The sequence below is a fragment of the Nicotiana tabacum genome, chromosome 17 (assembly GCF_000715075.1).
Source record: "Nicotiana tabacum cultivar K326 chromosome 17, ASM71507v2, whole genome shotgun sequence".
In the NCBI taxonomy this organism is placed as follows: domain Eukaryota; kingdom Viridiplantae; phylum Streptophyta; class Magnoliopsida; order Solanales; family Solanaceae; genus Nicotiana; species Nicotiana tabacum.
Window position 1 is genome coordinate 65,230,350 of NC_134096.1, and position 72,089 is coordinate 65,302,438.

At 37.6% G+C, this 72,089-nt stretch overlaps 2 protein-coding genes and 4 non-coding genes across 6 annotated transcripts; 1 reads left to right on the forward strand and 5 right to left on the reverse strand.

Moving 5' to 3' along the window:
- Positions 1-14,055: 14,055 nt before the first annotated feature.
- On the reverse strand, positions 14,056-16,798 carry LOC107776928 (uncharacterized). Its single transcript, XM_016596883.2, has 4 exons — positions 16,645-16,798; positions 16,006-16,560; positions 14,964-15,231; positions 14,056-14,364 (listed from the first exon to the last, which is right to left on the reverse strand). The coding sequence occupies exons 2-4, from the start codon at positions 16,549-16,551 to the stop codon at positions 14,300-14,302; spliced, it is 879 nt and encodes a 292-aa protein (XP_016452369.1). The 5' UTR covers positions 16,552-16,560; positions 16,645-16,798; the 3' UTR covers positions 14,056-14,299.
- Positions 16,799-18,725: 1,927 nt separating this feature from the next.
- Positions 18,726-19,816, forward strand: LOC107776935 (uncharacterized). Its single transcript, XM_016596889.1, has 2 exons — positions 18,726-19,189; positions 19,304-19,816. Exons 1-2 carry the CDS (start codon positions 18,968-18,970, stop codon positions 19,613-19,615), a joined length of 534 nt encoding a protein of 177 aa, XP_016452375.1. The 5' UTR covers positions 18,726-18,967; the 3' UTR covers positions 19,616-19,816.
- A 13,350-nt stretch (positions 19,817-33,166) lies between these two features.
- LOC142172288 (small nucleolar RNA R64/Z200 family) lies at positions 33,167-33,254 on the reverse strand. Its single transcript, XR_012701660.1, has one exon. It is a non-coding gene; the product is annotated as a small nucleolar RNA R64/Z200 family (small nucleolar RNA).
- Positions 33,255-33,298: 44 nt separating this feature from the next.
- On the reverse strand, positions 33,299-33,383 carry LOC142172287 (small nucleolar RNA U54). The gene has a single exon (XR_012701659.1). It is a non-coding gene; the product is annotated as a small nucleolar RNA U54 (small nucleolar RNA).
- Positions 33,384-33,461: 78 nt separating this feature from the next.
- On the reverse strand, positions 33,462-33,540 carry LOC142172333 (small nucleolar RNA SNORD18). Its single transcript, XR_012701694.1, has one exon. It is a non-coding gene; the product is annotated as a small nucleolar RNA SNORD18 (small nucleolar RNA).
- An 82-nt stretch (positions 33,541-33,622) lies between these two features.
- LOC142172286 (small nucleolar RNA Z199) lies at positions 33,623-33,700 on the reverse strand. The gene has a single exon (XR_012701658.1). It is a non-coding gene; the product is annotated as a small nucleolar RNA Z199 (small nucleolar RNA).
- Between the last annotated feature and the right edge of the window lie 38,389 nt (positions 33,701-72,089).

The following is a 72,089-nucleotide window of genomic DNA, read 5'->3' on the forward strand; positions in this document are numbered from 1 at the left end:
ACCCACAATTTCAAAAGGACCACTCCATTTCGACTTTAACTTCCCGGGAAACATTCTCAACCTTGAGTTAAACAACAACACAAGATCGCTCACCTTGAAATCTTTGTTCCAAATGTATTTGTCATAAAGATATTTCATCTTTTCTTTGTACACGTACGAACTTGCATAAGCATGGTACCGGAACTAATCCAATGCATATAAATGTGCAACCCTCAAGTTAGCGGCTACATCCCAATCAAGATTCAACTTCTTTAGAGCCCACGTGGCCTTGTGCTCTAGTTCCACCGGAAGATGACAAGATTTTTCGAACACCAACCGGTTTGGCGACATTTCGGTAGATGTTTTGTAAGCCGTCTGATAAGACCATAATGCATCATCAAGCTTCTTGGACCAATCCGTCCGATTAGCATTCACTATTTTGGACAAAATATTCTTTTATCTCCCGGTTAGAGACTTCCACTTGACCTCTAGCTTGTGGATGATAGGGAATCGTAACTTTATGATTAACACCATACTTGCTAAGTAAAGTGTCAAAATCCTTGTTGCAAAAATGCGACCCCTCATCGCTTATAATCGCCCACGGAGTATCAAACCTTGTGAAAATATTCTTCTTCAAGAACACCACCACACTTCTCACCTCATTGTTGGGTAGAGCAACGGCCTCAACCCATTTAGACACATAGTCAACTGTGACCAAGATGTAGGTATTTCCACAAGAACTCACAAAAGGACCCATGAAGTCAATACCCCACACATCGAAAATATCAATCTCCAAAATGGTGGTAAGGGCCATTTCATTTTTTCTTTGAGATTTCACCGGCCCTTTGACATTCATCACATCTTTTCACTAAATCACTTGCATCCTTGTAAAGAGTGGGCCAATAGAAATCGCAACTTAGCACTTTGGTCGCCGTTCTTGCTCCACCATGGTGGCCACGATATGGCGAAAAATGACAAGCCCTAAGAATTTCACCTTGCTATTCTTCCGGTACACATCTTCTAATCACCCCATCTGTACAAATCCAGAAAAGGTATGATTCATCGCAATAATAATCTTGACAAACACGTTTGATCTTCTTCGTTTGGTTTGAAGAGAACTCATCCGGGATGATTCCATACACAAGGAAATTTGCTAGATCCGCGAACTGTGGAACCTCCTTCATTGAAATAGCCAAGAGTTGCTCATTGAGGAAGGAGTCATTGATTTCAAGGCCATCACTCGGCCTCCCCTCCTCCTCCAAGCGAGACAAGCGGTCCGCCACTTGATTTCCACTCTCTTTTCTATCTTAGATGTCTATATCACATTCTTGCACAAAAGCACACATCTCATAAACCGAGCTTTGGAATATTTTTTGCTCATAAGATAACGAAGTGTCGCATGATGCGTGTGGACAATAATTTTCGCACCCATCAAGCACATGCGGAATTTCTCAATTGCAAACACAATGGCAAGGAGCTCTTTCTCCATAACAGTAAAGTTGACTTGGGCACCATTCATGGTCTTACTAGCATAGTAGACCAGATGAAAAATCTTGTTGATATATTGCCCCAAACCAACCCCAATCGCTACGGCACTAGCATCACATATGAGTTCAAAAGGGACACTCCAATTTGGAGTGGTTGTCAACTTGAACTTTAACAATTCAAAGGCTCTCATGCAATCATCATTGAAGTTAAAGTTAGCATCTTTCTCAAGAAGCTTGCACAACGGGTTCACCACCTTAGAGAAATCTTTGATGAAACACTGGTAAAACCCTGTGTGGCCTAAGAAACTCCGCACATCTTTCACCGAAGTTGAAGGTGGAAGTTTAGAAATTACCTCAATCTTTTCCTTGTCAATTTCAATTCTATTCTTTGAGATTTTGTGGACAGGGACAATGCCTTCCTCGACCATGAAATGACACTTCTCCCAATTGAGCACCAAATTAGTTTCTTCACATCTTGCCAACACTTTATCTAAATTTGCAAGATAATCATCAAATGAATCCCCAACCACCGAGAAGTCAACCATGAAAACTTCAAGATAGTCCTCCACCATGTCCATGAACATAGCCATCATACATCTTTGAAAAGTCGCTGGTGCATTACACAACCCAAATGGTATCCGCTTGAAGGCGAAAGTACCATAGGGACATGTAAAGGTCATTTTCTCTTGATCCTCCAGAGCGATAAGGATTTGGTTGTAGCCTGAATACCCATCAAGAAAGCAATAGAAATAACGGCCGGCCAACCTATCAAGCATTTGGTCTAATAAAGGAAGTGGAAAATGATCCTTCCTTATGACTTTGTTGAGCTTGCGATAGTCCATACACACTCTCCAACCGGTTACCGTTCTTGTAGGAATCAACTCATTCTTTTCATTGGTGACCACCGTCATGCCCCCCTTCTTTGGGACACATTGAACCGGAGAAGTCCATAAACTATCAGAAAAGGGGTAGACAACCCCGACATCCAACCACTTGATAATCTCCTTTTTCACAACTTCTTGCATAGCCTCATTGAGTCTCCTTTGATGTTCAATAGATGGTTTGGCGCCTTCCAACAAGTTGATCTTATGCATGCAAAATCTTGGGCTTATCCCCCGAATATCCACCAATGTCCACCCAATAGCCTTCTTTATCTTTGTAGCACCGCCAATGTAGAATCTACCTGCATGTTAGTCAAACAAGAGGAAAGAATAACCGGTAAAGTATAAAAAGGGCCAAGAAATTCATAATGAAGATGTTGAGGAAATGGCTTCAACTCCAAGGAAGGAGGCTCTTAAATGGAAGGCTTTGTAGGAGGAGTTGTCCTATTTTCAAGATCCAAAGATAGTTTCCAGTGTGCATAATTGTACGACCCCATTCCTTGCAAAGAGTACACACATTCCATGAAGCCATCCATCTCGCCATCATCAAAGCTGAGCAAGACGACCTCCAACATATCACCAACATTGATTGTGGCAATTGTATCATCAACAATAACATCGGTCACCAAGTCCATAAAAGAACACACCTCGTTGCTATTTGGTTTCTGCATGGACTTGCACACATGGAATACCACTTTTTCATCACCCACCCGGAAAGTGAGTTCTCCGGCTTCAACATCACAAAGATCCTTCTCCATAGCAAGGAAAGGTCTTTCAAGAATAATAGGCACCTCATAATCAACTTCACAATCTAGAATGACAAAATCCGCCGGAATAATGAATTTATCAACACGAACCAAGACATATTCAATCACTCCCAAAGGTCTCTTCATGGTACGATCGGCCATTTTCAATGTCATAGAGGTGGGTCTTGGTTGTCCAATTCCCAAAATCTTAAAAACTAAATAGGGCATCAAATTGATACTTGCCCCAAGATCACAAAGAGCTTTAGCAAACTCAGAACTTCCAATTCTACAAGGAATCATGAAAGCACCGGGATCTTCCAACTTAAGAGCCATTGAATGCAAAATTACACTCACTTGATGAGTGACTTTGATAGTTTCATAACCGGGAATTTGTTCCAAAGCTTAAACTAATGGCACATTGATTAAGAGACTCTTCATCATTTGAATGAACCTTTTGAATTAATTCTCGCCATTTTGTTTGGCAAGCTTTTGAGGGTATTGAGGTGGAGGCTTAGGCAAAGTTGCCTTAGCCTTTTACACTACCGACTCTGGTATGTCAATAATGTGATCCCTAAATAGGTTCACCTCCTCTTGAGTCTCTTCCACACTATCGGCAATATCAGTCCGAACTTAATCATTTTCTTGCACCACATTGTTCGGGACCTCTTCTTCTTGTTCCACTTGCTCATCATCCACAATTTCCTTTTGACTTGAGGTGGATGCATTTCCACCTCTTTCACTTCTTGTAGTAATGGCCATGGTGCCCCGTGTTATTTCCATCCTTTGGGTTAACCACCATTTCACTTGGTAGTGCTCCATTAGGATGAGAATTTAGAGCTTGAGAGATTTTCCCCCATTTGAAACACATTGTTTCGGATCAATGTGTTGTGTGATGCAAGTTGGGCGTCCGAATCGGCACTCTTTTTCATCATTTTCTTGAACATGTTCTCAATATGCCCCATCTAATTGGTTGAATAACTAGGACCATGGGAAGGATAAGGATGCGGGTTGTTCGGTTGTTCATACATCAGGGGCCTTTGAAAATCCGACCCCCGATTGCCTTGATTATGGTTCCATCCGCCTTGATTATTACCCCCTTCCACTCAAATTTCCTTGATTGTTGTTGTTATGCCAATTCCCTTGATTGTTTCCTCCACTCCAATTTCTTGGTTGTTAGAATTCTAATTGCCTTGATTGTTTTGAGGTCGCCATTGTTGTTGGTTTGGGCCTTGGAAGTTGTTTTGTTGCCCTTGAAAGTTGTTCACATATTGCATCTCCTCTTCTTGGTCATTGTAAGAATCATCTTGATCAAAACCACTATCCTCTTGCACAAAATTGTAAACTCGATGTTGCACTTGTGGACCCTTGGTTCTCCTCTTGTTCACCATCATGTTCGCCCCTTCCATGGCATTGACTTGCTTAGGATTTTGAACTTGTTGAAGTTGAGCCTTCGCTAATTGATTCATAGTGGTAGTCAATTCGGTAATGCCTTGTCCATGGTCATGAAAACCCTTTGTGAAGGTGGGTCACATTGGGATCACCTTGTGGAACATTAGCCCGGAATTTCCACGTCGATGATGTTTCCGCCATTTCATCTAAAATCTCACACGCCTCCGCATAAGGCGTAGTCATGAAGTTCCCACCGAAAAGTTGATTCACTACACATTGGTTGGTTGTGTTAATCCCACGATAGAAAGTTTGTTGAACTATATTCTCTGCCATATCGTTGTTGGGACATTATGTAACCATTATTCTATAGCGTTCCCATATCTCGTGCAGTGGTTTATTTTGATCTTTCTTGAATGCTAAAATCTCATCCTGAAGTGTAGCCATGTGCCCCAGATAGAAGAACTTAGAAATAAACTTTTCCACCAACTCATCCTAAGTGTGAATGGAATGGTTCGGCAAACATTCCAACCAATCTAAAACTTTCCCCCATAGAGAGAAGGGAAAAAGTCTTAGCCTCAATGCATCCTCGGAGACATTTGTTTGTTTGCTCCCGCCAAGAAGTGTCCACAAACCCCTTCAAATATTTGTATGCATTTTGCCTTAGAGCACCGGTGAAGAAACCTCGTTGCTCTAGCAAAGTGAGTATCACATTGGTGATTTGAAAGTTGTCTGTCCTAATACAGGGAGGGTCTATTACACTTGCATATACTTCATTGGGGGTGGAACGGGGACATTTTCATGAGGCACTCGGCTTCTTCTATTGGCTTGAGGTTCAAGAGGAACCTTATCAACTTGCTTATCCTCAACGTCCACATCCCCCAAAGCAATATTTCCGAGCTCATTGTTTGCCATGGTTGTACGTATGATTTCTAAAACAAGTTAGTAACACAGAAGGAAAAGAAGGTACTCCAAAAACACACCCAAATATATAGCTAACACCGTTTTTAACTCCCCGGTAATAGTGCCAAAAATTGATCACATCCAACGCACACCTCTAAAAATGTATGAAATGGTCTCTTGCAATAATAAAAACCCAACTAAGAGTTGGGGTCGAATCCACAGGGAGCTAAGATAGGAGTTAGGGGTATATATTTCAATGTGAGTGATTGCATTATCTAGATTTCACTTCCATAATAAGATTTGTTTTCTATTTTTAATTTTACTCTATTGATTGCAAAATAAAGGAAAAAGACTAGAGAAAATTATTTTTAAGGTTTTTCCAAAGAGATAAAAAGCCTAGGGTTGTGACCATTACCTAGGTTTTTTCCTAATGGGTTAAAGACTTTAATGCTTGTTTCATTGATTAGGGTGTATTATAGCTATCAACTCTAATTTACTCACTTAGTACCTCTCGGTCAGAGAGTGGTTATGCCCAATTTGGCTTTCTCAAGACCAAATAGGTATCACCCAAAACAGTTGATAAGAGCTCAAGTCGGGTTATTACTATCTCTAGGTTGAACCCTTTAGTTGGGTTAATCAATCTCTCAATTGACCCAATTCCTTTTTAGCTAAGTTATCCTAGACAATCTCTCTTTCTTAAATAGAGACTACGTCAAATAGGCATGAACTAATATTTTCAACCATTAATTCCATAATTAAAGCATGAACTAAGCTAAATAATAAATATTTAATCATAAACAAGCACTAAATTAGATACCCATAAGGTTTACACATAAGGGTTGGGTCACAACCCTAGTAGAAACCTGGCTACTCATAATTGGGTTTGAAGAAAATAGAGAAGAAAGACTAAATAAACTCATAATGAAAGCTTCAAATGATTAAATCTATTGTAAATACACCAAAACAAAGTAAAACTTCCTAAAATAGCAAAGAAAAATGGCTACAGTAATTTCAGAGGTTCAAACTTGACCTAATTATGTGAAACTCATCTATTTATACAAGGCTGACAATCTCGGACAAAAATACCCCTCGGGAGGTTCTGCGAATTCCATGTGCGGTCCGCAGACTTCTTCATATGGCAAGAGATGGAGTTCTACAGCCACACATTTCTGAACTGCGGTCGCACGACAACCTTTCTGGGCTCCGCAGATTTAGCACTGCAGCCGCAAGGCACTCTTCTGCGGTCCGCAATGTCAGGGTTGTGGCTGCAAGGCAATCTTATGCGGTCCGCAATTCACTGAGGTCCTGGACTTGGTCCTTTTGCACACTCTCTGATCTTCGACCCTTAGCCCAGCTTTGCGGCTGCACAATTCATGTATGGTCCGCAATTTGCATAATTGTCTGCTGATTTTTTCTTCTTTGTCTGCAGCTGCAATTGGAATTCTGCGGTCTGCAATTTCTACTACGGCAGCAGAATTCCTTCTGCGGATTGCACATTGTGTGCTTCTGTGCCCTTTATTGCCTTGTCCTTGGACTGCTTCTTTTTTAGTCGGATTTCATCTCGGGAGCCCAACTTCCAGCATTCCTGCAATTTTGCACAATTTCATTAGTTTCGGGGATACAATTCAATGCTTTTGAACTAAAACAAAAGCTAAAAAGCGCTAATAAGTAGTCAAAATCTCCACTTATCAGGCGCATGATGCCCTACAACCAATATTTGTAGATACTGACCAGCTTGTGGAGCAAAAAGAGGAATTCCAACTATTTGACCAAAATATTATTAATGATGCCAAGGTTAAGGAAGTGTGCAAAAGTGAGGATGTTAAAAGTAAAGCGCTTTCAGAGTTTGAGCATATTGGACCTCATTCTAAACACTTTTCAACATTGTGCTTGGTTGGTGACATAAGAATTGATCCATTCGAGCCTATGGAGGAGTCAATGGATGGGGAACAAAGTGCATATATTCTGAAATTTGCGATGCCAAGAAGACAAAACGACATCCCTCACTTAAAGGCCAAGAAGTGCAAGATGCGACATTGTTTACTTGGTTCTTTTGTATTTGTACCACCGCCCCAAGAACATGAAAGAAAAATTGATGCAAAATTGGGGGCGCAATTAATATCCTCAAAATGGAAGAAAAAGTGGTGAAAGCGGAGCAAGTCGTGCCACGACTATAAATAAGGCGCTTGTTGGGACGCAACCCAATTCTATTTTTTTCTTTTTATTTTTGTTTAATTTTTTTATTGTGTTATCGTTGTAGTATTGTTTTGTGTTTTATAGGACTGGGAGCATGGAATCAAAGCCAATAGGCCTGTGAAAAATTGAGCACGTGGTTGAAACTAAGTGTGGGGTGCCCGCACAAAGGATCATACTTGGGAGAAGTCTGGATATCCCGTGAGCTGATAATTCTTCGGCCTTTGGCATACCACGGAGTCTCTTTTACCCTCTTGTTATTTACATGTGCATTGAGGACATTGTACAATTTTAAGTGTGGGGTGAGGAGATTGTTCGGGTAATTTTCGGTGCTATCCTACCTTAATTGTAGTATTCTTTTTTAGTGTACCTATTGCCTTGTGGTGAAACACTTGTGCGTTTTAAACCACGATTGTGAGTATAGTACATTGAGCCTTCGATTTTAAGTGTGGGGTCATCTTTGACTCTCACGATAACCTTAGGCGATATTCTTCATTCATTCGTACTTTCATGCTTATTTGTGTTGTAGGTTGATATGGCTCGTGATGGTGCAAACAGGGGCAAGGGATTAGGTAAGTCCTCAACCAATGCTCCCACACCTAAAGAGCGCAAGAAAGGGGAAGGATCATCTAGGCAAGAAAAAGGGAAACAAGTTGCCAACGGATCACAGCAGGCACCTTTGCAACCGAGGCCTCGTTTGAAACTAGTTAGTAATACTGCCATGGCATGGCATAGAAACTTTATGCCATAGGGGCGCTACATCTCCGAGATGGGCATTAATGTGAAAGCTTTAGAAAAGAACTTTCCGGACGTTCTTGGTCGGTTGCGAGAACTGAATATGGAAAAATTCCTAGAATGCCCCTGCCATGTAAATTTGAGCATGGTGCGAGAACTGTATGCTAATTGGAATGCGGACTTGTTCAGGTCATATGTCCGTGGAAAGGACGAGCCACTAGATAGGCGGTCCTTATGTGAATTTTTAGGGGTTGAGAACTCTAACCCGCGGAGGCAACAAAAATTTGTCAAAAGCCCAAGCTACACAGCGATACGTCACACTCTTTGTGGCATCGATTCGAATGCCAAGTGGACCAGAACTAATGGTGATGCGCATCTTGAGATGATCCGCTTTGATTTCAAAAAGACCGCCAAAGTGTGGCAAAATTTTGTACAGGCCCGCCTCATGCCAGTTGAACACAACAATGAATGCACTCAAGCCCAAGTATGTGTGATATTCTTTTTTATGAGTGGGTGACCCATTAATGTGGATGAGATCATGCTGGGGGAGATGACCCATACATGATTTGGGCGGCAGATCAAGCGATTCTTTTTTGGCAACTTGCTCACGCAGTATATGCTTTCCCGGGAGGTGCTTGAATATCCCGAGTATGACGAGGTTGTGGAGGCTCCTAAGGGGTTGATGGACATCACATCTTTGTTGGAGACGACGTCTAAGCTTACCCAAGCAGCACAGAATGAAAGAGGTGAGAACTTCAACAGATATCTCTATAACTCCTTAAATGTGATCATGAGCAAGATGGGTGTATCAGACGAGGAGTATATGCATTTACGCAATGATTTGTCTAATTCTTCCAAAGAGATATAGGGGATTGCATCTGGCATTCCCGGTCACCCATCAGAGGATGAGAACACTTACAAAGGCTCTGACACTAAGGATGAGATTGGTGATGAAGTCACGGGGACCATGGCTTTGGTGCCCCTAGGACTTGATGATGATGATGAGCCCGGAGATGCGGTTGGTGGGCATGCTGAGGAGGAGGACTCCGACTAGCAGAGAGTTTTCTTTTCACCCTACTTTGCTTTACATTTATATATGCATAGGGGACTATGCATATACTAAGTGTAGGGTGGGAGAACTACTTCATGTGATGTACATTGTATAAATTGCATAAATTTGTTTCTTTTTAGTAGTTTTTACTTAGTCTAGTTTTAGAGAAAAAGATAAAAAAAACCAGAAAAAGCTCGAACTTTTTCCGACGATGGATCTTTTGGATAATTTTCTTGAGGGATTAAAGTTTGATTAAAAAAAACACCAAAAAGATTATTTTTTTTAGGATAGTTAGGTAGGATCCCTTGATTTTTTTGGGCGTCGGTTCTTTTCCAAAGGTGTAGCTCAAACCGGATACTTTTCTTTTTAGGAGTGGGTTAGGAAGAAACTGAGTTGCTCTGAGGTACCTATTGACGTGTTTGGTGCTGGCACATTAGGCTATGGCATGCGCTCTGTCTTCCTGTATATTTGATTTGAATTGTGATACCTAAGTAAAATAAATAGCTATTGTGACGCCTTTCTATCAGTTGTTTGACTTGTATTCCAGTGCAATATTGCTTAAAACTTCTCAATTATATGTGCTTGCTTGACTTGAGAGTTGAACAGAACCATCTTGATTGAGTCATGTGCAATGTGTGTGTGAGGAATTGTGATCTTCTGTGCTATCCTGGAACTTGTCTCGTGTGTTAATCGAAGCGAAATCATTAAGTTGTGCTAGTCTAGGAGATAGCCTCATAAATCAGATTGCCTTTATTGATACTGTGTATTACCTCTGTTGAGTTTATATTGACCTCCAAAGGCATGAAGTTGTTTGATACTGTCATTTTTAGTCCCTGCATTAGAGATGTTAGTTTAGAGTGAAGAGTATTGGTATAATTTATTTTTTCCATGAATCCCAACACCTAATACCCATTGTTGTTTCGGATTACTCCTCTTACTCCCCCTATTAGGCCATTTTGAAAGGTTGCCCCGTCTGTATTGAGTTTATAGTGGCCTCTCCTTCGAGGATGCCACTTGACATATAGGACATTTGTAGTGATGTCATTGCTTTCCCCAGCCACATGGATGAACTCAACAGGTTTAGCTATGGCATTTTTACATGATACATGCTCTCTCTTTCCATTGAAGCAATTATTGTTTCTGGTTAGCCAAATCTCCCATAGGCAGAAAGGGATCAATTCTCCCCATTGAGGAGTGAGTTGAATTTTTTGTTGTGGAAGTATTATTGGTATTGATTCTAAGGTTATTTAAGCTCATGTGGGATAGGTTATCCCAATATAGTTTGGCATTCTCATAGCTGACTCTGGCATTCTCAATTGATTCATCTTCTTTGTCATTAAAGAAGCACCTGAGATTCAAATTGATCCCTCTGTTTTGCAGGTGCTTTGTAGTGGGGAGTCTGTCATGAGTCAGCAGCCACAGGAAGTATTTTATCTTGTTAGGCACCTTGCTTTACCAAATTCGAGTGAAATTCAGACCTGGACTTTGGTGTAGATTCTCAGATTGGCCAAGGATCATGGCATAGACAGATTTGGTGGACAATAGACCATTATGGGTCCTGTTCCACACAATTTTGTCTATACTAAGTGGGTTAGCATTACAAATGGTGGAGTTTATACTTGCAAGGACACTATCAGGGAGGTTGAAGGGAAGCATGTTGGGGATGAACTGGCCATTTAGAAGACATGTGGCCAGAGTTCTGTTCTCCTCTCCCCTGTTAAGGGGGCCACTAATTAAAGCTCTAAGGGGTTTTTAAGTTTTAGATCCATCTTTCATTATAGAGGTTGATTATATCACCTTTTATGCACTATCCACCTATTAGCATCTCTCCACACGTTCCACCTATTTTTGATGCTAGTCCAGGTTCTGGAGGCAATGTGCCTACCATGGTGATTGCTATTGCAGTATTTGTGGAACAACACTCTGGCCCACAGGGCCTGAGGGTTGTTATACATCCTTCAAGCCAAACTAGCATGGCTAGCAGTATTCCTAAGGTCAACTTTATGCACATTAAAACCCCATGTTTCTCTAGGCTTAGTAATGATACCCCACTTAATCAGATGCATTTTCTTCTTCTCAATAGTGGTTCCCCATATGAAATTCCTATGAATCCTATCTATTTGGTTGCACACCTGGGCAGGTAACCTAATGTACTACATGACATGGCTAGGAATACACCCAGTGATGACTTAGCTAATGTAGTTCTCCCAGCCATGTTCATTCTATCTTAGTTTGCATGTTATCTATGATGAACTGGAAATCTCTATTGGTTGGCCTCTTGTGGAAAATTGGGAAGCCTAAGTATTTCCCAAAGGAAGAGCTAGGCTTGATATTCAGAGTACTTGCTAAGATATCTATGGTATCCTAGTGGCAGTTATTGGAGAAGACAGCTTTGGACTTTATGGTATTGACCTTTTGACCAGATATGCTACTGAAATGGTATAGAGTATCCATGATTGTGACACAATTCTTGGTGTTTGCCCTAGCAAACAGAGTTAGGTCGTCGACAAAGAATAGATGTGAGATTTTTGGCCTAAAGTGGCTGATTTTGATGGGAAACCAACCCCTTTGATGCACTTGAGTCTCAATGCTCCTTGATAACCTTTCCATATACATTATGAAAATGTAAGGTGATATAGGGTCTCCCTGTCTGATACCCCTACTAGGATGGAAAAAATCAGTCTTACCCCTATTTACCAGGACAGAAATAAAGCTTGAAGAAATGCATGGCATGATTAATTTGGTCATATTGTGGGGAGAGCCAAAGGACATCAAGGTGTCTCTGATAAAGGACCATTCTAGTCTGTCAAATGCCTTTTCTAAGTCAATTTTGAGGACCATATTAGCATTTTTCCCTTTTATCTTGGTAAAGTGGTTGATGTATTCCTCAACTATGATGACATTATAACTGGCCCTTCTGTTGGACAGGAAACTGGCCTGACTTGTGCCAATGATGGAAGGAAGGACTGGCTTGATTCTATTGACAATTATTTTGGTAATCAGCTTGTACATAGTGTTGCATAGCCCAATAAGTCTGAAATTCTTAAGGATTGTGGCATTGGCACACTTAGGAATCAAGCATATGTAGGTTGTATTAACTTGAGACTTCATTTCTAGGGTGTTAAAGATCTGGTTACAGAACTGAGTCACTTTGCTCTACAGGATATTCCAGTATCTTTGGTAATAGAAGGGGTGCAGACCATTAGGTCCAGGGGCCTTAGTAGGTTTGAAAGAAAACATGGCCATCTTTATTTCACTACTTCTTAGGGGAGCACTCAGAGTAGTTTGCTCCATATTGCACATAGTATGGGCATCATAGACTATGTTTTTCTAGAGAGTGGGGAGTCTAGGTGTTCTGTGGTGAACATCTTGGAGTAGTAGTGGTAAATGGTGTTCTGGATTTCCTATTGCCCCTCAATCCAATTTCCTACTTCATCCTGCACGGCCATGATTTTGTTCCTTTTCCTCCTATTGAGGGTTGAAGTAAATGACGAACTCAGTGTCAAGAGACAACAAATTGAGCAGAATGTGTATGTCAGCTAGCTCTAAGATAAATCCCAAGGATATTTGTGGAGAATCTAACACGAGTGAGGCAACGTTTTTGAAACATTCGAGTAACATAGTTTGTCAGTCAAAAGGACATCACAAAAAACTCCTAAAATCTGTCCTGAAAACTATCTTAAGTATATCTTCTTCCCTAATTCTAAGATGTTGATGAGCAGACCGAAGATCAATCTCCGAAAGGTGGATAGCTCCATACAGGTCATCTATATATGCAATCACCTCATCAATCTCAAATTGAGCTGCAACAAGGGTGTCTTCTTTCCCTCTCTCACCAATCATCCTTCTGAATCTACGTGCATCTTCGCCTTGTCATGCGGCCAAATATATACATAGGAAAACTGAAGAGAAGCAAAATCTTCTACAGCTACATTGCCATCTTCTACCAACAAGCTCTCTTTAACAGCAAGCTCTGCAAGAGCAACACTACGTAGCCACTCAACAACCCGCCCCATACTGAGGCATGTGGTTTATATATGGGATCTTTCTAATAGCCGAGTGACAACACCAATACTCTGCTTAAACATCATATATCAGCAAGTACAATGCCAATAATCACATCTGAGTCCAATCAATTAGTCGCCATAATATAATCACAAATCAACTTCCCTTGATCAAGAGCCCCAAAATGAACACAGGCTGCAAGTGCAATGGTCAAATAGTACTCATCAGGACTAACTCCACACCCTTGCAGATTTTGAAAAATAACTAGTGCCTGCCTCCAGGGTCAAAGACTAGACCATGTTGAAGTTACTCATCTATAGCAACATCACAGTGATGAAGTTGAATCCATGATTTTAGTCGCTCTGACACCACTTATTCGGTTATAGCTGTTTTCTATTTACTTACTTATCCATCAATATAATTTACATGTCAACAATAGAATTTGATTTGACATTTAAAATATGTGCAATTCCTTAAACTTCACCTAGTTCAGCTGCTTTTCAACTTCAAATTCATTTCCTGTCATATGTTCAGTTGAACCATATAGAATCAATTACAGTTATTGGAGTTCAAGGATATCTTGTTGTAAAATGTTATATGACTCTGCATTGGCTTTTTATATCTCAGTTCTCTTAGAAGTTACAGGTTCAAAAAGAAGGAACAGAAAGTAATAAAGACAATTACTGCAAGTGAAAAGACTGGATATTTCAACTCGACTCCAAAAGATGAGTAACCAAAATATACAAGCAAGGAGAGTTGCATTTGTCAACTCTCAACAAATAAATAACGCTCTCAATTGGAAGCGGCAAACATACTATCTCTTGGTTGCATCACCATTGCTAAAACCTAAATACAGCCAAAAAAAGAAAGAAATGCTAGGCACAATCCTGGAAATGATTTTGAATTTACTTTCTAGTTGGCAAGCATAACGTTTCACGATAGAGTCTTCACCACCGACCATTTGGAAGTGGGAACATCTGCCATCAGTTCTTTTGCCACTGTCCACCAGCAAAATGCCATTGTCGTCAACAAGTCATGAAACAAGATGCAGGATCAAAATACAACTTTAGAAAACACCAACAAACAGAGGTCAAAGCAATGCTGAAATAGAATATTGCACAGTCGAACAGGATTAATTTGAGGACTAATGTTCTTGATCAAACAAAAGCCAAACCTTTAGACAAGAAAGCAACCAACTCTAAAGATCTTTGTTTTAATCTTTCATTCCTCAATTTATAGCATTCTGTACTCTCCATCATAACTATTGCACACTTTTTATTCAAATAGATTAAAGGCCTAATGACTGTCCCTTATCACAGAGTGTTAGTGTCTTGGGCATGAAAACATATAATCTGGCAATACTCAAGGATAGATGAACGATATGAACTTAGTAATTTCACTTTTAGATGAAAAGACTAGTGTTTTCATAGACTTGTTATCATACACGAAAAGACCAAGTAACAAATTTACAACACATTGTAGAATCACATTGCGGTTAAAAATAATGTGTCTCATGCAACTTGCAGAAGTTTATCCAGCTGGTTAATGAAAAGAAAAGGAAGAGTACATTATCCAAAAGAGGATCAAGTATGCTGACCTTTAGACGATGCAGGTATTACAACAACATGCATAGTTGCATTGTTTGGAGGTAATGCTAAACGAAGAGGATATAAATTTCCATTAAATTTGTTCCGCGAACAAACAATAATATTCTCCAGACCTGTTTCTTCCTCCAACTTTTGAGTCAGTTCCTCTAATCCATGACCTTTGAACTGAAAAGAAGGCCCTTCCACTGAATCATTCGCATTTCCATTTTCATCCGCCACATGATAATAGATTAGCCGACCTTCAGACTTCACTGTGGACTGCATGTTTAATAGAAATCCATGAGTTTAGGTTTATACACCCCAGTGTGAATAATCTTTTCATTATGAAACACTTAAAAGTCAATCACAGATAACTTTCTAAAATCAAGCGTAGATCGATAACCTACAAAAGATGGTAAGTAACCTGTTGCAGTGTCTATAAGTTAAATAGATTATGGAAATAATGAAATTCGGAATTATTTTATATACTTTTTTGGTATAAGTAATACTACTAACTATGTTGGAATGCTGATATAATTTTATGGCACAACCAATGTGGGATAACAAACCAAGGATTAGTCACACCTGGATTAAACAAGGAAATTGTTGCCCTTCCACCAAAACCCTTTTCTTAAGAAGGTCAAGGTAAAAATTGAAAACAAAAGTTTATCAAGATTTATCCAGTTTAAAACCAAATACCAGTTTCAGATTATACACGGAATACCTCATTTTTAATATAATGAACCAAATAAATCACAAGTCAGTGGCGAAGCCAGGAAATTCAATAAGGGTGTTCAAATTTTGAACACCTTTTGCCAGTGAGCTATGCAAGGGTGTTCAAAGTCTATTTTAAATCAATAATGAGTAGTGGTCAGTTGACCACCCTTGGGCCAACATAGCTTCGCCCCCGTCACAAGTACTATATAATTCAGGGATTATTAATCCGAGCATAATTTTGTCCACGAACCAAACGAATCCTAAATCTATTACCATAAGGAAGATTTCATTTGGCATAAAAATGTACAATAAACAGAGCCAATATAAAAGACAAACCTTAGTCCTGGAAAATTTAGCAGTGGTAAGATGAAAAGATGAGCTCAAATCATCACCCACTGATTCTGATCTCGAAATGCTTTCAGGCGATTCAGCTGGCAATAACTCAACAGTATCAACTTCCCATAAGATCCAATCTTGATGCCTATGAGGTATATCATGTGTAACTGAATTTCTCCAAGGTGGTAATCCACTATTTGCCCTTAAATAATTCCCATATCTAGTTTTCAGCTTTACAAGGGAACCTTCTTCTTTCATTGGTTCCCACTCAACTGATGAATCCAATTTATTAGGCAAACTTTGTACAACTTTTTGACCCGTTACACCAAAGAGAAATTGTTCATCTGAGGCTGTTAAGTATTTGCCATAACAACTCTTTAATCGGACAACATTGTCGAATCCTTCAGGGAATTCAACAGTCCATTTAGCACTCCTTGAAGATCCAGTGCGATCTTGGTATACGGTTTCTTGATCAGGATCAGCTAATAAGAATTTCTCGTGGTGGCTCCTTAACCTGACGGATTTGGCTTTCTGGAAATATTCCATCTCAGAATTCTGCAATGGATAAACAAAAATGGGGAAATTTTTTAAGAATCAGATATCCAAAAAAGAAATTATCTTTTTGATCTAGATTTCCACCTGTTGAGTATTTAGTGAAGAGGAGGATCCAGGTGGATAAATCAGTTTCCTGAGATGTGACAAGATCAGCAAATTGAGGAAGAAAGTATAGATGTTAAGGAAGGGTAAGGTGTGAAACAAATGTTATTAATGCACGGAAGATGTTAATTGCGTAACGGGCAGATACGAGGGTAGGTAATTAATATGTTGACTCTGTGAAATGAAATCTATGACTTTAGCATTAACTTTTTCCTTTTTGTAATAGTACTTACTTCCTATGTTTTATATTATGTGTGTTATTTTTTTTTTTTACACGTCCCTTAAGAAATATTAATTAGGAAAGAAATTAAACCATTCTATCATTATTTATGTCTTAAGATATAATCTCTTTTTATTGAATATTTATTCTATTTATGTGTTATTTTATCTTCAAGAACAATTATTACTAAGGGTAAAAAAGGAAAAAAAACAACCAATTTTGTCTTGAACTTCTAAAATGACAAATAATTTGAGACAATTATTTTTAGTAATCACGACTGTTAATATGAGACGGACGGAGTATATCTTTTCATCTTACATCAAAGTCGCATCCCGTAATTTGGGCTCCATTTGATTTATGATACATCAAAATTTTCAAATTGATTAGAATCATATTCACTAAACTAAAAAGCACAATTACATTATCACTATAATTTTTAAGTGGGGTAATATATGGAGTACTTTCTTTTTCGAATTATGGATCGTTATTATATACAAATGCATGTAGTTGCTTCTAAGTAACTTGAGCATAGTGTAAAAGAATTAAACCATAGTGTTTTAAGTCTAAATCCATTTATTAAAAATATATTGAAGTATATAATATAGCAATCCCCAAGATATCTTTTGACATGAAAGCAAAGGTTGTTGTCTTACAAATGGTTATGCCTTCTGTCCTTCGTTGGTCCCAGATTGACCACAAAATCAAATATTTCGTGCAGGCTCTTATGTGATAGATGAATTAAAAATCAACACTTTTAAAAAATTATAAAGCTCAATCCTGGAACTAAGTTGATCTACTTCCGTGGAAATCCAGTGTCCAGAAAAGGCTCTAACTCACCCACAAACCTAGGGCCAATGTATTGTTCTTTTAAGCACTTTTTTCCTTTGTTAATCCCTAATAGATTTTTGCGTTTCAAAAAAAAAAAAAAAAAAAAAGGGGGGGGGGGGGGGGGGGGGGGGGGGGGGGGGGGGGGTCTGTGTCGGCATATAATTAAGTCAGACCAGATGATATATTCTTCAGACAAGTGCCAAATTTCACAGCACAAATGCTTTGGAATCTAAGTTTACGTGAGTAGCTGCAATGGTTGATTTAGGGCATTATTAAACTGTCAAATGATTAATCAAAGAATAAACTACAACATGAAAAAACAATTTGAATATTTTATACTGTGTCTGCATCTTAATTAATTTTTAATACTGGAAGAATTAGAGCATTTCGACATTTACTTGTTATCTAGTTAGATTCTCGACTGGTAGCATTGCGTAGCTTAACTTTTTTGTTTTCTTACCTTATTTACAGTCAACCAGCTGCATTCAAACTGAGAATTAACAATAACGTTATGCCCATGTTAATACTACTAGTATCATAGAGAGATCCCTGACCTCGGCTATTTGTTAAACATAACGTCGATTAGGAAAACTTACGAACAGGCGGTATTTATATCAATTTAATGAATACATAATATTTGTATTCACATACATTCGTATCACTAAAGTATTTATAGTTAATAGTAAATTAATATAATTTAGTATAAATATCAAGTGCGACTAAATTTTTACCGATGGGTTACCGTCCAGTGTTGATCGAATACTACACCAATGAACTTTGTTGGTGTATGAGATGTATATAATTTAAATCCTAAATTAAAATATACGGCTTAGAATATTGAAATTCTCCCCCCACACGTATTGAACCAACCTTAAAAGTTATACATAGCCCACTTCCGAAATCTTCTCCTCCAATGTATCTGGGCCATACAATAAAGACGGGCATGAAACAAAAGAGTAAGCATATCACAACAACCAAAAGGTATTTTGCAATTTCATTTGAAGTGGTACTTAAAGATTTTTTATTCTTTCATTTCCTTTACTTCAAAAGACCCTCATTTCCTTTACTTCAAAAGACCCTTCTTAATTTATATGCACATCAATTCTTACATGCATGCCTATACAAGGGCTTTTTGAACATCACCATTTGCCATCATCATAGATCGTAAAAAAGAGTTTTTTTTTTGGCCTAAACTCTTTTCAAGAATTGTCCTTTTGGCTTGAGAGAATTGAACCTTCTTTTCAACCTTGTAATTAGATGGAGCACTTGTTGGAGAAGGCAAAAATCATTCGTCTCAAAACTCACAATGGCAAATACCTAATAGCAAGCAAAGATGAGAAATCTGTACGCCAAAGTCGTGATGGCTCATCAGTAAATGCACTTTGGTCTGTGGAATTTGTTGATAACCAACATTACCTGCGCCTTAAAAGTTGTTATGGCAAGTACTTGACTGCTTCAAATGTTCCATTTCTTCCTAAGGTATTCAAGATTCAAAATTTTAAGTTGGCTACTATATCATTTCATCTGAAAGCCTAAAGTGTGATAAAGACCATATATAATTTTTAATTACTTAATTATATTATGTTTCAACAGGTCAGTAGATCAAGAAAGGTCATTCAAACTCTGCCCAAAAAGTTGAGTTCCGCAACAGAATGGGAGGTTGAACAAGATGGATCGTTATATCAAATTCGCCTAAAGACGCGATATGGCCATTTCCTGAGACCCTTTGGAGGAATACCCCCATGGAGAAATCTTGTCACCCATGATGTTCCCCATAGGAAGAAATCTACTTTGTGGGAAATTGATATTATGGAGACTCATTTGGTTCATAGGAGGGTTCAATCTGCTCCAAATTTCCCCCAACTTCCTAAAGCATTCTCTTGTGCTTTTACTGAGCACGTATAAACAAATGAGTTGATATATCATCCTAATTTATGGGAGCTTTTCATTTCATTAACCCGAGAATCAATGATTTTCTGATACCAAAATGTCCGCCTATAGTTCTTTTGTGTATATCCTACGTTTTGATTCTTGTCTTGTCCATGTTATGATTTATAAAAAGGAAACAAAATAAAAAGAAGATGCATGCATATGTCTCCTCCTTTTATGAAAGCGGATGTATATTGAAATATACAAACTGTTCCTATATGATATGTTGTGTCATCATTGTAATAGCATTTGCATGCAAGACATTGTGCAAAAATCTAGCTCAAATATTATCAAGCATATATTTTGAGGTTATAAAAGAAAAAACATGACTTGATGAAAACCATTTTGCTGGGAACTTCTATGTATTGATAAATGGAAGTCATTCTGGCCTGCAAACTACATATTTACTACTCCATAAATTTGGGGAAAAGTACACAAATAGTCGTTTCTAGGGCTGCTATTTAGAGATTAGTCAGTACTTATTTTGTCCTGAAAATTTGAACTAAAAATTTTAACTTCCGGACACAATATCCTGAAAATTGAACTGAAAAACTGAAATTCAAGATATATTGGCTAAATTTTAAATAGCAGCCCTCTATAATAACTACCTGGTGTTTGTTAAGAAATAACCTGGTTGCAAATTGAAATGTTAGGCTCAAAATCTTTGAAGTTGGGCCAAAAGATTTCTGTCCAATTCGGACACCTTGAAGATTGCTAATGCTTATCCCTGTTCACGAAGTAGGACTAGTGGTATTCATTATAATAGATGGATTTAACTGTTCAACAGAACGCATTGCTTTCTGCTTGAACTATGTTTGATAAGATCACACAGCTAGCTCATTCTTTAATTCACTAGTATTTTAAATTCGAAAATCGCCTAAGCATTACTCAAATGCATGTACAGAGTAAACGAAGATTGTAAGCAACAAGAGTATGTGTCATGATCAATAAATGTAAATCATAAGAAAATCCATAAGAAAATTTACTATTTGTAGTGTATGGAAATGACCAGAAATCCTGACCTTTGTGAAGCGAATAATGAAGTATATTTATGCAAACAGAAACGACGGGCATCATGTCACTGAAAAGTGCCATCTCTCCTGCAACAAGAATGCAAAGTTGAATGAATTAATGTCATTTTGAGATAGTGGCCAACCCATGCATGCCACGTCAAGCTTATTTTCTGAGGTGAAAGACGTTGACCTCGTGGTCATCTTTAAATCTCTCGTCTTCTTTTCTTCTTCCTTTTGACTTAAGAATCATGAATTTCGTCGTTCATTCAACCCTCAAGAAAATTGTGGCTAACAGTTGCTAATTGATTCTTTGAGATAATTCACCTAACTTCAGGGGCGACCTGAGAGTAAGGCAAATGAAGTCATTGCCTAAGGCCCCAAAATATTAAGGGCCCAATTATAAGTACAACTTGTCATATATATTTTATGTAATTATTATTAATAAAATATGTTAAAAGTGTTAATTAAAGTTATACAGTTGAGTGATAAATAACGATAAATTTCTCTCTTATTTAATTATATGATCATGAATATTATCAAATTTAATTTTTTTCTCCTCTATGTACACTCATGTTTTTTTATGTTTCGAATGATTCACTTTTAAATTTTAACTCCGTTTCACTGAATTGGCTAATTCTTTTCATCATAGTTTATTGATACATCCATTAAAAAGTAATTATTTTTTGTTTATCTTTATAAGAGAAATCCTCAAATGCAATGGGGCGCAAGGTTCGAAAATCGATAGATTATCGTCGTGCCCCCTCTACCTTTTTCCACTTAATTAATGCCATATTTTTATTTTCAAACTATAAAGTGCACCTAATACACACATCATGCATTGTACAGTTACCACTAGGTCAAAGTCCTAGGAGTTTGCTTTGTATCTCATTATTATATAGATTTTATAAAAGAAATTTAAGGGTCTTTTAATATATTGGCCATAAAATCTGTTGAGTTGTCCCTGCGTAACTTATGGAATTAATCTATTAAAATCACTTTTATTTCTTTTGGAGCAATAAAATTACTCAATTGTTGCCTATTAAATAGAGTATTAGCTTTAATAAAATCTGCTTGGTTGTTTGTTACAACAGCAACATTCAGGGATGTCTCAGTCTTCACAAAAAGATTGTAGTCTATTGCTACATTTTAAATATTACAGCCCCTTATTTTTCTTTCCTTGCTTGCTTCTTTGGCCAGCTTGTCCGCCACCCTGTTGGTTTCCCTGTAGATATGGTTTACTCGTGGATGCCCCAGTGCTGTTAGGAGTGACCTGCATTCACATACAATAGCCTCATAAATCAGATTGCCTTTATTGATATTGTGTATTAGCTCTGTTGAATTTCTGTTGACCTTCAAGGGCATGAAGTTGTTCGATACTGCCATTTTTAGTCCCTGCATTTGAGCTGTTAGTTCAGAGTGAAGTGTATTAGTATAATTTATTTTTTCCATGAATCCCAACACCCAATCCCCATTGTTGTTTCGGATTACTCATCTTACTCCCCCTTATACGGCCATTTTGAAGGGTTGTCCCGTCTGTGTTGAGTTTATAGTGGCCTCTCCTTGGAGGATGACACTTGACATACTGGATATTTGTAGTGATGCCATTGCTTTCCCCAGCCACATGGATGAACTCAACAGGTTTAGTTATGGCATTTTTACAGGGAGATAGGCTCTCTCTTTCCATTGAAGCAATTGTTGTTTCTGGTTAGCCAAATCTCCCATAGGCCGAAAGGGATCTACTCTCCCCATTTGAGGAGTGAGTTGAATTTTTTATTGTAGATAGTATTATTGGTCCATTCTTAGTTGTTCTACTTATTCATAATGGTGTTGATTCTAAAGTTATTTAAGCTCATGTGGGATAGGTTATCCCAAAATAGTTTGTCAATCTCATAGCTGACTGTGGCATGCTCAATTGATTCATCCTATTTGTCATAAAAGAAACACCTGGATTCAAATTGATCCCCCTGTTTTGCAGGTGCTTTGTAGTGGGGAGTCTGTCATGAGTCAGCAGCCACAGGAAGTATTTTATCTTTTTAGGCACCTTGTTTGACCAAATCCAAGTGAAATTCAGACCTGAACTTTGGTGCAGATTCTCATATTGGTCAAGGATCATGGCATAGGCCGTTTTGGTGGGGAATAGACCATTATGGGTCTTGTTCCACACCATTTTGTCTATACTAAATGGGTTAGCATCACACTGCCAGGGAGGTTAAAGGGAAGCCTGTTGGGGATGAACTGGCCATTAAGAAGACAGGTGGCCAAAGTTCTGTTCTCTTCTCCCCTGTTAAGGGGGGCACTAATTAAAGCTCTAAGGGGTTTTCAATTTTGGATCTATCTATCATTATAGATATTGATTCTATTACCTTTATGCACTATCCACCTATTAGCATATATGCACACTTTCCACTCATTTTTTATGTTAGTCCAGGTTCTGGAGGCAATGTGCCTGCCATGGTGATTGCTATTGCAGTGTTTGTGGAACAACACTCTGGCCCACAGGTCCTAAGGGTTGTTATACATCCTCCAAGCCAAATTAGCATGGCTGGCAGTATTCCTGAGGTCAGCTTTATGCACACTAAAACCCCCTGTTTCTCTAGGCTTAGTAATGATAACCCACTTAATCAGATGCATTTTCTTCTTCTCGGCAGTGGTTCCCCATATGAAATTCCTATGAATCCTATCTATTGGGTTGTACACCTGGGCAGGTAACCTATGTACTGCATGACATGGCTAGAAATACACCCTAGTGATGACTTAGCTAATGTAGTTCTCCCAGCCATGTTCATGTTATCTTAGTTTGCATGCTATCTATGATGAACTGAAAATCTCTATTGGTTGGCCTCTTGTGAAAAATTGAAAAGCCTAAGTATTTCCCAAAGGAAGAGTTAGGCTTGATATTCAGAGTCCTTGCTAAGCTATCTATCGTATACTGGTGGCAGTTATTGGAGAAGACAACTTTGGACTTTATGGTATTGACCTTTTGACCAGATAGGCTACTGAAATGGTATAGAGTATCCATGATTGTGGCATAATTCTTAGTGTTTGCCCTAGCAAACAAAGTTAGGTCATCAGCAAAGAATAGGTGTAAGATTTTTGGCCTAGTGTGGCTGATTTTGGTGGGAAATCAACCCCCTTGATGCACATGAATCTCAATGCTCCTTGATAACCTTTCTATACACATTATGAAAATGTAAGGTGACATAGGGTCTCCCAGACTGATACCCCTACTAGGCTGGAAGAAATCAGTCCTACTCCTATCTACCAGTATAGAAATAGAGGTTGAAGAAATGCATGACATGATTAATTTGGTCATATTGTGGGAAAAGCCAAAGGACACCAGGTGTCTCTGATGAAGGACCATTCTAGTCTGTCAAATGCCTTTTCTAGGTCAATTTTGAGGACCATGTTAGCATTTTTCCCTTATATCTTAGTAAAGTGTCTGATGTATTCCTCGACTATGATGGCATTATAACTGACCCATATGTTGGACAGGAAACTGGCCTGACTTGGGCCAATGATGGAAGGAAGAACTGGCTTGATTCTATTGACAATTATTTTGGTAATCATAGTGTTGCATAGCCCTATAGGTCTAAAATTCATAAGGATTGTGGCATTGGCATACTTAAGAATCATGCATAGGTAGGTTGTATTAACTTCAGACTTCATTTCTAGGGTGTTAAAGGTCTGGTTACAGAACTGAGTCACATTGCTTTATAGGATATTCCAGTATATTTGGTAAAAGAGGGGGTGCAGACCATCAGGTCCAGGGGCCTTAGTAGGTTTGAAAGAGAACATGGCCACCTTTATTTCACTACTCCTTAAGGGAGCACTCGGAGTAATTTGCTCCATATTGCACAGAGTGTGGGCATCATAGAATATGCTTTTCCAGGGAGTGGGGGAGTCTATGTGTTCTGTGGTGAACCTCTTGGAGTAGTAGTGGTAAATGGTGTTCTGGATTTCCTATTGCCCTTCAATCCAGTTTCCTACTTTATCCTTTACGACCATAATTTTGTTCCTTTTCCTCCTATTGAGGGTTGAAGATATGGAAGAATCTAGTATTAACATCACCCTTCATTATCTAGTTGATCCTAGACTTAGTTTTCCAAAAGACATCTTCATATTTGAGAATAGAGGAGTATTCCTCCAGAAGTTGGCCCTCTAGGTTCTGGAGAAAGGTGCTGAAGGGGTAGGCATTAGACTTCTGGATACCCCCAAGTCTGACCATAATGTGCTTCTTCTAATGGAATATATTATCAAACACGGTCATGTTCCATGTCATCACCTGGGCCTGGAACTGGGCATTTTCTTTTTTAAGGCTACCATACCCTTCATAAGCCTGTTGAATAATGTTGGTGAAGGATGGGTGACTACACCACATGGGTTCAAACCTAAAAGGTTTGGAGGTTTTATTGAGAGCATTGGGCCACAAGTTTATCCGCATAGGGCAGTGATCAGAAAGTGTTATACGGAGGTGGCTCACATTACTGGAAGAGTAATCTTGGATCCATTCATCATTGGAAAAACACCTATCTAGTCTTTCAAGGATTAACTGACTCGTATTCTTATATCTCATGTTAGTCCATGTGTATTTACTCGCCTTAAAACCTAAGTCATTGAGCTTACAGTGGTTCAGGTAGTGCCATAACAAGTTAGCTCTTGGGGTAGAGATGTAGTTTCCCCATGTTTATCTCTGGCCCTTAAGACTTCATTGAAGTCCCCCTACTAGCCAGCTCCCCTTGTAACCATCAGAGATAGTTTTAAGCTGATCCTAGAGGACCCTTCTGTTAGCATAAGTGCTGCTGGCATAAATAGCAGTAAAAAACTAAGGGGTGGAAGGGGGAGTTACCTTGACCATGACATTGATGCCCTGGGGAGTGGTGGAGACTTCATCAATCTTCAGCATGTCATCTTTCCACATAATGACAATGCCTCCTGACATGCCTACAACAGGTTTTTGAATTTGCCTTGTGAATCCCAGCTCCTGAATGAGGTGTCTGTGCTCAGTCATCCTTGTTTCCAAGAGGATCATCATGGCAAGCTTGTGCAACTTAACCATCTCTGCACAATGTCTCCTAATTTTTCTACTATTTAGCCCCCTAGTATTTCAGATTATGAAATTCATCAGTAACCCTGGGTTGGTTTGTGTCTTCATTTTTAGGCATTTAGATTTCCCCTTCACTGATGGGTTCTTTGGGTTCTCCATCCCCTGATGATTCTGAGGAGTTAACTGGGTCATTACTGGTTTTAGGTTCACAACTGAGTCTCCTGAGTTTGGATTTAAGGTTGATCTTAGGCTTACTCCACACATTACTATGCTTCTTGGGCATAGTACGATAAGCATTTCTCCTCAGGCCCTCTGAACTCTATTGTTTCCTCCTACTGTAGAAGCATCGCTTTGGTCTTTGGCACTCCCAGCCTTGCTATTATTTTCTCTAATTCTATGTAGGTGGCTTATATGTGCTCGTGGATACTTTCTAACCCTATCTTTGGAGATACCTTCCTTGTCCTCACTAGTGTCCATCGGGAGAAGGGTGGGCTGGGGATCCCCTCTCCTGGAGAGACTAGTGGGCAGAAGGGGAGGGTGTGGCTTATCTGTTGCATTAGAAGACTCGACTGATCTGTTGTCATTATTTGCTAGCTCAATGTAAACTAAGCTTGCATGAGAGTTGGCAACCACAGTTGGTGCCCATAATTCAGCAGGGCATGGTTTAGGTTGGTTGTGACCAGTCTGGCCAAGTAGTGGAGATTTTGAATTACCACTGAGATGGGTAATGTCCCTATCGCGAAGTTCAAGGAAAAAGCAATACCCTGCAGTGTCGTCTCCAACCATGAGGTTGAAATATGATACGTGGGGAGTGGGGTGGATGAAACCCTTATCATATTTGGACCCTCCTGTTACACCCAAGGTGACGTAATGAATATGAGACTTGTTAATCATGATTTAAATGATTTTAAAGTCAAAATATGGCTATATATAATGTTTGGATAGAAAATATGAAGTTTGAAAAAAATCGGATTAAAGTTGCGGAAAGACCGACTAAGGATTTGCCATGTAATAGAGCTTTTTGAGAAATATATTTCGTGTGCTATATGAGGTATTTTTGGAACATATTATATATCAAATTTAAGGTCTTGGAATGTAGTTTCCAACTCACTTAATCATTCATTCATAAGACACCCGGATAATAAGTTATAAGCATTGGAAGAAGGGCCAATCAAAGGGTGCCAAGTATCACCTTTATGACTTTTAAAACAATTGGGATATTTGCATCCCATCTCGTCTCTTTCTCCAATTTTCCAGAGAGTTCTCCCAAATAACACCCCCTAACTTTACTCTTAAGCTTTCTATAAGAGCTTTAAATAATATTATCATCCCGGGCACGGAATCAAGAAGCGATAACATTAAAACGATCCCTACGATGTAAGTATCGCTATATCGCCTCTCTTTTTCTTTGTGGTTTGAGTTTTGGAAGGTACTTCATAGTTAAGAAAATATGTACTTTCTGTATTTAAGTGTTTAAATATCAAGGAAGGTTGATAAATTTATTTCCTAATAGTTAGAACTCACGGGGCCGGTGATCGAAAGCCGTGAGTTCGAGTTATTTGACTTGTACTGGACTGTTTTGTGGGTTGTTTCGTGTTGCCTTTGGGCTGTATATTTTTTTACTATTTAATGGAGTTTTTGAGAATAAATTGTGTGGAGAAACACCACATAATGATGGAATGGTGGGCTAGTCGTTCATCGTTACATTATTTTAAGTTGTCTGATACTACTTTGGTTGTCGTTTTATGTATGAAGTGATTAGGGTATATGGGCTGTTTTGTGGTATATTATGATGGAGATAAGGTTGGAAAATGATGCTTACATGTTGTTATTGTTGTGTTCTTGTTGTTGTTGGTATATGGTATTGGAGAAGAGCCTAGTTACAGGGAAGATACTGCCCAAATTTACGTAAACGAACTACTAGTTTAAGTTGCGGACTTAGCCTTTACTCAGCACTGATTTTGAATCTCCTTATGATGTGGTTGATTGAATTGAGTTGTTTGAAGAATTTCTTGGAAGGTATTAAGGACTCAACGGAGTTAAGGTATGTTAAAGTTATCACTTCTTTCGTTTTGGCATGATCCAAGTGATACAAACGAAATGAGCAAAATACGTAACTTTCATAAATGACTCTATTCATAGAAATACTAGGGATGTCTATATTCTTGATTCCCCATGTGAATTATTATTATATCCTCTGTTCATGGGTCTCAGAAAAATACGTATTTGATAAAGTTTGTCCGAAAGGCATATTGATTTTATGATATTCGGGAAATCTTATTAACGTATTTCTTATGCATTTTATGCATTTATACATGTACATTGACCCATGACCATAAGGCGTTATATACGCACATATTATATGTATATGGGATATGGGAAAAGGTTAAGGCGTTATATACGCACCACCACCTGATAAGCTGGTATACGTTGATGATTTTTCTCACAGTGGCTGAGATGATATGATGGGATGCCCTCAGAGGCTTGATGATATTTTGTACTCATATACCTATGCATGGTATAGAATTTATACGCACATGCATGACATTATAAATTTTCATGATTCACAGAGCTATTTAGAATTTCAGGTTGAGTTCTTTACTCTATGTTTCATTCATATCTTTTAAATACTACTGTCATGCCTTACATACTCGGTACTTTATTTGTACCGACGTCCCTTTTGTCTGGTCATGCCCGCAGGTCCTGATAGACAGGTTGAGAGTTCTCCTAGTAAGCTATCAGCCCAACAGAAGGTGTTTGTGCACTCCACTTGCTCCGGAGTTGCCTATTTGGTCAGTATGATTTGAATATGTATTGTTTTGTATGGCGGGGCTCTGTCCCGACCTTTATGATATTTATGTACTCTTAGAGGCTTGTAGACAGATGTCATATATACGGATACTGGTATGGCCGTATAGGCCAGTACGTAATACGTATAAGTCGGTATATCAAGTTGGGTCACCTTATATTGAGTATTTCCTCATGTTTTATTCTACTTATCTCACGACAGGCTCTCTGGCTCAATTACCTATGATAGTATGATACGAAAGATATATTACGTTGGTACTCGATTTAGTAAAGTGTCGGGTTCCCGTCATGGCCCATCGGTTTGGGTTGTGACAACCCCCTCCCCCCCAGTTCTACATGTTGATGTTGTTTGTTGGGTTGTTTTGATCCCCCACCATTGTTAGTGTCTAGAAAGATAGTGGAGTTTACCTTTTCAGTTGTGCCCTTATTTCCCTTTAAGTAAAGGTCTTCTCCGTTGGGTTTCCTGGCATGAAGATTTCTCATCATTAAAAATCTTTGAGAGGCGACAGCGTCAGTCAAATCAGCAGAGACGGAGTGATGATAAGATATAGGGTTAGTTATAGTGTGAGAGGGAGAGGGAGAGGGATTAATTAAACTATTCTCCCTTTGCACTGTATTAGTGGTGTTGTTAGAGAGATCAGGTGTAGCCCCATTGGTGGATCCCAGAATATGAGGGGTGTCAGAACAGGGGGTATCATATTTGGGATTGTATTTGGGGTATTTTTCATACCCGAAATAAGTATGTGTTTTTTCCCTTGGGCCGCATGCGATGCGTTAGGTGTGTAAGTGAGGGGGCACGTGCCCAGTGTGTGCTCTATACTCGGCACTAGCTGTGAATTATGCAGTTGGTTTGGGTTGTGCGTTGTAGGCTCAGATAGTTGTATCGTAGGCCCATATGGCCTAAGGTGCCTGTCTTGTTGGGGCCTATCTATACGAGGCCCATGTGGCTTGATTTGGGCCTGTTTTATTTGGCCATAATTCCCACAGCCCTAGCGCCGCCATGTTCCACAGTCCTACTGCCGCCCTCAAAATCATCTAAGTTACTAAGGACGAAGAATTTACCTGAGTCTGATTTCCGTTTTTCGCTCACCGCTTTGTTCTCTGTTGTCTCTGGTCATGCCTGAGCTTTGAAAACTTCTGTTCTCCCTTACTGTTTTTGCTTTTCGTGGGAATTCCACCACTTTTCAATCATCATCTTCGTTGGTTTTGTGACCCGACGACGATTTTTCTGTTGTGTCCTTCGCCCCTATTTATCGTTGATTTTGGCATTTCTTGAGTAGATGACCCAACCACCCACAACCCTTGCACAAGATGCCCTCTCCTTCATACTCAATTGGTTGTTTATGTTTCCCAATGAGTACCATCATTTGTAGCGGTACCTCAATGGGTACCTGGATGTAGATCCGTACATACTTACCTCTTAATGTAGCAGAGATGCACGTATCGATTTTTAACAGCCTTCCAACCCTTTTTTCCCACCTTTTTCAGGATCTCTTTATCGTAGAACTCCATGGGTAATTGGGGTAGTCGGATCCAGATGGCGATGGCGTGTATTTTTTATTTTGCCAGAACAAAGTTCGATTCCCAATTTCTGATTGGGAGGAAGTATCCTATTACGAACCATGAGCCTCCGTGCAATGCAATCGTCATGATCTCTTCCTTTTCAAATTTCACCACAACGAAATCCCAGCCTAGATCTATTAGTGTTAGTTGTTCATTAGGATTCCATAGGTGCTGTAATTTGTGTTTCAATAGGTGGTGGGGAATTTTCTTCCCAAAAATCTTGATGATTAACGAGAAACGCCATGAGTGGTAGAATCTGTTCGTTTGTTCTTGGCTTAGAATGATGAGCCCAGTTGTATCGTCTGGGATTGAATTTAGAGTTGCCTCCAGTTGGTGGTAATGATAATTGTATGTGCTTGACTTTGTCAAGTTCTTATCCACTAGTATTTCCTTAAAGGTGTTAGTCTTTTCTTTTGGAATTGATTCAACTTCCATCGGAGTTGAAATGGTATCCGGTGGGTCGGAGGGTTTTAGTGCCAGTGGTGATAGTTGGTCCTGTGGGGATAGTAGGGGTGAGGTCATCTAGGGGGAAGGGAATAATTTTAGAGAGAGAAAGTCTCGCTAGCTAAAGGCCTGGGTTATCTTTAGTGCTCTACAATTGATGAATATGAGAGTACGTTAGGAGAATAATTTCTTTTCTTTTTTCGTGATTAGAGAAGTAATTTCTTGATGTGCTCGATCCTCTCTTGATACTTAGAAAAAATCGTTTGCAAGCCAGAGTAATTAATAACATTATAGATGTAACAAAAGAAGAAATTTACAGGTTGTTCTTTTAAGGAGCAGTTCGATAACTTTTTTCTTTTCTTTTTTAACCTTTTTTCCCAGTTTTGGTAACTTATTTAACAAAGGAAATCTAAAACTATTCCAAAATTAAGAAATAAGAAATTATTTTAGGACGTAATGGAAGTCTGAACAACAACCATGTAGAATCTTATTAGTGGGGCATGGAAAGAATAGAGTGTACGCAAACCTTACACCTACCTCGAAAGCATAGGGAGAATGTTTCTGAGAGACGTTCGCTCAGAGACAATAGATCCGTAACAACAACAAAAACTAGAAAATATCATAAAATACAGCAAATAAATGCAAAGGCCAAAATGTGAACGTCAGAAGAAAAGTTAAAATAATTTATGCAAAGTGATTATAAATGATAAATTCTTTCGATTTTTAATCTGTATGTTTGCACAAACTACATACACAAATATTTATATTTGGCTCAATATCACTGCTAATCCACGATAAAATATTTATTAGTTCAAACTTTAAGATTCTAAGTATTCTCATTTTACTTTTAAAATTATGCATTCAAAATGTAATATTTATTTAAACTTAGAAGACAAATACTATTTATTCAAGCTTTGTGCCAAAATATTAAATTCAGATGAACCCATCATCAATAAACTCTATCTGCCACTACTTAATTTAAACTCACTGGCAAGGGAGGAAATGTTGGTTCTTTAATTTCTAATATATACATAGATGGATGAATAACTCCCCAATATAGTATATATGTATATTTTGAGAAAAATTAATATTACTAGGTCTTATGAAACTAGCTTTGTGAATAAGTCCTTGAATTATTCAACGCAATTTTACAATGTTCAGTTGGTTTTGAGTTCGTAATTTGAGTTTTTGAAAGAGGAAAAAATTAAAAAACTGCAAGTTTTCAAACGACAAAACTTGGAACTAATATCACGGACCAGTTTAATTTATAAGGACTATAGGTTTTTAATATGATATGATATGCCATATGGGTGGTTTTTATTTTCTTAGGAAATAAAACAATGATTGAGTGAGCTTATAAGGTGACAACCATTAAAGAAACGAAAAAGGGCCAAAAAGTGACGTATTGAAAATTGCTCATAAACACTCTCTGTTAACTTTTTGATCCACAAATATCTTCAACGTTTTAATTTGGCTCAAACATATCCTTTTATTTAAGCAAAATTCGAGAGTTAACCTTTTGATCCACAAATATCTTCAACGTTTTAATTTGGCTCAAACATATCCTTTTATTTAAGCAAAATTCGAGACTTTACAACAAACACTTGACATATAAACACGACATATGTATTTTTCAATAATAAAATTAAACCCACCCGTTTGTTTAAAAGTACCCAACCCGCCGCGCCTGATGCCTGACCCGTTTCTTTTGATCTAAAACTTGTACCCTATTCTTTTATCCCCGTTCAAACAAATAGGGTTCTACAAGTCGATTTTCTCTTTTGCAATCTTTTTCCTTTCTTTCTTTCAACTTCATTATAGAAAGTTCTCATGATCTATTTTTGTTAGATCATGAGTAAAACTGCATATTTAAAGTTTTATTTTGTTGAATTTGTAGTTGTTAAAGTGATGTAATGGAGATTAGTATATATGTAAAACTGCATATTTAAAGTTGTGCATTTGATAAAGATGGCTAAACCAGTTGATTTTGAACCAATTGGTTGTACCCGCCTTTGATTTGAAGCATGATAGTTTGACCCAAAATCGTCTATTTCGTCACTTCAACGGAAATAGCATATGTTTTGGTAAAATGTTACAGAAGTAGGGAGTTAAATTTTGTCCATCAATTGAGGAGCGGGCTATGTACTACTAAACAAATGGAGTTTAATTTAAGAAATACGCATGACATTTACGAAGCGTCAGGTGACTGTTATAAAATCTAAAATTTTGCAATAGATGATCTATTGATCTATTAAATATAATGGCAGATTTGAGCCAAAATAAAATATTAAAGATATTTATAAACCAAAAGGTTAACTAAGGGTATTTAAGAGTCATTTTTAATATATTAAAAGGCATTTTTAGCCCTTATCCATTAAATGAATCAATCGGGTCTATTCCAAAAGGAAATTTTTCCAGGGCCTGAAGTTTCTGGCGGATATTTGTTGCTACAACCTTTTTCATTTTAACACCAAACATTCAATCTGAAACTTCACAACACTTGATCATAATCATTAGCACAAATTGACAGTCAATCACAGCATTCAAGTTGCACGACCAAAGATTAGAGATAAGCATTGAACTGAAACTGTGAACCTAAGTTGGACAGTACTAATTAATTTAAAAACAAGGTAGCAAAGGTTGAATATAAAGTGCCGTCTGCTCAGGATACATGAATATCTTCTCATAGATTTCTCTCTGAAGTCTGACATGTGAAATTTTCATGAATTCATCACAGCAGAAGACGAATAATAATACTTCCAAAAAAACTATATAGAAAATACAAATAGCTCTCATAATTGAAAAAAATTGATTCTTCATACTTTAAATCGGAATAGCGTATATTGCCCATAAGGCATGTAATCATTGAGCTACTGCTTTTCACAAATCTGCATAAACCTCTTCGCCCAACGAAAACGCAATCGTAAAATGAAAAAGTAGGAATTAGTGGGAGATCAGGAGAGTAAAATAATGGATTTATCCGTCACTGTTCAATCAGAAACACGGACCAAATGTGTTCATCATATCTCCCAAATATTATAAGGAAAAACAGAAAATTCAGAAATTAATAAAACGCAAAAATGGAAACTCTTTTGTCAAAAAAAATTGAGAAATCATCAGAGACTTAAATACTAAGAATCATGGAATTTACCATCATATTGTTGCAGTTATTTTCTCGTCATTTGATTTCGATTCTATCAAAACTGAAAAAAACAAAAAGAAAAAACAAACACAAAATCGAAGGTAGTAGCAATCAAATAAAAGTGAAGCCTATGCAAACCAGCGAATACAATACTCTCTGTACTACCGCAGGTGTTTATATATAAGCTAATGCAACCAGGTTTTGTGATTCTGAAACCCTAATTTGTATCCTTTCAAAGTGGGCTGGGCTAGGGGCATCGAATCTTCTCGAATTGAGGCTGAAGACCACAACATTGGGCTAGTTCTAATGAGGCCTACTTTGATGAATTGGAACAGCCCATAACTCAGAGTAATTCCCTAACGCTTCTCTTTACAATTTGTCTTACATTAGTAGTTCTTTCTTTTTTTTTTGTCAAACTAGTTTTCCGTTGCTGCAGGTGAAAACATAGTCAATTATTTTCATGATTATAACATACATAGTAAAAATATACCTTAAATTTTTTACAAGAGGGGTTGCTTTGATGGTAAGCAACCTCCACTTCCAGCCAAGAGGTTGTGAGTTCGAGTCACCCCAAGAGTAAGGTGGGGAGTTCTTGGAGGGAAGGATGCCGATGGTCTATTGAAAACAGCCTCTCTACCTCATGGTAGGGGTAAGGTCTGCGTACACACTACCCTCCCCAGACCCCACTAGTGGGATTATGCTACCCTCCCCAAACCCCACTAATGGGATTATACTGGGTTGTTGTTGTTGTAGTTGTTGTTGTTGCATGAAAGTATAAGTTTATGTGAATGATAAATATGAATCATTATTTGTTTGTCGAGATCAAAATGATCGTATATCGTCTGAATCTATGAAGATGAACAATCAATATTTAATTAAATACATATGATATTTTACTTGTTTTAATTTGATGATAATTATGTAATTAAGTGGATATATCTTTTCTAATACTTCCTTACAATCAAAATATGGTCGTCATTGTCAACTTTAAATCTTTTGCTCATCTAGACTACTATTTCGTGTTATTCTCTTTATCTTCAATTTTGATTGCACCAACTTTTCTAATTTTGTGTAATTACTCTCCTATTAAACGTCGTGCAACTCGACCTCCTCAACTTTTTGTATCAATTTTGACAAGAAGTGTGATTCATCCTTAGTCAACACCAATCTATATATATATATATATATATATATATATAAAGCAAGGCCTTTGAGAGATGATGTGGCATTCCATATTTCCAGTAATATCATTTTTCTTTTATCTCCTTTTTTTTTTGACTATCTTTCTTTTTTTCGTCCATTTTGAGTAGTAACTTATTAAAATAAATGGTTCATTGGCCATTTTGAAAGAACACGCCTCTTCCCATCCATTGTCAGTAGTCATTTGTGTTTTAACTTCCCATAAATTACTGCTCAAATATAACGTGCATCCCCTCTTAATTAACCTATTTAACGTCTTTACTTACAAAGTAGTACTTCATAAACAGCCTTCTTATATTCCAAAAAAAATAAACGAAGAAACGTTCACTCGTACAAGAAGTCAGCGTCAAAAAATCTTCAGATGGGGAAAGAGGCGAAGGCTATGAATAAGCGTTCCATTGAGAGTACTTTTGCCGCCATAGCTGTTCCTTTTTTCGCTTTCTTCCTCCATATCCTTTAATTAAAGAGGAATAATATTGTTCGGTTTGGTTTTTGTGGGTTAGAGTCCATGAAGAAATTTGATTATTAAGTAATGCAGATTTTTTTTGTGTGGAGAATGTTGTGTTAGGCTTAGAGATTGACAGATTTTATGGTTGTTGCTGAACTCAAGAGATGCTCCTGCCGAGGCAGCTGTTGAGAAGATTGAAATGACAGCGGTTGGGGAATTTTTCACTTTTGTTGTAAGATTTGTCTTAATCTTCTTTTATTTGCTTTTTCCTGCTTCGTTTTTACTACTTTTATTACAAGACAAATCATAGTTCTAATCCTCCTACCTTTGTAAGTTTGTACAATTTCTCAAAGTAGTATTTTCCTTGACATTGATACAGACATGTTAATATGTTATTTTCCAATGTTATGCACATCATTATGTTGTATAATATGTACTCCCTCGGTTTTATTTTATATGAATCAGTATAGGCATTGAGTTTAAGAATCTTTTTTAAAAGTGTGATGTATAATATTTCCGTGCATTTTAACTTTCTTTTCATATAATTAAACCTGTTTAGTTATGCTTAGTTAAGCAAGAAAAGAATTTTTTTTACAATCATGGATCTTAAATATGCAATGATTTTTCTAGAGAAATCTTTTATACGGAGCGATTTCCCCTTCAAGATATGTACCAAAATTTTCCGAGCGAGGATTTTTGGATACCAGATGTTTATACCGAAAAAATATTTTTTTACTATAAATAAAAGTTTTATTTTCTTAACAGATTAAAAAAAAAAAGAGTTCACATAAAATAGAATGGATGGAGTATATTTCTCTGCCATTCAGCAAGTGTTTCTTTGTAAAAAGAAAGTGTATAATGATTAAGAAAACATCAAATTTCAAGAGTTTAATGGTCTTATATATTTTCGTAGATGCTTGTATTGGTTAGTGTTTGAAAGGCAATCATCAACATTACTTTTGAACGGTAAGATGGACGTTTTGTTTCTTATTTTCTCCTTAATTATTTTTTAGCAGAATCATAAAAATATCTTTTTTTCCTCATTACTTAAGTTCTTACTTTGATATAAAGTTTCACCTTAAAGGAAAAGTATAATTGCATAAACAGAAGATATCTATGATTGAATAGTCAAATCGACACACATACTTGCTCTAATCAGTACATACTCAAATCTAAAATACAATGACAAGAGCATTAACAATTCAAGATATTGATATAACAGATGTAATTAATTAATTACTTCACTTTCAAATGCTTAGAGAAGAGAGGTTAAGGAATAACATTATAGAAGATTTTTCTCTGTTAATATGTGTTAACCAATCATAACATGTCATTTACATTGTAATACTATAACACATAGTAGAATCGGGAAGAATATTTTCTTAGTAAAGATTGATTTTTCTTTTATAAAATTTAAGACATTACTATTACTTTCTTATAATTTATTTATTTTTTGAGATCGCGCGAAGCGCGAGTGAATTTACTAGTTTGCAATAAAATTCGGGTTCTTCTTTCGGTATAAAATTTGAGATATTTTTTTACTTGTTCTAATTTATGACAATTATATAATAAAATGTATCTCACCTAGTATATGTTATTCTTGTTCCTCTCCACGAATTCCAATGATAATTATATTGGGTCATCATCTTCTTCAGAAAAAATTTGTCTTCTAGATTGTTATCTCTGTGTTTATCTCTTCATCTTCAATTTCGAATGCACCAAACCTTTCAAATTTGTATATTTTCTCTATAATTAAACGTCTTGCAATTCGGTCTCCTTAAATTTTCGTATCAATTTAGACAAAAGATGTAAAATCTTTATCATTTGGAGAAGATAAATTATACTTTCGGAAGGAGATGATATATTGAGAAATGTGAAATCTTCCTATTTCATGATTTGGGTGCATGATTAATGGCTTTTATAATGTATTTCACCTTAATGACTTTGATTTTGAGTTAGTATAGCCACTTAACCTGTTAGTTTGAAATAAATTTTCCAGGTTCTGCTCTTAGAAGAATAGTCTGTTGGACAATGCTCTCCTATCCTCCAAGACTTTTGTAGATTAATGAATTGTGGTATTTCTAAAGCACTCTAAAGTGTGAAAATTCAGTGATAAAATAAAGGGAAATAATTGTTTATATCAAGTGCCAAAAGGCAATTTTATTTGCATATCCCGAAAAACTCACGTCCAACATTTATATAGTTTGAAATCATGGCCTCAATCACATGTTTCCATTTCTTAAACTGAAGCATATAATTTTTTTTACAAAACAGTAGTGTCCTAAGTACAATCATAGTTTGAACATTCTGATTTTTTAATAATATTCTTATATATATATATATATATATATATATATATATATATATATATATATATATATATATATATAATTGGTTAGAGACTCGTGCTGATAACGTGTAGTTGAAAATGTAACCTCTGTATGGTCAAACGAAGTATGATGTCCCAATCTTCACGTCTTTGGCCCCGTTCCTTCATATCAGAACTATTTTAATTCACAATGGAAAAAAGTGAAAACACACCTTATTATATCTAAAGCAAATGATGACCGTTGGTGATAGGGGGTGTTCAAGCATCCTTTGGCAAATGGCAACTGTAACTTTTAATTTGAAACATTGTAACCTATTTAAAACATTGTAACCTTTGGCAGATAATCTAAATAATTATTTAGTTTATGTAATAGATTTATTTTATTTTATTAATTAGGGTATATAAGAAAGGCAAATAAGTAATTTAACTTTTAAGTTTTGAGTTCCCCACTTTGAATATAATATAGATATAGATAATATGTCTTATATTGTTCAAATTTTTAAATATGTTACTTCAATGAAACATAAGTCTTATAAGATGATCAAATACTTTTTTATGATGATGTAATTCAAATCAATTTATACGCATCTTGACTAATTAATTAGGTGTATATCTTCCACCGGTATAAATTTTAGATAACTTTATTCCTTATAAATTTGACAAATGTTTTTTTTTTTTTTTTTGTACATGGATTTATATGCAAATTCTCTGTGGTCCATTACAGCTTCATTCACTGCTTAGACGCATGCTTTTAAGTGCATGATGATTACTTATATGTACATTCCTATTTAACCAAAATAAATTAAAAAGTTATATGAGGCAAGTGCATAGATAGTGATTCTCATGGATACTATTTAGAGATTAGTCATGTCACGATTCAAACTTAGTCTGTTGTGATGGCGCCTAACGTGGTACTAGGCAAGCCGATACCTCAAAACATTTCCAACACCTTTAAATGAAAAATGAAATAACACAGGTTTAAATAAATTAAACTTTTATAAACTGGATAAAAAGTCAAAACTCAATACAGAAAATCCCAAAAATCAGGGTGTCACAAATACATGAGCGTCTATACTAGGGGTGGGCATAAAATCCAAAAAACTGAATTCCGAACCGAATTAATTTGGTATTTCGGTTTCGATTTTTTCGGTATTTCAGTTTATTTCGATACAGAAATTGCGGTATTTCAGTAGTTCGGTACGGTATACGGTATTGAATTTTTGATATTTCGATATTTCGGTATACCGAAATACTGAAATATTTAGTCCAAGCCCAACTTTATTTTTATTTTTTAGCCCAATAAGCCTAAGCCCACCCCAAAATCCCTAATTTCCTAATCTCTTAGAGGCGTAGGCCTTAGAGGCAGACAAGAAAAGCTACGGGCAGTATTTGGCTATCTGCTAAAAAAACCCCTTTCTCTTTCTATTTTCTAACCTAGACTTATCTCAAAAATTTAAACTTTGCTTGGTTGCTACGGATTCATGTCAGGGCTTCTCTTGAGCGTCTTCACAAAATGTGTTTAATTAAGTTGAATTCAGTGAATTGAGACAATCTATGTTATTTTGCTTTTATTAGACTGCCTTGTTGTTGTTACCTTGTAGTATTTTGCACTGTTGTTGCACTGTAATAGTCTAATAGAGGAGTCGACTTGGAGTCTTGGACTGTATTTAGACTTAAGTTTTCTATTTTTTTGTACAGTAAAACTAATTGGGTTAACTGGTTAAGTGTTCTGTTTTCTGTTCTTAATTGGTTTTGTTTTAGTACCAAGTGTTCTATTTGTTTTTAATTGGTCTTGTTCATTAAATTGTTTATTTAAATGGGAGTTATATGGTTTCTGCATATAGTAGTTCTATGTTTTCTATGGTTTCTGCATAAGTGCATATAGTAGTTCTATGTTTTATACGTTTTAGGATTTACCTCTTCATATTTCTACATATGGTTTCTGCATATAGCAGTAGTTCTATGGTTTCTGCATTGCTTCAAAAATTGAGAAGTGAGAAACGTCCATATTGTTTATTTCAGTGGTCATGACTTCAGTAGTAATTCAAGTGAGAAACATCCATATTAGTTTCTTCATGGATGTTTGAACTAAGCAAATTAACATTGAGCATATTAGTCTCTGCATGGATGTTTGAACTAAGCAAATTAACATTGAGTAGTAGTTTTGTTTCCATGACTAATAGTGGGAGTTCTTCATTGTTATATACAAATTAAGTGTTCTGTCAGAGAGTGGAACTGTGGGAGTATTATAACTTATAAGTTATAACTGCACTATTAATAAGGACGGACGTACGGATGGACGGTGCAATACCAAAACTGTACCGAATCATACCGAACCAAATAAGAAAATACTGAACCGTATCAAAATACTTTGGTACGGTATTTAGTATGCACAATTGATATACCGAATATCGAAGTACCTAACCGTAATTCATAAATACTGTACCGAAATACCGAACGCCCACCCCTAGTCTATACAACACAAACCTGAAAATATTATCTATGAAAAGCTGAAACTAAATACATAAAGCTAAAAGATAGGGAGAGAGAGTCAAGGTCTGCGAATGCGGGGCAGCTACCTCGAAATCTCTGAATGATCAAGTTGCTCAGATAATCAACACCCTCTATGTCCGGTAACTCCTAGATCTGCACACGAAGTGCAGGGTGTAGCGTGAGTACAACCAACTCAGTAAGTATCAAGATTAACTATTGGACAGAAAGTAGTGACGAGCTTCACGGAGATAATTCAATTACAGAAAATATAATATAGGAAAAATAGGAATGCTTTCAAGTTCGACATTTAAGAAAAAATTAGTTAATTCATGTCAAGTTCAATTGAAACATGATATAATATCTCTCAGAAACTACATGACAGTGATACATGCCAGATAAAGTACACAGTAATGAAATCAAGTGCATATTCTCAGAATAACAGTCACTTAGTCCTCCCATTCACTCCAACCTCTTAGTCACTCATTCCTCACAGTCTCTCATTTCTCCCAGTCGCTCGACACTCGCACTCGCACTCAGTAGGTACATGCGCTCACTGTGGGTGTGCAGACTCTGGAGAGGCTCCTTCATCCCAAGCGCTATGATAAGCCAATCATGGAATTAATCAATAAAGCATGTCGCGGCGTGTAGTCCGATCCCATAAATATTCTCACAATCGGGCTTTCGACCTCACTCAGTCATTAATCTCTCCAGTCTCTAGGGCTCTCAAAAATCATGATAATCAGCCCAAACAACAATGATATAATGTATCAATAAGGAACAACAAAGCCTCAGATATAATATGCAAGTAAAGACTGTGACTGAGTAAAAATGGTAATTTAGCAGATAATTCAACATATAACACGACCTTTGTGGGCCCCTACAGTACCAACACATAGCCTCTGCATGATTTCTAACATGATTTGCACTTTAATTTCTATAACACATGGAGAATATATGGATAATAACAGATTATTCAACTATATAGTTCCATGGAATTGACCAAGTCACAATTAATATGGTGCACGCCCACACGCCCGTCACCTAGCATGTGCGTCACCTCAACACCAATCACATGACATGTAATTCGGGGTTTCATACCCTCAGAACCAAGTTTCTCAAACCGTGCAAATCTCTACTCCAACACGCCCTTGCCTCGCGAATCGGCTTCCAAATGCCTTGAATCTAGCCACAAACAGATCGATACATTCAACACGAGCTAAATGAATCAATTCCATAAGAAAATACTAAGTTATTAATCAAAAGTTAAAAAGTCAACTCAAAAGTAGGCCCCGGGCCCACGTCTCGGAATCCGATTAAAGGCACAAAATCCGAACACCCATTCAATCACGAGTCTACCCATACCAAAATTACTCAAATCTGATACCAAAATCCTAATCAAATCCCTAAATTTCGGCCTAAGAACTTTCCTCTATTTTGCCATAATTTTCCACCCCAAATCACTAATTAAATGATGAAATCTATGACATAAACATGGAATTTAACCAAAACTAAGTAAGAATCACTTACCCCAATCACCCACTAGAAAATCTCTCCAAGAATCGCCTCCTACCAAGCTCCCAAAATCAAATTGTGAAAATGAACTCAAACCCTCGTTTTGAAATATTTAAGTTTCTGCCAAAGTGACCCTTCTTCACGAACGCGACCCTCTTCTCGCGTTCACGTAGCACAAACCATTATGCCGCCCAAAACCTTCTACGCAAACGTGAGGTCCCTCTCGCAAACACGACGATGAACTGACCCCCAACCTTCGCGAACGCGATGAAAAAATCTTCACCTGTCTCCAAATACTATTCGCGAACGTGGGACTCCCATCGCGAGCATGAAGAAGGAAACCAGACACCAGAAATCTGCAGCCTCAACCATCTTTCAAGTCCAAATTCTCATCCGTTAACCATCTGAAATCCACCTGAGGCCCCCGGGACCTCAACCAAACCTACTAATAAGTCCTAAAACATCATACGAACTTAAGCGAGCCTTCAAATTACATCAAACAATGCTAAAACCGCGAATCGCGCATCGATTAAAGCCTAATAAACTTTTGAACTTCCAACTTCTACAAAAATCAAGTCTGATTGACCTCAAATTTTGCACACACGTCACAAATAACACAACATACCTACTCCAAATCTCGAAACCCCATTCCGAGCTCAGTAACCATAAATTCCACTCTCGGTCAAACTTTCAAATTTCTAACTTTTGCCATTTCAAGTCTAATTCAAGTACGGACCTCCAAATCACAATCCGCACACACTTCTATGTCTAAAATTACCAAAGGGAGCTAACGGAACCATCAAAACTCCATTTCGGAGTCGTTTACTCATAAGTCAACATCCAGTCAATCTTTTCAACTTAAGCTTCCAACCTTGAGACTAAGTGTCTCAATTCATTCCAAAACCTTCACGGACTCGAACCAACTACCCCGACAAGTCACATAATAACAATTAAGCAAGGAATGAATAGTAAAATAGGGAAACATGGCTACAATTCTCAAAATGACCAGCCGGGTCGTTACAAGCCAATACTTGTTTTGTCCTAAAATTTTAAACTGAAAATCTTAACTTCGGGACAATTTAGGATATTTTTGTCCTGACGTGTTGGCTAATTCATAAATAGAAACCCTGCAAAGTGGCGACCTAGTATCATTTCTACAAGTTATATTGGATGGATCTTTTTTAAACCACCTTTTATAATTTGACCATGTTAAAAAATGTCGCCATAATTTTATGCATGCTCCTAACGAACACCAAATTTTGAAGCATTAAAAATTTTGTCCATCACCATATTTTCAGCTATAATACTAAAAAAGATCTGGTGATATTCATGTTTCGTGACAAAAATTTGTCCAACGTGCTTTAAAATTGTACCAAATGCGCTTTAAAATTCTATCCAATTCAAATTCAAGCATTGCGTTTTTTCCCCCAACACTTCTGTTACCTAGGTTAAAGAAATCAATAATGGCACAAATGTATAATGTTTGTGCAATTCGCCCTAAATAAATGTTGTTCTTGTGGAAACAACATAAAAGAGGTATAATAACCATGCTTCCACTGGCATGACATTGGTTTCAATTGGAGTGGAAAAAATTATAGTATTAGTTTGCAACATTTATCTAATGCAATAGTGAAGTTGGATTTAAAGCTCTGAAAAATCGTCTCGATTTTTGCTTGGTGTCACTAAGTAAAATTTGTTTCAAGAATAGGCTATTTTATTTCGAAAAATATATTAGGCCACACAAATAATAGCCCAAATGTCCGGAATGGGGCATTATGGTAACTTTGCACGGCTTTTGAGGGCATAATGGATAATTGTGCATTTTCGTTTTTCATCTCTACCCTTTAGCATATTTTTATTTTAATTCAATTTTTTTCAAACAACTCTCTCTAATTATTTTAATTGTACTACCTTCCCAAGGCTTCTTCCACATATACGCATGCATGACTACATCATTTTTCATAAAACACTCAATGCACATATACAAATACTATACCAAACAAAATACATTGAAATATACACATAATATACTAGAGGAAATACGTATAAAATTAAACTACTATACTCATATTGCATTGGTCACTTTCTAACCTTAAACACTTGACTATATAGTGTTTCACCTAAGTAGCTTTTTCAGCCCCCATTTTTCTATCTTTGTTTTCTCCTTCTTTATCTCTTATGCTTCTTTTAGAGTTAAGGGTCAGATTAAGAAATAGAGGAGGGAAGAGGAATAATGCTTCAAAAGTTTATGTTGTATTTCGTGGTAAGAGGTCTGGATTATACAACTCTTTGCATCGGTGTACTCCTATGGTTACTGGTGCCAAGGGAATCATCTTCAAGACTTTCAGATCGTATGCTGAAGCCATAGCAACGTTCAATGAGTTTAGAAAAAGTTGTCAAGCTGATAATATATCGGCATTGAAGGTGTATGTGGTATTTCGTGGTAAAAGGCCCGGATTATACAACTCTTGGTGTGAGTGTGCTCATATGGTTATAGGTTTCAAAGGAAGCATCTTAAAGTCTTACAAATCTTATGATGAAGCCATAGCAGTATTCAATTAATTCCAAAAAGAAAATACTGACAGTGACGAACCATCTTCAAGTTTGTTTGTAGATGAAATTGATGCAGGGGTTGAAGGTGACAATGGAGCAAGTGTTATTTTATTTGTGTTGTTAGCTAGAATGTTCGTAGGGATGAGGATATCAGAAAATTGTTCAGTTTGATTATTAATAAAACTATTTTTTCTCTTATGAACTGAATGTTTTGTCTATATTGTTGGATCTTAATTGAAAAGTTTAGTTCTAAGTGTCAAAGTGTTATTATCTACTGACTAGATGTTACATAGTTATAAGCGTTAGATTCATTTTGCACCTGTTTTAAACCTTACTACATTGATTCATGATATTCATCAGATTTTGGACACTGTCTGGAATGTTAGATGAACTTTTCACATTTATCTGATTCTCGAAAATTTTAGTAATGTCAGATTTTGGACACTATTTGATTCATCTCTAAAAAATTTCCTCTTTTGACAAGAATTTGTGAAGTTTGCTTCATAATTACTTCTTATATGCTCAACTATCTTCAAGTTTTTTTTACATATTTCTTGACAATATATTTTTCTACTGTCCAAGGTTGGTGTCATAAGTTTAATGTGCTATCTTAATTTGGGAAAAAACTGACCACTGTTAAAGGACTTAATTAATCTTTACAAATGCTACTCTTAGTTCTTTCATTGCATTAGGCATCAAACGAACAGTTGCACTTTTGAAGACAATAGGACTGTTTTGTTAACTGGAATCAAACGATCATTTAAGTTAAAAAAAAAATGATTCAAAGACATAATAATATAGTTTCATTAATATAAGATTTCATAACATCACCAAAACATAATAAAAGCAATAAAAATATCACCATAAGGGGTAGATAACTTCATAGACTATTAGAAAAATATCACCATAAGCAAAAAAGACAACTTGAGAGAAAACTTCATAATGCATGGACTACTCAATATTCTAGGTCACAGAGAGAGACTTGGTGGTCTTGGAGGCAGTTTCAGTGTCACTAGTGATAACAATAATAGAACTGCTCTTAGCTCCATTCTGGACGGATGGTGTGGGAATATCATCAAGCATTGTATAAATTGAAGTTAGCGGATGCTCCTCTAACATGACATTTTTTAGGTAATCAATGCTCGAGTCACGAACCACCCCCTCAAACAATTCATTAACCTCACGCTTCAGCTTAGTAAAGTCACGCTTAAGATCTTGATACAAAATATTACGACTAACGGGTGAACCATGAAGTGGTTGTTCAACAACTTTCTTGATCGGAGTCCTATCCATCATTATGCTTAGGTGTAATAGTAGTTTCAGTTTGTTTGTTTTATGTAGGATTAGCATACGAGAAAAATATATAGGGAGAGTTATAATAGCTAATCCACTTCCCAATAGGACATAATATAATGATTCAAAGACCATATGCAGCCATTACACTTCCCAGTAGCCACCTCCACTCCTCCATGTAGACATTACACTTCCCAGCAACCACTTCCACTCCTCCATGCATCCATTACACTTCCCAGTAGCCCCTTCCACTCCTCCATACAACCATTACACTTCCCAATAGTCAATTTCACTCCTCCATGCATTACACTCCTCCACACAACCATTACTCCCCTCTATGACTACAATTAATTACCGAAGCTTGTCTTTATCCATCGGCCTATACAGATTTTGGATTATTTTTTATTTTTATTTTTAACTTCTGCCATATAGTGGCAGTGCCCTTCATAGATTTTATCTCATAGTCTTAACCTTAGATTTATCAGACTTGAGTAATCCATGTAAAGGTTATTTGACCCTTGTTTAGTTTTAGATTTAGGTTTAGGTTTAGTTTTTGGTTTTCTTTTGGTTTAGATTTAGGTTTAGGTTTTTGTGATTGAATTATAATTAATAACGGATCGGTCTCAAAAATTTTATATTGGTAAATACAATTTTTGATTTTCCGTGTTGATTTTTTCACTTCTCTATGAGCAAATTAATGTCGGTTTTCAGGCTTCTTTTTTTAAAGATAAGCTTCCCAGCCTTGTTCATGGTTGTAAAAGGATAGAAAAGAAGAGGGGGACTTGGCCTAAACAATGAATGCTAAATAATATCTTGGTTGTAGTTCCAGTTTAGTCATTTTTTACACTAAATATATTAAATGATTTCCAGTTTAAATAGGTTTTTTAATCCAGTAATCTTCTTAAAATAAATAAATATAACAATAATCATCCATCATCCTTTCGTCAGCCCATAATCCATCTTCAGTCATTTCAAAGAACAACTTAACTCCTTCCTTCAATTAAACATTGTCCATATACCCCTGAATCAAAGTAGTCCAAGATACCAAATCTCTCTCAGGAATTCTATCGAACACCTTCCTCACACTCCCAACGCACCCACAAACACCATACAAATGCATCAAATTGTTCATCACATATAAATCCAACGCAAACCTAGTTTTTATCAAATGGGAATGAACCATTGGAAAAACACAAACAATATTATAAGGAACAATCATATTAATCCCGAAATATATTCTTATAATACTACTTTGATCCATTTAAGGTCACTACATATAACTAAAAGTGCATATGACGAGCTAAGCATTAGGCGTTGCTTGTACTTCAACAAAGAAGATCACAACCCCTGATGTAGCCTCAACTAGTTCAAAGAGAAGAACACTCCCTTTCTTTAGATTATTGTCGACAACAAATAGTTTTCACCCCCTTAATGAGTCTTCTCCGAACACCACCTGTGAGAGTCACAACACACTTCTTCCCATTATATGGAAGCATTGTTTTAACCGAAACGGGAGGAAGATAGTCACATATACTCTTTAGAAGAAACTGCAAGAACATAAAGTAAAGATAGGGTTCAGGGTTCATCGCTAGTTGGGATAATCAACAATTATCAAATTATGAAAATATTTTTAAAAAATTACTAGATCATCATGCTTAATGTACGATCTGGGCACGTTTATCCTAAACCATGAATAAAAATCATCTCCAATCTATTCGTTAGCATTCATGTTTAGGGTATCTATTTAGTTTGGAGAGTTGGAAATGTTGTTTAACACTTTAACATGTGTTTAAGATATATATAAAGAGTCAAAACTTTTAATTTCCCTCCAATCGTATTTTACTTTTCCCTTTATTTCCCTCTGAAAATTTTATTTGACATTTTAGTCCAAAAATGTCATCTTGTTTTCCCTCATAATAAAATAGCTAGAATACATTTTAGTCCTAAAATTTAATCATGTTTTCCCTTTTATTATAATTAAGATTAACCAATAAAAATATAAATAATTATATATTGACTATTATTTAAACGGTCAATATGACCTTAATTAATGGAATTATATATTGGCTATGTAGAACATAGGCCATATGACTATAACCTTAGTCAATGGACTTATGAATAACTATAGGTTGATACATATGACCTTAATGAATGAAATTATATAAACTGTCAATGTAACTATGAACCACAACGATGTAATTAGCATAGGCCATATGACTATAACCTTAGTCAATAGACTTATATGGTTGCTATGTGTAACGACCCAATCGGTCGTTTTGCTTTTTAGAACCTCGCTCTCATAAATAAGACTCCTCGTATGTGCTTTTACCGTTTTATGACTTGCGGGGATGGTCAGTTCGGAATTTGGAAGGGTTCGGGTTGAAATCGGAACACTTGGTTCCTTAGTTTGGCTTTAAAATGCTAAGTTTGACTTCGGTCAAAATTTTGAGTAAACGACCTCGGAATCGGGATTTGACGGTTCTAATAGGCTCGTATGATGATTTTGGACTTGAGAGTATGTTCGAATAGAGTTTTGAACGACCACGGGAGTGTTTTAGCGCTTAATAGTGAAAGTAACTATTTGAAGGTTTTAAAGTTCTTTAAATTTGGTTTGGAGAAGATTTTTGTGTTATCGAGGTCCGTTTGGAATTCCGAGCCCAGGAATAGTTCCGTATGGTGATTTAAGACTTGCGCGCAAAATTTGGTTCCTTAGTGTTCTTGTTGCCCTGCTGTGTATATCACTGGTTGATTAGTGTTGTCATCATTATTATTTGTTTCCTATTATTTTTGTATACTATATTGCGCAGATTATTAGACTAGTGAGTGTCTTGACTGTACCTCGTCACTACTCCATTGAGGTTAGTCTTGATACTTACTGGGTACCAACTGTGGTGTACTCATACTACACTTCTGCACATTTTTGTGCAAAGCCAGGTATTGGAGCTATCGGACTCGGACATAGTAAAGTGTGATCGCAAGGATTCAAGGTAGAGCTGCTTGGTCGTCGCAGTCCCTTGAAGTTTTTCTATTTTATTGTATTGTTAATTGTTAATCAAACAGTATTGAGTATTCGATCCTTGAGATCATTTCATGTATTTAGTTATAGTTTGTGACTCAATATTACTAGTCTTGGGAGGTTTTTCATATTTCTTTCCGCTGTTGATTTTGGCACTTGTATTGAATTCAAAACAAAATGGCTTGAAATGTAATTGTAATCGATTTACCTAGTCTTAGAGACTAAGTGACATCACGATGCTTGTGATGGGATTTTTGGGTCGTGACGTATCAGAGCTCTAGGTCCATAGGTTCTACGAGTCACGAACAAGTCTAGTAGAGTCTTGCGAATCGGTACAGAGACGTCTGTACTTATCTTCGAGAGGCTACAGAACTGTTAGGAAATTTCACTTCTTTCATTCCTGTCATGCGAATTTGTTGATTTTGGAATTTGAGCCTTTGTATCTCTATTCTCTCACAAATGATGAGGACACGTGCTACCGGGTCAGCTGAGCAAACACCCGCACATACTGCTAGGGCCGTAAGAGGTCGGGGACGAGGGAGAAGTCGAGGTAGAGGCCGAGGAAGGGCACATGTTGCAGCTAGAGCACCTGTCAGAGTAACAATTGAGGAGTCGCCAGTAGCTCCGGTTGGGGGTCTGGTACCGGAAGCACATGTTGTTACCCCCCGGACTTTAGGAGACTTTAGCACAGTTCCTAAACATGTTTGGTACATTAACTTACTCAGGATTGATCTCCGTTTCATCAAATATTTCACAGATCGGGGGAGGAGTTCATACTCCTACCGCTCATACTCCAGAGCAACAGGTTCATATTGGTCAGGCTCCGGGTATAGTACCGGTATAACCTATTATTCCGGTTCAGCCTAAGGTCAGGTCAGGGGCATCAGAAGAAGAACAAAAGAGACTTGAGAGGTTCAAGAGGTATAGTCCACCTACTTTTAGTGGCACAACTTCAGAGGATGCCCTATGATTTCTAGAAAAGTGTCACCGTATTCTCCGCACCATGGGTATTGTGGAAGTGAGCGGAGGTGCCTTTACTACATTTCAGTTGTCAGGCGCAGCGTATCAGTGGTGGCAAGTTTATGAAGAAGGTAGACCAGCCGATGAAACACCACTAACTTGGGCTCAATTTTCGGAAATATTGTTTAAAGAATTTGTTCCCCAGACTCTCCAGCATGCGTGGCGTATAGAGTTTGAACGGTTGCATTAGGGCACTATGACAGTGTAAGAATATGCTATCATGTTCAGTGAATTAGCCCGTCATGCACCTACCTTGGTTCCTACAGTTAGAGAGCGAGTCTGCAGATTCATCGAGGGGCTCGATTATGATCTTAAAATATGCATGGCTCGAGAGTTGCAAACTGATACTCTATTTCAGCAAGTACTGAAGATTGCGAGTAGGATTGAGGGTGTTCTAAGTGAGGAAATAGAGTCTAAGGAGATCAAAAGGTCTTGAAGCTCTGGAGGATTCAGTGGATTTTACTCTTTAGCTATGAACCATTATGGCAAAGGCTCGAGCAGTTGGCCAGCTCAGTCTGCACATCAGATTACTCGGGGTGCTCCAGTAAGTTCTTATAGTACACCATCGACACAAAATTTTTGCAGTGGTTATTCTAGTTATCCGGCACAGCCTCAGTATGAGCAGTCGCGACCTCAGAGGGGTTGTTATGAGTGTGGTGATACTAGGCATATCATGAGAGATTGTCCCAGACTTGGGAGAGGTGGATTTTATCAGAACACTCAGGCTATGGGCCCCAATGCAGTTACTACCCCACATACACAGCCAGTTAGAGGTGGAGGACAAGCGGGTAGAGGGAGCCTTAGAGGGGGAGGCCCAGCCCGTTGATATAATTGATATGACTTGGCTGAGGCCAATACACCAGATGGTGTCGTTACAGACATAATTTAATTTATAATAAAAGGAGCACTATTCTTATTTTTATTCAATTCTGATTATCGATGTGAGACCTCCTATCGTGCTCCATATAGGGCAAGTTTGTGATTTGTACACCACTCACGTGTTTATCCCTGCTGAGAGATCTGATGGTGTTAGCCCGTGTCTATCATTTTTATTTTTGTACACCATTGAGGGCTATAAGTCCAAAAGTGATTTTTATTACTCATTACAGTGGGTTTTGATGTGATTTCGGAATTATTGATTTCAATTTTATGAATTTTATGCCCTATTGGAATAAGGGGTTCATTATGTGTTGTGAAAATTATTTACGGAATTTATTGAAAAGAAGAAAGAAAGGAAATTGAAAATTTCAGTTGGCACAATGTGCAAAATACTTGTGATTCGGAGTTGAGGACGAGATCCTCGCATTTTTTTATATGATGTGAAATACTTAATATGGGATACAAGCCGCGGTGGAAGTTATATAAGGATGAGGTCCTTGTGGTGAAATATTTATGAACTTAAATTCTCCCCTTTGTGAAATTTAATTTGTACTATGGTACTAATAGGGAGTCATGCCTGATAGGCTTATGTGATAATTCTTTTATGTGTTTCTGTGCCATAATTGTGCTGTAATTATTGAGTTTTAGCCTATGAGGTGAGTGACCAGGTTAAATGTGACTCGTTAACCCGAGTAAATAATTATGAGGTCTTCATTGCCGTCAGTGTTGTGAAAATTAGATATGATATTTTGGTTAAGATGAGATTAACTAAAGATGCTGAAATTAATTATAAACAGATATTATGACCAGAGATGTGGTTATGGACAAGTATGATGTGTGCGTAGGCACGAATTGCTACAGCCGGTTGAGACTAATACCGTGTGTTGATGTAAGAAATTTAAAATTTATTTGGAGTGTAAGGAATTGGCTTAAAGGCTTATAAGTGTGAATAAAGAAATAATCTCCACTAAGATGATGTTGTGAGACCCCTGTTAAAATTATGATAACGTAGAATCACCCGTGAGTATGCGTGAAATAATGCACTCAGTAACTTAATGTTATCAGAATAATTCTTGGCACGTTCGAGGACGAACGTATGTTTAAGAGGGGGAGAATGTAACGACCCGACTTGTCGTTTTAAGAATTTACACCCCGTTCAGCGACTAAAGGTCACGAGCAGCTTCGTAATATGCATTATAACCCGCGGGTGTGGTCGAGTTCGGTTTTCGGAAGATGTGGCATTAAATTGAAAGTACAATTCTTATTTATAAGCTTAAATGGAAAGAATTGACCGGAGAGTTGACTTTTGAGCAAACGACCCCGGAATGGAATTTCGATGATGTCAATAGCTTAGGCGTATGTTCGGATTTGGATCTAGAAGTCCGTAGGACAATTCGATGCATTTTGGCGAAAGTTGAAAAATAGAAGATTTTTGGAGAGTTCGACCAAAGGTTGAACTTTTGATATCGGGGTCGAAGTTCGGTTTTGAAAATTGAAATAGCTTCGTTATTTAATTTATAACTTGAGTGAAAAATTTGAAGTCAATTCGGGTCTATATCATAGCAAGGTATCAAATGATGGTGAGTGGAGAAGCAAGAAATGGAAAAGAAAAGAACTGGGAGCGTGCTAGGGTTCGTGCAACGCACAGATTGTGGCACGCCATCCCTCTCAGCAAGTTTGAAAAACTAGTGAAGTATAGAAGTTGGCGCTGGCACTGGTACGCTACCCCCACCCGAAGCCTTTTTAAGTACTCACCTTGGGGGTTCATTTCTCCCATTTTACTTGGACGGATTTTGGAGCTCTTCTCTACTCCCTCAAGACCACCAACTCCTCTCTTCTTTAAGGTAAGAAATCCCCATTATCTTGGTATGAAATTCCATCATTTCTACACTAGTATTGATGAAATCTATACATAAAATACTTAGATCTTCAAGAAATTTCTTCAAGAACTCAAAGGAAGGTTTTGCAAGATTTCTTCCAAAAAGGTAATCTTACACCCTTATACTTATATGTACGGATTTATTATGGGAATATGAGTATGAATTAAGTATTGGAACTCATGGTATGGTGATTGGAAGCCATAAATTCCCAATTTAAATACATAAACATGGTAGAGATTGAAAGGTGATTAATTGATGTAATTTTGTTGGTTGGGTGTAGATGAATAATCACACATGGGATGATTGGAAGTTATAAATTGTTGGTAAATGGTGGTAGTTGGATGAACTAATTTTATGGTTAAGAGATGTAGAGATTTATGCACTCTAGGTGTTTGATAAAACGCCTAAATGACTTAAAACCTGGAAATTTTACTAATATTGGTCCAATCGAATTATGTTGATGTAGATCGATGTTGTAAGAGTAGTTGGAGGTTTTAATATCACTAAAGAGCTGAATCAAGAAAGCTCGGTTGTAGCAATTTTGCCGAAGGATTTGCAAGGAAATATTCATCTGGATTCGAGCCACTCGGAGTGTGATAATCGTGGAAAAAGGCTTACCAGTGGATTGAGTTGCTTGAGGTAAATATCTTGCTTAACCTTGAGTGGGAGAATTACCCCTTAGGCATTGAGTCTTATGTGGAAATTGTGTAATTGAAAACCATGTACGCGAGGTGACGAGTACATACTTGGTTTATATGTGCAAATTATATTGGTTGAAATTCGTAGAAGCCCTTATGTACTAAATTGGAAAATTGTTGGAACTTTGTAAATCCGTGATTTGTCATGCCTCAATCCTTATTTGTCGAGTTTATATTTTATATTATAATTTGGTGTGATTGCCACTTGGATTTTTATGTGAATTCCGTGTGTTTGTTGATTTGAATATTTCTTAGAAATAATCACATTATAGATTTTTCATCAGAAAATAATTAATTAAATAAGTTTAAATTGAGGCGTTTATATATTTATCTAAAATTTGGATTAAAGAAGTTGTTGTCCTATGCTGAGTCCTATACTGAGTTATTTTCCCATCATTGTGGTTGTTTTTGAGATTTTATATACTTTGTGTTGAGCCGTGGACTATCTGTTGTGAAATTAATTGACTTTATTGTACCTTTGGAATGGTTGTGGCCTATGGGCAATTTGTAAATACAAGTTGATGATGATGTGCTGTTGTGATAATATTCTGTGTGAATTGTTGTGTGATTTAGGTTACTGTTATGCGACGTATAAGGGTGGCATCCCATTGTTGACATATGCAGGCATAAGGGTGGTATTTCACTGTTGTTATGTATGTTGGTATATTTTTTGGGTGGGGTGATAAAGGAGGCTATTAAACGGAGCGATAAGGGAGGCTATTATAGGAGCGATAAGAGTGGCTATAGGAGCGATAAGGGTGGCTATTGTCAGGGATGATATGTGATGATTTGAGGTCACTGTGTTGGTAATGTTTATGTGATGATGTGGGGTTATTGCGTTGGTTATTTTCATGTGATATTGTAATTTTTCTTGTGTTTATTTTTATATCTTGTGCAACTTGTCTTGTTGTTTCGGTAAACTTGATAATAGTCTTATCTATGTTGAAATTGTGAGCCTGTGGCTATTGTCGGGGAAAATATGATAATTTTATTATTGGCACGTGAACAGTCCGTGTAGATGTGATATGCAATGTGGGCACGAGGTGCCGAGAAAAAATATGATAATTTTATTATTGGCACGTGAAGTGTCCGTGCGGTTATAATATGAAATATGGGCACGAGGTGCCGTGAGTAAATAATGATGATATTAGCACGTAAACTGTCCGTGCAATTGTGATATAAAATGTGGGCACGAGGTGCCGAGAGTAAATGATGATGATATTGGCACGTGAGTTGTCCGTGCGGTTGTGATAGAGAGATTGGCACGAGGTGCCATGGAAATATGAAAGTGGGATGAGACCCGTATTTTATGATTTTGAAATGCTGTGTGACAGGGTGACTTTTATTCGAAAGATATTTATTTGAAAGAATTATATTTGAAGATATTTATTTGAAAGAATTATATTTGAAGATATTTATTTGAAAAAATTATATTTGAAAGAGATTTATTTAAAAGAATTACATTTGAAAGATATTTACTGAAGGGAGTATATTCGAAATATATTTATTGGAAAATATTATATCCTGAAGATTATTATTTGAAAAAGCATATAGGCAAAAGATTTATATTTGAAGGACTTGATTAATTGGTTGTTCTTGTATTCATTATTTGTTGAGCAGTATTAATGGTGTTTTTGTTGCCCTGCTGTGTATATCACTGGTTGATTAGTGTTGTCATCATTGTTATTTGTTTCCTATTGTATTGTATACTATATTGCACAGGATATTAGACTAGTGAATGTCTTGACTGTACCTCGTCACTACTCCATTGAGGTTAGTCTTGATACTTACTGGGTACTGACTGTGGTGTACTCATACTACACTTTTGCATATTTTTGTGCAGAACCATGTATTGGAGATATCGGACTCAGACAAAGTAAAGTGTGATCGCAAGGATTCAAGATAGAGTTGCTTGGTCGTCGCAGTCCCTTAAAGTCTTTTTAATTATTAATCAAACAGTATTGAGTATTCGATCCTTGAGATCATTTCATGTATACAGTTAGAGTTCGTGACTCAGTATTACTAGTTTTGGGAGGTTTTTCATATTTGTTTCCGCTGTTGATTTTGGCACCTGTATTTAATTAAACAAAAAATAGCTTGAAATGTAATTGTAATCGGCTTACCTAGTCTTAGAGACTAAGTGCCATCACGACGCCTGTGGTGGGATTTTTGGGTCGTGACAACTACTTCATAAGACCGTCTTCAAATTTCATCCCGTACATTACCTACGATAGAAAATAACTATCGCTAAGCATAAAGCTTAATGGCATATAAACTTTAGGCTTGGAGCCATTAACTTTCTCCAATTCCCATTTTTAGTCATAGGTAGCTCAAATGAAACATAATTTAAAACAAATGAACAAATATATCAAAACTATCAAGTATCAACTGTTGAAGTATTTCCAAATATCAATAACAATGTTCAAGATTTAAGAGTTGAGAAAGCATATACTATCAATCCAAGAGAGTTTGTCAAATATCCATTTTTCGCCCAATATGTACGTCATGCCATCACACTAAGCAAAATCGGATATCAAGATGGAACAAAGCCTCAAATCAAGTAGGGTCAAAACCCAATAGCCAAGAGAATCAAGAACCATAATAAAAATGGCTTCCTAGTTCGTACTTAACACTGACAAGTTCCATAATTTAAGACGAACTACAAATTCAAAGTCAAGATGGAAAAAAATCCAAATCAAGAGGCATGCCAAGATGAGTGACAAAGTCACTGCCACAAGAAGGACAAAGTCCCAACAAGAATGCAAAATGATCAAACAATCCGTACGAGTGGGCGATTTAGCAAATATCTTACAATACTTGATATAACACGAATACAATGCTATTAATTGAAGACAAGAAAAATAAAATATTAGGTTATTTCAAAATATTCCAGCACGTAAAAAGAGTACAAAGTTTATACACAAACCTTGATGTTTTACCACAAAATAATTCAGCCACAACTTGAGGACGTTCGAATCGTCTACGCCATAGACAAACCAAATCCATCTACTTCCTCAAATACTTCCCCTTAGATTTTACAAGGGTATATATATCTTAAATACATAATCAAATATCTATATAAGTTTAGTGATTTAACATATCAAACTAAACATGATATTGGTGAAACTTACCCAAAATGTTTGAAATAGAAATTCTGGACAGTATCACTATCTCGTGTTGTGACTCAGATTTAAAGATGCAAAAGGATAAACTAGACTGTGTGGTCTTCTTTATAGTTGTAGATATGTGTCTTAGAATTTCAGAATATCTTGAGTCACCCCATATCAATTTTGTACAAATATTTATGCTAAAATTACTAACAACAGTACATGGAAGGTTTGTAAATCAGACAATCTGGGCAACACCTGCCCTGTACTTCATCACCTATTTTCGGGTAAATAAAAGACAAACCAGGTTTTGGTTCCTGAGTTATAGATCTATGAAATAGCTTTCCATAAAGCCTTGGATCACTTAAACCGGAGCTCTATATAAAAAGATATGAAGAAAACACTAATAGTTGTCTAGCGTAAAAACGAGTTTAGTAACTTACCACAAAAGAGATGAGCAACTTGAGCTTCACCAAGAGCGAATTTTGCTGGTTGGTTTAGTGAAAATTTATGATGGTTTTCATGGAGTTTTTCAGGTGATAAGAAGGAGAGAGAGAGAGATGGGGTTTTCTTTGGCATTAAGGACTGAAAATGAGATGAGGTTATGAAAAAGCATGTCACAAAAGTAATATAAAAACTTTGGATAAATATGAAAAATGTGGTTGCCCAACCTACTAAATATCTTTAGATAAATACGAAAGGGTGGCAGCCCAAAACCTTAATTATATAATGTATTTAATAACAATTCATCAAAATAATATTAAGTGTTACACATAGCAACACCATGGAACTTCTTTGTCAATATTAACACAACGTAAAGTAAGAAATTTTCATGTATTGTCAATTTCACGTTTAGCAAAATGCGAAGTAAAAAATATCTCCTCATTATAAAGATACTCAATTGAAAATGCAAATATTAATAAAAAAATTTGGGGGTGTTACAACTCTCTTCCTCTTAAATAAATTTCATCCCGAAATTTACCTTGTACTAGTCCCGAAACAAATGTGGATATTGAACTCGCATATCATCTTCTCACTCCCAAGTAGCTTCTTCGCCAAAATGATTTTTTCAAAGAACTTTCACTCAGGGGATGCTCTTGTTTCTAAGCTCTTTTAACTCACGCGCTATGATTTGGATTGGTTCTTCTCCATATGTCAAATCAGAATTGACTTCAATAGATTCAATAAGAAGAACATGAGATGGATCTGAGTGGTATCTTCTAAGCATATAAACATGGAAGACGTTGTGGATCTTGTCTAACTCTGATGGAAGAGCTAGTTTATAAGCAACTGAGCCAACTCTCTCATGCACTTCATAAGGTCCAATAAATCGAGGACTAAGTTTACCTTTTTAGCCAAATCTCATAATCTTCTTCCATGGAGAAACTTTTAAAAATACCTTATCACCCGCTTTATACTCAATTTCACGCCTCTTAAGATTATCATAAGACTTTTGTCTGTCTGAGGCAATTTTTAAGCGATCCTTGATGATTTTTACCTTATCTTCAGTTTGTTGCACAATCTCAAGACCCACCAATTTTCTTTCACCAACCTCGTTCCAACAAAGAGGCGTTCTACATTTTCTCCCATATAAAGCTTCATAAGGAGGCATGCCTATACTTGATTAGTAGCTATTATTGTAAGCAAATTCTATCAGGGCTAAGTGTTTGTCCCAACTACCCTCAAACTCAATAATGCAGAGGCTCGAAGCATATCCTCCAAGATTTGTATTACCTTCTCAGACTGGCCGTCTATTTGTGGATGGAAAGAGATACTAAAATTCAACCTGGAACCCAAAGCTTCTTGCAAGCTAGACCAAAATCTGGATGCAAACCTTGGATCTCTATCAGACACAATATAAATAGGGATTCCATGCAGCCTCACAATCTCATTAATGTATAATTCTACCAAACGCTCCAGTGAGTAGTCCATTATGATTGCCAAGAAATGAGCACTCTTAGTTAGTCTATCTACAATGACCCAAATTGCATCATGATGCCTTTGAGTGCGTGGAAGTCCAGAAACAAAGTCCATCGTTATCCTTTCCCATTTCCAATCAGGTACTGACAAGGATTGTAGTAGACCAGCTGGGACTTGATATTCAGCTTTTATTTGTTGACATACCAAGCATTTAGAAATAAACTCTGCAGTGTCTTTCTTCATACCACTCTACCAATAGTGCTCCTTGATGGTCTGATACATTTAGTACCTCTAGGATGCATTGCATAAGGTGAACTATGTGCTTAAATCAAGATCTGCTTCCTCAATTCATCATCATTAGGAACACACTACCTATTTTATAAAATAAGGTATCATCTTTATTCAATGTAAAATCTGATTCTCTTCCATTTTGGACTTCTTCAACCCGTTTCACAAGCTTCTCATCTAACTTCTATGATTCTTGGACCTGCTCAAGTAAGACTGGCTTGACTTGAAAATTTGCAATGATAGAACTATTAGAATTAAATGAAATACAAACATTCATGGCTCTTAATTCAAGAAGCAAAGGCAAAGGACTTAGAGTTAAACTTGCAAGGGAATTGAGACTCAACACATTTTCAACCACATTGGCTTTATCAGGATGATAATCAATCGTGAAATCATAATCTTTGATGAGTTCAAGCCATCTATGTTGTCTCAAGGTTAACTCTTTTTGTGTACCCAAGTACTTCAAACTCTTGTGATCAGTAAATATGTAACACTTATCCCCATACAAGTAATGCCTCTAAATTTTTAAGGCAAAAACAATGGTATCAAGTTCAAGATCGTGAGTGGGATAATTCAACTCATGCGATTTCAACTTTCGAGAGGCATACGCAATTACTTTCCCTTCTTGCATCAAAACACAACCCAAGCGATGGTGAGATGCATCACTGTATACCACATAATCTTTCCCTTCAGTTGGAAAAGAAAGTATTGGAGCTTGTGTCAACAAGGATTTGAGATTTTCAAAGCTCTCTTGACACTTGTCATCCCACACAAATTTGGCATCTTTTCCCAAAAGTTTGGTCAAAGGAGAAGTTATAATAGAGAAGCCCTTCACGAACATCATATAGTATCCTGCTAAACCCAAGAAACTTCTGATCTCAGTTCGAGTTTTAGGAGGTTTCCAATCAACAATAGCTTGAATCTTTCTAGGATCAACCTTCACACTTTCAGCTGATACAATATGCCCAAAAAATGCCACTTCACTCAGCCAAAATTCACTTTTGGAAAGCTTCGCGTAGAGTTGCCTCTCTTTCAGAATTTGCATGACAATCCGGAGATGCTTATCATGATCTTCTCTATTCTTGGAATAGACTAAAATGTCATCAATAAAGACCACCACAAATTGATCAAGGTAAGGCTTGAATACACGGTTCATTAGATCCATAATGCAGCAGGAGCATTTGTCAAACCAAATGGCATTACCAAAAATTCATAATGTCCATACCTAGTCCTAAAAGCAGTTTTAGGAATATCTTGCTCCCTCACGCATAACTGATAATATCCAGACCTCAAGTCAATTTTTGAGAACAAGCCGGCACCCTTCAGCTAGTCAAACAAGTCATCGATTCTAGGCAGTGGGTATTTGTTCTTGATTATTGCCTTGTTCAGCTGTCGGTAATCAATGCAAAGCCTAAGAGTGCCATCTTTCTTTTTCATAAATAAAATAGGAGCTCCCCAAGGCGAAATACTGGGACGGATAAAACCTTTCTCAAGAAGTTCTTGCAATTGAACCTTCAACTCTTTTAATTCAGCTGGAGCCATTCTATAAGGAGTGATAAAAATAGGAGTAGTTCCAGGGACAAGCTCTATAGGAAATTTAATCTCCCTTTTTGGAGGCAAACCAGGAAGATCATCAGCAAATATATCAGTAAAGTCGCACACGGTTGGTATATCCTTAAGACTTGGACTCCCCAATCATGTATCGACTATATGAGCAATATAGGCATCACAACCTTGAAAAATCATCTTCCTTGCCAAGACTGCAGAAATAATATTAGATTTCAATGATCTTTCTCCTTGAACTATTATGTGTGAGTATGCAGGAGTTCTAAAAGTCACTTGCTTCAACCTAAAATCAACCAATGCATGGTGCCTATAGAGCCAATCCATACCAACAATAACATCATAATCTTTAAAAGCATTTTAAGCAAGTCTACAGGTAAGACCAGATTTTGAATCATGAATGGTCAATCTCGGTAAATCATGTTAACAACAGCCTGATGACCTAATGGACTCATGACTAGCACATCAAAGTCAAGTCTCACAGATTTAACAGTATCAGGAAATGTAAGTGATGGGCAAACAAAAGAGTGCGAAGATCCAGGATCAAATAATATAACAATAGATATGCCAAATAAGTGAAATTTACCAACAACCATGTCCGGGCCATCTTGGTCATCCCTTTGTCTCATAGCATAGACTCGTGCAATAGATCTCGACCCACTAGCCTGATTAGCTCCACCCGAACCCGCTGCTTGCACATTTCTAGGTCTTGCACCGCTATTAGCTTGAGAATGCTTTTGAACTGAGCCCTTTGTATGTGTATAAGAAAGAAAATTAGGATTAGGAAAATCCTTCACTTTATGATCCAGACTTCCTCAATTAAAACAAGCAACACAAGCTCTTCTACAGGCACCATAGTGATTCTTCTTGCGCTGTGCACAAGTAGGTGTATAAGTTTTGCCTTGAACATACCTTGGAGTACTAGAAGTAGAGAAATTTGGTTTATTCTGCTTGTGATATGATGACTTCTGTGCACTTTCAGTCTTGGAATAGTCAAACTTTCCTTTCTTGGATGGACCGCCAAAATCTGAATTACCCCTCCTAAACCTGTTTTCTCTTTTACTAGCTTCTCCCTTGTCAATTCTTTCCCAAGTAAGAGCAGCTGGAATTAGCTTGGAAAAATCCTCAAGTTGCAAGATTGCCACAGACTTTCGAATGTAACCATTCAAACTTTCTTCAAATCTTCTACACTTGTCTCTTTCACCATCAATAATACCACCAGCATAGCGAGAAAGCTTGACAAATTTTTGTTGATACTCTGCAATAGACATACTCCCTTATCTTAAATTCAAAAACTCTTTTTTCTTAGCATCACAATAGATATGGGCGGGGGGACATATTTCGCACGAAATGCTTTCACAAAGTCGTCCCAAGTCACCACCGGAGGTTTTGCTTTTGCATTTGGCACACTTACCTACCAATCATAGGCATCTTTTTGTAAAAGAGAGATAACATACTTAAATTTTGCAACATTAGTACACTCTAATTGTTCAAAAACCATCTACATGCGCTCGATCCATTGTTCAGCTACCGTGGTATCAGTAGTAACTTCAAATTCAAATCCAACCATTTTCCTCATCTTCTCAAAATTCATTTCACTAGTTTCTGACATTGTCCCAACCAAGTGACAAAATAACTCAGCCATCTGCTAAAATGGAGGAGTCATAATAGGAGTACTATGACTCATTGCTCTTGGATTATTGCGCACTTCATTTTCACTAACATGATGATGATTTAATTTAGGCAAGGGTACCTCATCTCCTTCCTGGAGGTGAGGTGGAGCATTATAATGGGCATGACTTTCATCAACGGATTCAATAACTCTATTCGAAGAAGAGGCCATACTAAAATTCCTATAAAAGATAAGATCACACTGCATTAGGGACATGTACATGATGCATATGCACAAGGAATACATCAAATTACATTAAACAAGTATGCAAAAATTTATAATCTCCAAGTCATTTTCAATAAAGAAAATAACAAAACATATTAGGTACGATCACAACAAAAATACAAGAATCACAAACCTAGGCTCTGATACCAAAACTTGTAGCAACCCCGTTGGGAGGGTGCTACTTACAAAACAAATCTAATTTACTACTTACAACATTAAGAAGATATTAATTAAAAAAATATTCAGAATAATTTAGTAGCGGAAATAGGCCCATGCGATGAGGTCCAAAGTGCAATATTTTTATTTTTAAAAATACTCTTCATATTTTTTTTAAAAAATGAAATACAATGTCAAAATATCAACATAAGGTGATATAACCCTTCTTGAATAATAAACACATTAAAACAACTTCCTAACAAAATTATACTTTCATTCAACATCACTGCAAGTTTGTATTGTGCATAAATTTCAAACTATCGGGTATAAAAAAGAAAGCTAGTTTTCTCCTTTGTACATATTTACAAGACAAAGTATAAATTCAGCATATTATAAGACTTGAGTTATTAACACACCCTAAAACAACAAAATAAGTTACCAAATTCAAGTTACAAGATTTTGGTCTTAAGATCCAACAAGCCTCCAAATAATATACATAAGTGTGACATATATATCATGTACATGTCCTAAAACTATATAAAACCATAGTGCATATGCAAATGTGATCTCCATAAGTGCTCCCAAAAAGACTTCATAAGGCTGTCTTCAAATGTTATCCCGTACATTACCTACGATAGAAAACAACTATCTCTAAGCATAAAGCTTAGTTGCGTATAAACTTTAGGCTTAGAGCCATTAACTTTCTCCAATTTCCATTTTTAGTCATAGGTAGCTCAAATGAAACATAATTTAAAACAAGTGAACAAATATATCAAAAGTATCAAGTATCAACCCTTGAAGTGTTTCCAAATATCAATAACAATGTTCAAGATTCAAGAGTTGAGAAAGCATATACTATCAATCCAAAACAAGTTTTTCAAATATCCATTTTTCGCCCAATATGTACGTCATTCCATCACACTAAACAAAATCGGATATCAAGATGGACCGAAGCCCCAAATCAAGTAGGGTCAAAACTAAATAGTCAAGAGAATCAAGAACCATATTAAAAATGGCTTCCTAGTTCGTGCTTAACATTGACAAGTTTCATAATTTAAGACGAACTACAATTCCAAAGTCAAGATGGCAAAAGATCCAAATCAAGAGGCATGCCAAGATGAGTGACAAAGTCACTGCCACAAGAAGGACACAGTCCCAATAAGAATGCAAAATGATCAAACAATCCGTAAGAGTGGGCGATTTAGCAAATATCTTGCAATACTTGATATAACACGAATACAATGCTATTAATTGAAGACAAGAAAAACAAAATATCAGGTTATTTCAAAATATTCCAGCAACTAAAAAGAGTACAAAGTTTATACAGAAAACTTGGTGTTTTACCACAAATCAGTTCAACCACAACTTGAGGACGTTCGAATCGTCTACGCCATAGACAAACCAAATCCGTCTACTTCCTCAAATACTTCCCCTTAGATTTTACAAGGGTATATATACCTTAAATACATAATCAAATATCTATACAAGTTCAGTGATTTAACATATCAAACTAAACATGATATAGGTGAAAATTACCCAAAATGTTTGAAACAGAAATTCTGAACAGTATCATTGTCTCGTGTCGTGACTCTGATTTAAGATGAAAAAGGACAAACTAGACGGTGTGGTCTTATTTACAGTTGTATATATTTGTCTTAGCGTTTCAGAACGTCTTGAATCACCCCCATATCAATTTTGTACAAAGATTTATGCTAAAATTACTAACAGTAGTACATGGAGGGTTTGTAAAACAGAAAATCTGGGCAGCACCTACCCTGTACTTCATCACCTATTTTCGAGTAAATAAAAGACAAATTAGGTTTTGGTTAATGAGTTATAGATCTATGAAATATCTTTCCAGAAAGTCTTGGATCACTTAAACCGGAGCTCTATATAAAAAGATATGAAAAAAACATTAATAGTTGTCTAGTGTAAAAACGGGTTTAGTAACTTACCACAAAAGAGAGGAGCAACTTGAGCTTCACCAAGAACGAAATTTGCTGGTTGGTTTACTGGAAATTTATGATGGTTTTAATGGAGTTTTTCAGGTGATAAGAAGGAGAGAGAGATGGGGTTTTCTTTGGCATTAAGGACTGAAAATGAGATAAAGGTTATGAAAAAGCATGTCACAAAAGTAATATAAAAACTTTGGATAAATATGAAAATTATGGTTGCCCAACCTACTAAATATTTTTAGATAAATACAAAAAGGTGGCAGCCCAAAACCTTAATTAGATAATGTATTTAATAACAATTCATCAAAATAATATTAAGTGTTACACATAGCAACACCATGGAACTTCTTTGTCAATATTAACACAACCTAAAGTAAGAAATTTTCATGTATTGTCAATTTAACGTTTAGGAAATGCAAAGTAAAAAATATCTCCTCATTATAAATATTCTCAATAGAAAATGCAAATATTAGTGAAAAACTTTTGGGGTGTTACAGTTCATGGATTCTTTGACTCAGATTGGTTTATTTCCAGCAGACCCTACCACATCTCAGGCGGGAGGGGGAGCACATACCCCTACCGCTCAGACTCCAGGGCACGCAACTGCCGTATATCGGACCCCGGGCGCACTGCTTGTGAGCGGAGCTCAGCCAGTTACAACAGCCATACCTGAGCCCATACCAGTTGCGGCCAGCGATCGGTATAGGCTATTGGACAGATGGACCCGACTACAACCTCCTATCTTTGGAGGTGAGCGACATGAGGACCCCCAGGACTTTATTGAGCGGTGCAGGGACAGACTGCACAACATGAGGATATTAGAGTCTCATAGGGTGGATTTTACTACTTTCTAGCTGGAGGCGGGGCCCGTAGATGGTGGCAGTCTTATCTTCTTGGCAGACTAGAAAGTTCTCCTCCCATGACTTTGGACCAGTTCACACGCCTCTTCTTGGATAGATATATTCCACCCTCTCAGAGGGAAGAGTTGCGATTTCAATTCGAGCAGCTCCAGCAGGCCCATATGTGAGTGACCGACTATGAGGCAAGATTCTCTAAGTTGTCTCGTCATGCACTTATGATACTTCTGACCGATACAGAGAGAGTTCGGAGGTTTGTTGCAGGATTGCACTCTACCAACCATGTTATTATGGACTGAGAGGTTGATATGGGGACTTCTTATGAGCTAGATGTAGAGATAGTTTGGAGGATCGAGGGCGCACATCATCATGCTCAGGAGCAGGCTACGAGGGATATGCGGTTACAGTTTTCGGAGAGTTCAGTGGAGCCCCGACTGGGGGGCATGGGTCAGTTTGTGAGAGCTCAGTCTAGCAGGCCTATATATCCAGTACCGCCGCCTCCTCGGAGTGCTCCAGTGCGACCTTATTTCAGTGCCATGCCAGAGAGTTCTTACCGTCCGCCCTCTATTCAGGGATCCTCCAATGGGTATTCAGGCCATCAGGGTCAGGCTTCCGGTCAGTAGTCCGCCTTCTGAGAGGTTGTTATGAATGTGGGGATCCTGACCACATGAAGAAGTTTTGTCCTAGACTTTGGGGCAAGGCAGTGCAGCAGGGACACCAACCTATGATTACAGCACCAACTGCTATACCGACCGTCCGGCCCCCCAGCCGCCTAGAGGCGGAGGGCAGGTGGGTAGGGGCTGTCTTAGAGGTGAAGGTTAGACAGGAGGATGCCAGTCAGGTGGCGTTTCAGCTAGATTCTATGCTTTTCCAGCTAGACCAGATGCAGTGGCCTCAGATGCCGTGATCACATGTATTATTTTTGTCTACGGTAAGGATGCTACGGTACTATTTGATCCAGGGTCTACCTATTCGTATGTTTCATCTTTGTTTGCTCATTTCCTGGGTGTTGCTCGAGAGTCCTTTGGTACTCCCGTTTATGTGTCCACTCAAGTGGGCGATTCTGTTGTTGTGAAACAAATCTACCAGTCTTGCATTGTTACTTTCTGTGGTTATGAGACCCGAGCAAATCTTTTGTTGCTTGATATGACCGACTTAAGGTCATCCTGTACATGGATTGGTTATCTCCATATCACGCCATCCTTAATTGCCATGACAAGACTGTTACCTTGGCAACGCCAGAGTTGCCTAGATTGGAGTGGAAGGGTTCATCTGCCAGTACTCCTAGTCGGGTTATCTCTTTTCTGAAGGCTCGACACATGGTCGAGAAGGGGTGCTTGGCTTATCTAGCCTATGTTCGGGATACTACCACAGAGACTCCGGCGATTGATTCAGTGCCCGTAGTCCGGGAGCTCTCTGATGTGTTTCTTTCTGATCTTCCAGGCATGCCACCATATCGTGATATTGATTTTTGAATTGATTTGGCACCAGGTACCCAGCCTATATCTTTTCCACCGTACCGCATGGCTCCGAGAGAGCTGAAGGAGCAGCTTGAGGAGTTTCTAGCAAAAGGGTTCGTCATACCGAGTGTATCGCCTTAGGTGCACCAGTGTTATTTGTGAAGAAGAGGGATGGAACCATACGGATGTGCATTGATTACCGCCAGTTGAACAAAGTTACCATTAAGAACAAGTACCCATTATCACGTATTGATGACTTATTTGACCAGTTGCAGGGTGCTAGGGTGTTCTATAAAATCAACTTGAGATCGAGGTACCATCAATTGAAGATTCGGGATCCCGATGTCCCGAAGATGGCTTTCCAGACCAGATATGGCCATTATGAGTTTTTAGTGATGTCCTTCGGCTTGACTAATGCCCCGACGAAATTTATGGATTTTATGAACATGGTGTTCAGGCCGTATATTGATTCATTTTTCATTGTCTTCATTGATGATATTTTGATCTATTCGCGTAACATGGAGGAGCACGAGCAGCATCTGAGAATGGTACTTCAGACATTGCGGGAGAATAAGCTATATGCTAAGTTCTCCAAGTGTGAGTTCTGGCTAGATTATGTGGAATTCTTGGGATATGTTGTATCGGGCGAGGGTATTAAGGTTGATCCCAAGAAGATCGAGACAGTTCAGAGTTGGCCTCGTCCTACCACAATGACTGAGATCAGGAGCTTCCTGGGGTTAGCAGGTTATTATCGTCGGATTGTGGATGGCTTCTCATCTATTGCAGCTGCTTTGATGAGATTGACCCAGAAGGGTGCTCTGTCCCGATGGTCCGATGATTGTGAGGCGAGCTTTCAGAAGCTCAAGACCGCCTTGACTTCATCACCGGTGTTAGTGTTGCCTTCCGGTTCAGGGATATATACTATGTATTGCAATGCTTCACGAGTTGGATGGGGTTGTGTATTGATGCAGGAGGGGCGAGTTATTGCGTATGCTTCACATCTGCTGAAGACCCACGAGAAGAATTACCACATACACGATTTGGAGTTGGCCACAATTGTTCATGCTCTTAAGATCTTGAGGCATTATCTATATAGGGTGTCCTGTGAGGTTTACACCGATCATCGCAGCCTACAACATTTGTTCAAGCATAGGGATCTCAATTTGAGGCAGCGCAGGTGGCTTAAGTTACTGAAGGATTATGATATTACCATCCTTTATCATCCGGGCAAGGCGAATGTAGTTACAGATGCCTTGAGCAGAAAGGTGTAGAGTATGGGTAGTTTCGTATTCATTTCAGCGGATGAGAGGCCACTAGCTTTGGACATTCAGTCCTTGGCTAACAGACTTGTGAGGTTGAATATTTCAGAGCACAGTCGAGTTCTTGCATGCGTCATTGCCCAGTCTTCATTATTCGAGTAGATCAAGGCTCGCCAGTTTGATGATCCGCACTTGTTGGTTCTCAGAGAGACGGTACTACAGGTCCAGGGAGGTTACTACCGGTGAGGATGGTGTTTTGTGACTTCAGGGTCGCCTATGTGTTCCTAATGTTGATGGCTTGATGGAGAATATCTAGAGGAAGCACAAAGTTCTCGATACTCTATTCATCCAGGTGCTACGAAGATGTATCGCGACCTGAGGCAACATTATCGGTGGCGTCAGATGAAGAAGGACATAGTTAAGTATGTTGCGAGGTGTCTAAATTGCCAGCAGGTCAAGTATGAGCATCATAGGCCAGGTGGCCTACTTCAGCGGATGACTATACCAGAGTGGAAATGAGAGTGCATTACTATGGACTTCGTAGTTGGGTTGTTGCGGACCTTGCGAAAGTTTGATGCAGTTTGGGTCATTGTCGACAGGTTGACCAAGTCGGCACACTTCATTCTGGTTGTGACCACGTATATTTCAGAGAGGTTGGCCCGGATTTATATCCAGGAGATAGTTCGGTTACATGGTGTGCATGTTTCCATCATATCAGATAGAGGCCCTCAGTTTACTTCACATTTCTAGAGGGCAATATAGAGTGAGTTGGGGACCCGGGTAGAGCTCAGCATAGCTTTTCAACCGTAGACCGACGGGCAGTCGAAGCGGACAGTTCAGATCTTGGAGGACATGCTCAGAGCATGTGTGATTGACTTTGGAGGGCAATGGGATCAGTTCTTGCCTTTGGCCGATTTTGCTTACAACAACAGTTATCAGTCCAGTATCGAGATGGCTCCATTTGAGGCTTTATATGGTCGGCGATGTAGTTCACCCATCGAATGGTTTGAGCCCGGCGAGGCTAAGTTATATGGTACTAATTTGGTGAAGGATGCCTTGGAAAAGGTAAAGTTGATTCAGGAGCGACTTCGCACAGCACAGTCTAGACAGAAGAGTTACGCGGATCAGAAGGCGCGTGATTTATCATTTATGGTGGGCGAGAAGGTTCTCTTGAAAGTCTTGCTGATGAAGGAAATCATGAGGTTCGGGAAGAAGGGTAAGTTGAGCCCAAGGTTTATAGGCCCATTTGAAGTGTTGAGACGAGTTGGGGAGGTTGCTTATGAACTTGCTTTGCCTCCTAGTCTATCTAGATTTCATCCAGTTTTCCACGTATCTATGCTCCAGAGGTATCATGCCGACATGTCACATATGTTAGACTTCAGCACGGTTCAGTTAGATGAGAGCCTGGGTTATGAGGAGGAGCCAGTTGCCATTGTTGACAGGCAGGTCTGCCAGTTGAGGTCCAAGACAATTTCTGCAATAAAAGTTCAGTGGAGAGGCCAGCCAGTTAAGGAGGCAACTTGGGAGGCCGAGGAGGACATGCAGAGCAGATATCCACACTTATTCGACACTTCGGGTATGATTCTAGACTCGTTCGAGGACGAATATTTGCTTAAAAGGTGAAGAATGTAACGACCCAACCGGTTGTTTTGCATTCTAGAACCCTGCTCCCCTAAATAAGACTCCCCGTATGTGGTCTTACTATTTTATGACTTACAGGGATGGCCAGTTCGAGATTTGGAAGGGTTCTGATTGAAATCGGAACACTTGGTCCTTAGTTTGGCTTTAAAAGGCTAAGTTTGACTTCAGTCAAAGTTTTGAGTAAACGACATCAGAATCAAGATTTGAAGGTTCCAATAGGTTTGTATGATGATTTTGGACTTGGGCATATGTTCGAATCGGGTTTTGGACGACTCGGGAGGGTTTTGGTGCTTAATAGTGAAACTCAATATTTGAAGGTTTTAAAGTTCTTTAAATTTGGTTTGGAGTAGGTTTTTGTGTTACCGAGGTCCTTTTGGAATTCCGAACCTGGGAATAGTTCTGTATGGTGATTTAAGACTTGCACGTAAAATTTTATGTCATTCCGAGTAGTTTAAATATGTTTTGGCGTGCTCGGAGTAAGTTGAAGAACTTGAAGGTCCTAAGTCGATTCAATTTGGTTTGAGGTTCGATTCTTAGTTTTGATATTTTTTTATGCATTCCAAGGGTTCGAGCAAGTTCGTTTTATTATTTCAAACTTGTTGGTACATTCGGACGGGACCTCGGTGGCCCAGAATGCCATTCGGACGATGCGCGGATTGAGTTAAGACTCAATAGGGCTGCTGGTGCACCAGTTCTGGTGTGCCCGCACCTGCGAGCTTTGGGCCGCAGGTCCGAGCTAGCAGGTTCATGGGTTGGGTCGCAAAAGAGGCTTTGGAACGTCTAGCCATGGATCACAAATGCGGGTTTTCGTGCGCACTTGCGCGATTGGGGAGGACGCAGAAGGGGCTCAAGCCGCAGGAGCGGCACGCTTGCCGCAGAAGTGGGACCGCAAAAGCAAAAATCCCATCTGCAGAAGCGGCCCTCGCTAGGCTTAAGCAACTCCGCAGAAGCGGACCTAGAACCACAGGTGCGGTACCGCAAATGCGGCGGAGGCACCGCAGGTGCGAAAAACGCTGAAGGCAGAACTTCATTTAAGTCGGGGTTGAGCATTTGGGGTTCATTTATTGCACTTCTTGGGGCGATTTTGGAGCTTTCACTAGCTATTTGAGGTAAGCAATTTCATCTAATGTGAGTTAAATACATAGTTTATAGGTAGATTTTAACATGTAAATTAGTGAAAATTATGGGTTTAGATAAAAAAAACCTAGGTTTTTGATAAAAATAAGATTTAACCACGAAAATGGTTATGGAATTTAGTAAAAATTATATATATATGAGTTCGTGAGATTATGGGTAACAACTTTCTTTGAAATTTTTCGGAATCCGGGAATGTGGGCCCGGGGATAAATTTTAGGAATTCTTCAATTGGGATTTGGTAATCACTTTAATAGCTAGTATATGAACTTTTGAGCACGTATTGATTATTTTATGTAACATTTGACTAGTTTCGAGTCGTTTGGCACCGAGTTGAGGGTTTAAATCACAGCTGTGGACCAGAAAGTAAGCTTTGAGATGAGGTAAATCTCTTGCTTAACCTTGTAAGAGGGAACTCTTCCTCTTAGGTGTATCTTTGTTGTGAATTACTTGCGTGGGGAGCTACGTACGCACTAGGTGATGAGAGTCCATGTGTAGCTGTATTTTATGTGATGTTCAGGTAGTCTTAGGCTTACAACATGCCTTGTTTGCATTGTTATGTTGTTTATGCACATTAACTGCTTTGAAATGAGTTGAGATTAAGGATTTAAATATTTAAAGTCTCTCGTTTGGATTTCTTGTGTTTGGAAAGAATTGAAGGATTTTATAAGAACTCTAATAATTTTATGTTCATTCGCGTCGCAAGAATTTCCGCGAGCGAGGTAAACTTTCCTCTACTCTCATGGGAGTGGGTCGTTCACCTCGGCAGGTTAATAGATACATCTACGGTTCGTATCGTTCGACCCTCGGTAGTGCATAGTATATTTCTGGATAGGGCCGTACGACCTCGGCATAAATCGTGCGTGATAATACTCGGAGCCTAACTTTTACTTGATATTAATTTATGGCTTGAGCGGTTATTATTATTTAAAGGACAAGAATTGATTCAAAATTATTATTAGTAAAGGGAGTTATTATTCACTGCTAGTTACTGTTGGTATTAATTACTTACATAATCTATGCTTATTTATGATTTTCGTATTTTATTTATATCACATAGTAAGTGTCGATGTCGACCCCTTGTCACTACTTCTTCGAGGTTAGACTTGATACTTACTGGGTACATGTTGTTTATGTACTCATGCTATACTTCTACACTAATCGTGCAGGATATGAGGCAAGTGCATCTGGTGGACATATTGGCGCACAACCCCGTTACCCGGAGGCCTAGTGATGAGCTGCATCCTGAGTCGTTCTGCAACACCTACGGCCTTTAGTTTTTACTTATTCTCTGTCTATGTTATTTCAGACAGTAGTTAGAGTTTTGTAAATTCTACTAGTGCTCAGACACTTATGACACCATTTCTTGGCACACACTCTAGTAGACTTTGCGGTTTTGGGGTACTTATATATTTATGTTGTATTCAGTGTTTTCATTTTTACCATCGACACTCTATTTCTCAAATTTCTAAACAAATGGGATTTAATTACTTAGAAATTGGTTAAAACAAGAAATCACGTAGTAACTTCATCATAGGCTTGCCTAGTGGCGACGTTAGGCGCCATCATGACCTATAGGAGAAATTGGGTCGTGACAGTTATGAGTAATTAGTGGCCGATACATATGATTTTAATGAATGAAATTATATATTGGCTATTATATAAACGGTCACTATAACTATGAATCACAACGATGTAATTAGCATAGGCCATATGACTATAACCTTAGTCAATGGACCTATATGCTTGCTACAAATAACTATAGGCCGATACGTATGACCTTAATGAATGAAATTATATATTGACTATTACATAACCGGTCAATATAACTATGAATCACAACGATATAATTAACATAGGCCATATGAATAAATCCTA

What these genes read in the sequence shown, in the direction of transcription:
- LOC107776928 (XM_016596883.2), bottom strand. Translation starts at nt 16,551, where the DNA reads ATGGAATATTTCCAGAAAGCCAAATCCGTCAGGTTAAGGAGCCACCAC. An exon ending in CTAAATTTTCCAGGACTAAG is followed by an intron (nt 15,232 to 16,005) that starts GTTTGTCTTTTA and finishes TTAAACATGCAG; the next exon opens with TCCACAGTGAAGTCTGAAGG. An exon ending in AATACCTGCATCGTCTAAAG is followed by an intron (nt 14,365 to 14,963) that starts GTCAGCATACTT and finishes GCTGGTGGACAG; the next exon opens with TGGCAAAAGAACTGATGGCA.
- LOC107776935 (XM_016596889.1), top strand. Translation starts at nt 18,968, where the DNA reads ATGGAGCACTTGTTGGAGAAGGCAAAAATCATTCGTCTCAAAACTCAC. An exon ending in ATGTTCCATTTCTTCCTAAG is followed by an intron (nt 19,190 to 19,303) that starts GTATTCAAGATT and finishes ATGTTTCAACAG; the next exon opens with GTCAGTAGATCAAGAAAGGT.